Source organism: Psittacula echo (genome assembly GCF_963264785.1).
Source record: "Psittacula echo genome assembly, chromosome: 16".
In the NCBI taxonomy this organism is placed as follows: Eukaryota; Metazoa; Chordata; class Aves; order Psittaciformes; family Psittacidae; genus Psittacula; species Psittacula echo.
Window position 1 is genome coordinate 9,937,944 of NC_137752.1, and position 70,788 is coordinate 10,008,731.

The 70,788-nt window shown below is 50.4% G+C and overlaps 3 protein-coding genes across 3 annotated transcripts; 1 reads left to right on the forward strand and 2 right to left on the reverse strand.

The window, feature by feature from the left end:
• The first annotated feature begins 383 nt into the window (after window positions 1-383).
• Window positions 384-3,078, forward strand: LOC308227768 (tubulin beta-4B chain). Its single transcript, XM_080630604.1, has 4 exons — window positions 384-985; window positions 1,088-1,196; window positions 1,273-1,383; window positions 1,870-3,078. The coding sequence occupies exons 1-4, from the start codon at window positions 929-931 to the stop codon at window positions 2,928-2,930; spliced, it is 1,338 nt and encodes a 445-aa protein (XP_080486730.1). The 5' UTR covers window positions 384-928; the 3' UTR covers window positions 2,931-3,078.
• CIMIP2A (ciliary microtubule inner protein 2A) lies at window positions 3,069-13,005 on the reverse strand (the record flags this gene model as incomplete). Its single annotated transcript, XM_080630418.1, has 7 exons — window positions 3,069-3,157; window positions 5,391-5,508; window positions 7,432-7,526; window positions 8,621-8,741; window positions 9,557-9,840; window positions 12,069-12,262; window positions 12,911-13,005. 7 exons carry the CDS (start codon window positions 13,003-13,005, stop codon window positions 3,069-3,071), a joined length of 996 nt encoding a protein of 331 aa, XP_080486544.1.
• Window positions 13,006-19,187: 6,182 nt separating this feature from the next.
• LOC308227777 (discoidin domain-containing receptor 2-like) lies at window positions 19,188-52,407 on the reverse strand (the record flags this gene model as incomplete). The annotated part of the gene is made up of 16 exons (XM_080630614.1): window positions 19,188-19,328; window positions 20,544-20,693; window positions 22,416-22,650; window positions 25,482-25,679; window positions 26,044-26,165; window positions 29,135-29,379; window positions 30,561-30,756; window positions 30,998-31,155; window positions 31,664-31,756; window positions 33,162-33,408; window positions 37,194-37,380; window positions 39,924-40,029; window positions 40,237-40,384; window positions 44,261-44,489; window positions 48,026-48,128; window positions 52,344-52,407. The coding sequence occupies 16 exons, from the start codon at window positions 52,405-52,407 to the stop codon at window positions 19,188-19,190; spliced, it is 2,622 nt and encodes an 873-aa protein (XP_080486740.1).
• Between the last annotated feature and the right edge of the window lie 18,381 nt (window positions 52,408-70,788).

The following is a 70,788-nucleotide window of genomic DNA, read 5'->3' on the forward strand; positions in this document are numbered from 1 at the left end:
CCATACGAGCGCCCGCTCAGGACTGAGGCGTCACCTCACAGGGCACTGCTCCGCTCACCACCGGCCCGAGAGCAGGCTCCCAGCCCAGCACACCCCGCTTCACAGCGGCACAGGCCGCCCGCCACAGCCCGCCGAGCGGCGCGGTTGCCATAACAACAGCCGCCGGCCCCCGCCGCCTCAGGCGGCTGCGCGCCAGAAAGTGCTAGAAAGGCGCCGCAGCCCGCGCATGCGCAGGCGGCGCGCACTCCCCCCCGTCTCCTCTGGCGCCGCTGCAGCGCCCCGGGGGTAACGGAGGGCGGCGGGGATGGGTTCAGAGGGGGGGCTCTCCCGGAGGAGCGGCGGCGGCGGCGTGCCCGGGACCCGCGGGGGAACGGCGGGTTGAGGTTTCCCTGGAAACCGCCCTCTCCCGCAGTAAGGAGGAGCTGCCGCCTACGCTGCGCAAAGTGCGCACCCGGCCTCGGGAATGGGCGGCTGCGCCAGCCACCGCCCAGCGCCTGCTGCGGAGTCATTGCGACGGTTACTAGGACACTTCGTGCTCAGCCAATCGGCTGACGTGAGCTCATCCCGGGGGCCGGCAGCCAATCACGGTCGACATCAATCATTCAATTAAGCCAATCGGAAGCGTCCCGAGCGAGGAGGGCGGGCACTCGCGAGCCCTGGTTGCCTAACAGTAAAATCAACTGACAGCTGGGAGGAGCTAATAGGAGCCCTTGCCTTGAATGACAGTCTTTTTGGCCAATAAGATCTCCTCTTTCTCAGAGCCTCGTTATAAGTAGCCAATACCCCCTGCAAGTGGCAGCCTGGGTGGGGAGAGGAAGGCTGCGCGCGCATTCCGCTGCTATATAAAGGTTGGCGGTTTACCTCACGCAGCCAGAGTCGGTTGAGAGAAGGGTGGTTTTAGGTGGAAGTGATCGGTGTCGCCGCCATCATGAGAGAGATCGTGCACCTGCAGGCCGGGCAGTGCGGGAACCAGATCGGAGCCAAGGTCCGGGCGGTGGGCAGGGGGCGGCGGCAGGAGGGGGGGACAGACGGGCGGTGCGGGGCGCGCGCCCGGCCCGGCCGCCCCTGACGCGGTTTTCCCTGGCAGTTCTGGGAGGTGATCAGCGACGAGCATGGCATCGATCCAACCGGTACCTACCATGGAGACAGCGACCTGCAGCTGGAGCGCATTAATGTCTATTACAACGAGGCCACTGGTAGGGCCTGTCGCGCCTCCCGCCCCTTCCCGGGCTGCCCCCGGCGCCGCAGTCACAGCTTCTCCTCGTTTTGCAGGTGGCAAGTACGTGCCCCGCGCTGTGCTGGTGGACCTGGAGCCCGGCACCATGGACTCCGTGCGCTCCGGGCCCTTCGGCCAGATATTCAGGCCAGACAACTTCGTGTTCGGTGAGTGCGCCGGGAGCGGGGGAGGGACCTGTCGTGTAACCGGCTCGGGGTGGGGTGGGCAGGGCAGGGACGCTGCACTGCGGGCTTTGCCGCTGCACATGCTCCTGAGGCGAGCGCGGCCCCAGGGAGGGGGTTAATCCTGGCGCTGCGTGACGGGTGTGAAATACCGGCGAGCTGCGGGCGATGCGGGATGGCAGCTGCGGGGGAGCAGGTCCGAGGAGGCGCAAGGGGTCGTTGCTCTTCCGAGTCTCGTTACCTCCTCCACATTAACAGGAGCAATCAAACGGCTGCTGTGTCATTAGTAATGAATGTTTGCTGTGTATCCGCCGAGCATTTCGGAGGTGCTTGCGTGAAACCACAGCTCAGTGCTGGCTAAAAGGAAGCTCTGCTAGGGGTGGGGTTCTATGTAGCCTGATGCGCCCTTGCTTGCAAGCAATAAGCAGGAAGCAGTGACCGTAATCTAATACGAAAATGGCTCTCTTCCAGGTCAGAGCGGCGCAGGAAACAACTGGGCAAAGGGCCATTATACGGAAGGTGCTGAATTAGTTGATTCTGTATTAGATGTTGTAAGGAAGGAGGCAGAAAGCTGTGATTGTCTCCAGGGCTTTCAGCTTACTCACTCCCTCGGTGGTGGTACGGGCTCAGGTATGGGTACCCTTCTCATCAGCAAAATCCGTGAAGAGTACCCAGACCGAATTATGAATACTTTCAGTGTCGTTCCATCCCCTAAAGTGTCAGATACTGTAGTAGAGCCCTACAATGCCACACTCTCGGTTCACCAGCTTGTGGAGAACACAGATGAAACATACTGTATTGATAATGAAGCTCTCTATGACATATGCTTCAGAACACTGAAGCTAACCACTCCAACCTATGGTGATCTGAACCATTTAGTGTCAGCCACCATGAGCGGTGTTACCACCTGCCTACGGTTCCCAGGCCAGCTCAATGCTGACCTGCGGAAGCTGGCAGTCAACATGGTTCCCTTCCCCCGTTTGCACTTCTTCATGCCTGGCTTTGCCCCTCTCACCAGCCGTGGGAGCCAACAGTACCGGGCTCTGACTGTGCCAGAGCTAACACAGCAGATGTTCGATGCAAAGAACATGATGGCTGCTTGTGACCCGCGGCACGGCCGCTACCTGACCGTGGCTGCTGTGTTTAGAGGCCGTATGTCCATGAAAGAGGTGGATGAGCAAATGCTAAATGTTCAGAACAAAAATAGCAGCTATTTTGTGGAATGGATCCCTAATAACGTTAAAACAGCAGTCTGTGACATTCCACCTCGTGGCCTGAAAATGTCTGCCACCTTCATTGGGAACAGCACAGCTATCCAGGAGCTGTTCAAACGCATTTCTGAACAGTTCACGGCCATGTTCCGCCGAAAGGCGTTTTTGCACTGGTACACGGGCGAGGGCATGGACGAGATGGAATTCACAGAGGCTGAGAGCAACATGAATGACTTGGTGTCTGAGTATCAGCAGTACCAGGATGCTACAGCTGAGGAGGAGGGGGAGTTTGAGGAGGAGGCTGAGGAAGAGGCTGAGTAACAGCTATGCAGATGAACACCTGTAAATTTGTTTAAAGCTGTATGAACTCTCTCATTGAACCTTCTCTCTCTGTGTTGTGTTTCTCTTTATGTCTCAAAAGTCACTTCAACTGCTGTACAGGCACCATTAAAGCATTTTTCACAGTGCACGAGCTCGTCTCTCTTGTTCCTTTTGGTAAGCTTTTCGGGTGCTGTTTCCGTAAGTCAGCGCGTAGATGTTCCGGAGCTCTGGAAAAGAGAAGCAAAGGACTTGGGGTGAGCCCTGCCTGAGGCAGCGGGGCTTCTCCTGCCTCCCAGCCTGCCGTGGGGGTCACTGGATGTGGTAAACTGGTGTTCCTTTACAATCTGAGTGTGCTGGTGGTGGGGATAATGCCTCCTGAGAGGATGGAATTCAGCTCCAAGCTGCATCTAAATTTAGGTACCTGTGTGTGGACTCTTGTTACAGGCTCAGCAGGAGCTGAGCAGTTCTGACTAGTATGTACAGATTCTGTCTGCCTGACAACACCTTCCCAAGGCAGGCACGGTTCCAGCAGAAGATGAGCCAGGCTGGTGGGCTCAGCAGTGCAAAGCGGGCAGGTAGCCGTGACCTGTGCCAGCAGCACTGTGGATGGCACTGCCACACCACACTGCTGAGGAGGAACTAAGCTCATGTGTGCACAGCTGTGTTTTCAAATCATATGTGGAGGGTTTAAACCTCCCTGTTACTGCAGACTCTGCTGCTGAGGTGGGCTGAACACCCGCTAGCACATCAGGGTGGTGTGTCATGGCACCCCTGTATTAACCCCACATTCCTACTATGGTAGCCATGGTGTCAGCTAAAGTGACCGACGCACCGCTGGAGAGCTGGGCAGGGGAGCAGGCTGCTTTCCTGCTGAAGAAACCCTGCTCACTGCTCTTAAATTCTGAATTACTTTGTGCAGTTTTTGTGCCTTGAAAACAATTTCTCGTTCCAGTGTTTGAGCTGCTCAGAGTCCAAATGGCACTGACTGGAAACAGCCTGTCTGCAGGAATGGGTGGCCGGCTTCAAACCTACCTGGGAGGGAGCTGCTGTAGGTGTAAGGGTGGCAACAGATGGTTAAAGCATGAAGTAAAGACATTAGGGTGGGTTTTTCCTTTGGGATTTACCCTTGCAGGGGCCAGCTTTGTGTGTGTGACCAGAGCCCTTCCCAAGCAGGCCTATGCAGAGGAAACAGCCCCTGGAACAGTCTGGGCTATGCTGACACCCCAGAGCTGCCACGCACAGGATGTGTGCTTCCCCACTCTTTGCTTTCATTTCTACCACATTTTGTGCTCCTACCATTTTCCTCCTCTGCACTGCATTGAGTACAAGCTATGAGGTTGGTTCTTTCTCACTTGTCTTCCCTGATTTCCCAGCCCACATTACTGAGCTCTGGGCAGAGACAAGAAGACAGTTGCTGATTTGTTGACATTTTAGCTTGATACCTTAATGCTTTCAGGTGCATGGGCAGAGCTTCCCCTTCACACACACAAAAATCACTTCAGCCCTCTCTGTTTAAGGCAACACCACTAACTGAGGATCAGGCAGACAATGCAGGGTAGCCACTGCCTGTCTCTATGGCTAATACCATTTCACTGCTATTATTTTGTGCATTCTCATCCCATTTGTATAATTTGCATCTTGCTTTTTATCAGACTTTAAGGACATGGAGCTGCTGGAGAGAGTCCAGAGGAGGCCATGGAGATGCTGCGAGGGCTGGAGCAGCTCTGCTCTGGAGCCAGGCTGAGAGAGCTGGGCTGGGTCAGCCTGGAGAAGAGAAGGCTCCTGAAGGGGAGACCTGAGAGCAGCTCCAGTGCCTAAAGGGGCTGCAGGAAAGCTGGAGAGGGGCTTGGGACAAGGGCCTGTAGGGACAGGACAAGGGGAATGGCTTTAACCTGCCAGAGGGGAGACTGAGATGAGCTCTTAGGCAGAAGCTCTTCCCTGTGAGGGTGCTGAGGCGCTGGCCCAGGGTGCCCAGAGAAGCTGTGGCTGCCCCATCCCTGGCAGTGTTCAAGGCCAGGTTGGACACAGGGGCTTGGAGCAAGCTGCTCCAGTGGAAGGGGTCCCTGCCTGTGGCAGGGATTGGAACTGAATGAGCTTTAAGGTCTCTTCAACCCAAACCAGGCTCTATTCTATGAATCACTTTCCTGACAAAGACACTGTAACGCACTCAGGTGACGAGCGGGGTGTTACTGAGCCTCCACTGCTTTAGCAGGGGGTTCATGGCTGGAAACCAGAGGAACATTCTGCACAAGCCCAGGCTGGCAGCCAGACTGACGGGCTGTCCTGCAGGAAGGGAATGGCACTACTCCAGCACCTCAGCACCGACCAGGAAGTAACTTATTACCCATGTGGAACAGTTGAGTAATCGTTCACTTCTCCAGCACTACAGCTAATAACAGCGCTACTTAATGACAGCAATTAGCATCAGTGACTTTCCTTTCACGCAGCTGATAACATTACCTGGTACAAAGCCCATGTAGGAAGGTATCAGTCCAGCACTGGTGTAAATTCTATTGGTAGGCCAGTAATTCTGGGGATATCTCTTGCCAAAGCTGTAACATGGGTTTCTCAGTGTAAACTGGGGGAGGAGAAAACCAACACCAGGGTACAGTTAATTTTAAAACACACTGTTTTTACCAAGTCATGTGCTTTGACTCTGCATTCAATATTGAAGCCATGTAAAGCAATTCCCTTTCCAGTTCAGTTTTCTTCTAATTAGGAGCTACACTGCATTCACCTCATCACCTCTGGGCATCACCTGCAAGTCCCAAACACCTTGTGCCCCTATGTCTGATGTGCTGGGAGCCGGCAGTGTCTGCTGGCCATGGATACAAGCCTCATCTGCTCCTGTGCTGTGACTCTGCACATCTGGGGGTTGGTTTGACCCCTTCAATTGGTTTTGTTTCTGCATGGGTCCCACTGGTGGTGATCAGCCAGCAGCTCCCTGGCTGGGAGGAACAGGAAGGCTTAGGGAGCGTTAACTGCAGGGAGAGTGTAAATCACCCCCTGGAGCTGTCTGACTCCCCAGGGTCAGCCCCAGATGAGGGGCTGGAGGGTCGACGTTGCTGCTCTTGGTATTCAGATGTCACTAAAGCTGCGCTGCCTTCCCTGGTGGAGAAGGGATGGGACTGATAGAGCTGAGCAGCCCATGGCGCCACTGACCCATCCTGTGGTGGTGATGGAGCGGCTGCTGCATCCCTCAAGGGCTGCACTGAAGCGTGAGGACTGCACTATTTTGCCTGATGCAGGCAGTAAGCAGTGATCCATAGCACATCCCAGTATGTAACCTAGGGCAACAGAGATTTAGGGCAGCAGAGTAATGGCTTGAAGCCATCTTAGATAGAAATGTGGTGTGATTTAGGTTTTTTTAACTGTACTCGTATTCCTTCAGTGCCTGATGTGCCGCAGCTGAGCTCTGCAAGCCTGGATTCTGCTGAATCCTGCAACAGAAACACCTCCCTCGCTGATTTACTACATGCAGAATGTTACTTAAGGAATCAGGGGCAGAAAGGCTTTGCAAACAGCACATTTAGTTTTGATAATGCTATGGTTTGGGGTTTTTTTTCCTTGCTGCTTCATCTCAATTCCTATTAATGGCAGAAGCAGTAAGGAAGCCAGCACAGGAAAATACATTTCAGCCTGAGAAGCAAGAGGCTGCCATGAGCAGCCAGACCTGCTGCTCTCCCTGCTGAGTCATTTCTTCCCAGCTGAGTTTCTCTGAGCTGGGGATCCTCAATCTTGGAATTTTTGCCTACATCAGACCCGTACACTCTGGGATGAAGGCACTGCAGCCAATCCCAGTGACCAGAAAGGGTTGGGAATGTTGCGGCCTGTGTCACTGAGCTGGCCAGCCCTCACCAGTGCTGGAGCAGGGATGCTGCTGCATCTCATTGCATCCTGATAGCAGGAGGAAATGCATCACCTGGAATGCAAACTGTTAACTACTGGGGGAGGGGTCTCATTTTCCCATGTAGGAGGGAACTATATGGGAGATGTGACAGCAAGGGAACAAACGGTGTTTCAGAAGGGATATTTCTACATCCTTTCCGAAAGGAGATCTAAACCCCTTTAAGACAAATCATGTTAGGAAAGGAAAAAGCTTTACAACCAGTTCAAAGAGAGTAATAACCACCCAAGAGGGCCAGGAAGCCAGCCAGCACTGCCAGCCCAGTAGAGAAGATGGATGGCACAAGGGAAGCACAGAGAGTTGCATCCTGTGTTTCTGCACTCGGAGCCACATTTTTAACAGCCACCCTTGACCCAGCCCTCTCTAGATTTGCTTAATCCTTTTATGAACTCATTTCTTCTCCCTCAATGTCCCAAGGAAACAAGTTACAGACTTTAATTGCTCATGATTTTCTCACCATGTTACCTAATAGCATTTTACTCTGCTTGTAACTTATAACCCCAGTCCTAACCCTACTGCTGCAAGTGAAACCGCTTCTGGTGCTGCAGCTGACTCAATTACACGGCTGAAATAAGATTTGTGCCTGGAATGTACCTGGTGTTGGTCAAATTCCTTCATTGCTTCCTTCACACTCCGGATGTAGTTCACACCATGAAACCAGGAGAGACGGGGGATGAATCCAGTGTACCCTGTGGGTGAAGACAAGAGACAACATTGTCTGCTTGAGAACATGCATATCCTATAGAGATCAGCCAGCCTGGAAGTGGAAGAGGCTGGGATAAATATGAAACCTCAGCAGAACACAGGAAGGAAAAATGCACCCATTTAAAGTGTAAAATCAACTCCTACACGTGAAGTATCTGTTCTGAAAGAGTCGTTTTTACAATGCCCAAGGAAAGCTCAATGGACTGAGCTGATCTGGGTTGATCTCCATGAGCTATGGAAGAAACATTTCATTTTCTTATGGCCTTTCCTGTGCACCAACAGCTCTGTCATGTTCTCACCCAGTTTAATGCACATTCAGGAGCTAACAACAAGGCGTCCAAACTTTCTTCCTCACTTGCCCTGCCCATATGAGACAGAAACCATATAAAGTCTAAATCTACATAAAACATAGTGAAGTACATCTAAAACACAGGCAGAACTCCCTCTTCCCAAAGGAATGCTTTGAAGACAGAGAAAAGTGTCTTCTGCTTCCTGAAGCATCGACGCTCTTTCGTTTTGACTGCAATACTCTGATACAGAGCCCCTCTTTGCTGTGGTCCACTGCAGACTGAAGATTCCCCCCTCGTGCATCACCCTCCACAATGTTCAGGCTCTTCCAGAGCACGTGGAGAAGCTACAGAACAGACGTCCTTGTCCACCAGCTTTATACAGTCCTGGTGGTGCGATGCACCACTGCTTGTTGGCTTCATGATTGAGGAAGGGCTCTTGTTTCTGAGAGAGAAAGAACCACCTCAGTGGCAGCAGGAGATGGTGCAGAGCCCATGGCCCAGCTTGGCATTTCTGGAGCATTTCCTAGCCTGGTCCCAGGGCTGTGGGGAGCTGGGGTGGCTCCTGCATCCCGTCCATGATGAGCTCTCCTGCCTATGGAGAGCACAAGGGCTGATAGCATCCCAGAGGAACACCCTTGCATGGAGAGCAGCAGTGGCATTTTCCATCCCAAAGCGTTAACTGAACCGGAATGACCAGCCAGGATCCCTGAGGTTTCCCATGGGGAAGGACGGTGACGCGGCTCTTTCCGAGGGGGACTCCTGCTGCCCGCGGCCTCCCTCCCTTTTACCTGTGATGACTTTCTGCAGGATCACGTTTGGCAGATCCGTTTTTGGCAACCAGATCTCCTCCTCCTCGGCCCCGTTGGTTCTCACAGGCTCGTGGGTCAGCGGTGGCAATGTCACCTGCCCCTGCGTTACCGGTCCAGGGCAAGAGCAGAAATAAAACCAACGCTGTAAAAGCGGCTTCTTCCTGCGGCTCCATTGCTTAAATCAGCAACAGAACCTGTGAATGGCAGCTGCAGTTCTTCATAGAATCACAGAATGGTTGGGGTTGGAAAGGACCTTAAGATCATCCAGTTCCAACCCCCCTGCAATGGGCAGGGACAACCTCACACTAAACCATGGCACCCAAGGCTCTGTCCAACCTGGCCTTGAACACTGCCAGGGATGGAGCATTCACAGCCTCCCTGGGCAACCCATTCCAGTGCCTCACCACCCTCACAGTAAAGAATTTCTTCCTTAGATCCAATCTAAACTTCCCCTGTTTCAGTTTGAACCCATTACCCCTTGTCCTGTCACTGCAGTCCCTGATGAAGAGCCCCTCCCCAGCATCCTTGTAGCCCCCTTCAGACACTGGAAGCTGCTCTGAGGTCTCCACGCAGCCTTCTCTTCTCCAGGCTGAACAGCCCCAACTTTCTCAGCCTGGCTCCATACGAGAGGTGCTCCAGCCCCTGATCATCCTCGTGGCCTCCTCTGGACTTGTTCCAACAGTTCCATGTCCTTTTGATGTTGAGGACACCAGAACTGCACACAATGCTCCAAGTGAGGTCTCACGAGAGCAGAGTAGAGGGGCAGGATCACCTCCTTTGACCTGCTGGTCACGCTCCTCTTGATGCAGCCCAGGATACGGTTGCTTTCTGGGCTGCGAGCGCACACTGCAGCCGGCTCATGTTCAGTTTCTCATCGACCTTCACCCCGTGTCTGTTCCACCCCAGAACACTTACTGGTGCGCTTCCTGCCCAGGCACCGCCGCTCTGGCCGGGTCCGCACCTGCTTGCCAGCCACTCTCGCCCTTGGGACACAGGATAGCGTGGAACACTGCGGGGGTACTCCCGAACCACTTGTGTCCTCAGGACGGACTCGCCGGGGTGGTCCCGGGGCTCACGGTCCATCTGCGCCATGATCAGCTCTTCCTCTGCCAGCAACGGCTTCAGCCGGGGCAGCCGGGCCTGAAGGAGTGGCTCAGGGAACGTCGTTGTAGCCCCAGCTCTCTCATAGGCAAAGTACCCTGTGGAATGACACCGAGGTAAGGGGAAGGAGCGGCTGAATGAGGGATTCCCATCACCCTGGACCTCAGCCCCTTGCAGTGAAGGAAAGGAGCCTGGAGCTCAGCAATATCCCACAGGCTGTGAATGCGTCCTGTGGGTGCCATCGGCCCATCCAGGTAACCATCCTGCGCAGGAAAACGCACAAAGAGCAGCTCAATAGCTTAGAATTTAGTCTAAATGATGCCCAAGCTCTAAGATACCATCAGCTGAGCTATACAGGGCAAAATAAACCCCAGCGTGTCCCTTTTGTCCCTGCGGCTGTGTCAGCGCACCCCAGACACAGACCCACGGACCCAGCACTGCCCTGAGCTCTCCGATCCCATCATGGGAAATACCCCGGAGGCCCCCAGGCGAGGCTGCAGGGAAGGGTTTAAGGAATCCCTCACTGACAGCGGGAGCTGGGGATGAAGTCACCAGCGGCACCCAGCGCTTCCCAGCTCCAGCGCTGGAGGATGAGCTAAGGGTTGGTGAGGAGAGCATGGAATGAGGACAGGGGAATGAGGGAGAGCAAGCGGGCTGCTGGTTGGTTGGGTCCATCCAAACTGCAGCTTAATCCAAGGACGTGCAAATAGAAATGCCCAGGTATGAAGCCCATAAACACCATCTGTGGTGGAGACCCGGCTCCCGGGAAACGGGGCTGGGATGGACAGAAAGGCTGGAAGATTCCAAGCTGCATGGCACAAATTCCCAGCAGGAAATGGGAAAGCGCCGCTTTGGTGTGGCCATCGCCGGGGAAACGGAGACCCAGGTCCTGCTGGGAATGTTACCCTCAGCCTGGAGAGGACTCGCTCCCACCAAACAGGGGGTCCGCATGGTGTGGTACCCGGCACATGCGTCTCCAAGGGATGGATCATGGGATAGCAGCTGCTGCTGCCGCAGCCTATTTTGGGTCTGCTCCACTGGGACCAGGCACTTTGGCCGAAAGAGCTGGGACTTGGCAGGAAATTCCTGCAAATTCCCAGTGTTGGGAATCTAGAGGAGGATATCTCAGTGTTTGATGGAGGAGAGGGGGCCTGTGAGCAGGGAAAGAGGGAGGGGGAAAGTGGGAAAGGGCACACAAGCCCATCCACTGATCTGAGGTAGAAGCATTAGGATGCAAACCGAATCACAGGCTGTGACTAAGAGCTCTGAGGAGAACAAGCCCTGCACCAGAAGGGTCAGCAGGGAAAGGGCTGGAAGCAGCAGAGCTGAGTGTTCCCAGAGGATGGATCTGAGCCCTTGGGATTGTGCTGGACCAACTGGGGATGTTCATTGTCCTCACGGCTGGGGTTTGTGCTGCAGTGCTGCTCACACAGGGATGCTGCAGTCACTGCTGAGCAGGGCTCACACAGGGATGCTGCAGTCACTGCTGAGCAGGGCTCACACAGGGATGCTGCAGTCACTGCTGAGCAGGGCTCACACAGGGATGCTCCAGTCACTGCTGAGCAGGGCTCACACAGGGATGCTCCAGTCACTGCTGAGCAGGGCTCACACAGAGCCAGGACCTTTTCTGCTCCTCCTGCAAGCACTGCTTGGGGGGGGCACAAGGAATTGGGGGAAGGCAGCCAGGCAGTGACCCCGACTGACCCAAGGGGTATCCCAGACCATGTAGCACTGTGCTCAGCAATGGAACTGGGGGGGCATTGGAGGGGGGCTGCTGCTTGGGGGCTGGCTGGGCATCATGCAGTGATGGTGAGCAACGGTTTCCATTGGCATCGCTTGTCTTGCCTGGGGTTTGTTTCTATCTTTTTGGTATTTTCCTTTTCATTACAATTCATTACTATTTTCCTATTCCAATTATTAAACAATTATTAAAAATAGAAATTGTTATCTCAATCCATGGATTTCCTCACTTTTATCCTGATTCTCACCTATCCTGTAGCAGTGGGGTGAGTGAGCAAGTGGCTGTTGGGGTTAGGTTGCTGGCTGGGGTTAAACCACGACAGGAACACGGAAGGATTTCATCATACAGCAAACCATCATCTACCTTCCTCTAACAGGAGGCAACCCAGGAACTTCAATTTCCCCTCCCTACTCCACCAAATGCCAATGTGAGGAGCCCCCCACTCAGCTCCACTTCGCACTGATGCTGCTGCACCCGAGCTGTGACTGCTCCATGGATAACACCCGGTGTCACACCAGGAGCCTGCCAAGGACCAGCGCTCACTGGAGCAGAGCCCATGCAGTGAAGGGCCCGGGCTGTGCTCACCTGGGTGCCCGGGGAGGTGGCCCTGGACTCCGTGCTTGGCCCCCCTGAAGTCCTCAATGAGCTCCTGCTCCTCCAGCGGCGCCAGCAGAGCGCGGGGGCTGCGGGCAGCGGTGGGGTCGCTCAGCAGCCGGTGCGTGGCCCTGCCAAAGGTCTCTCCGGGCTGGAGGCTGTACGGAGGGATGGAGCCCTCGTAGCTGAGGGGGAACCAAAGAGCGGTCACTGGGGTGGTGCTGGGAGGTGCCCACTGGTTGGGTTTCTGCTTAGAGCTTTGGTACACCGGGAAGGCGGCAGCCGGGAGCACACAAGGGTTGGAGCGCGTGAGCCCAGGGAGGTGGCTGTACAGGGATGCGCCTGCGACTGGAGCAGCACGGGGGGAGCACGGAGCAGGCGTGTGTGGTTATGCATGAAAGCAAGCGTGCGTTTGCACGTGTCTGTGTGCGTTTGCACACGTGTGTTTGCACACATCAGCATGCAAACTGGCTGATGGATTTAGAGGGACTGTAGGCACAGGCTCAGTGCTTCGGTTCATGGGGGAATGGAGAGAATGGCCAAAGCAGCGCCTGTGGAGGGGAAAACATCATAGAATCCCAGCCTGGTTTGGGTTGAAGGGATCTTAGAGCTCATCCAGTTCCAACCCCTGCCACAGGCAGGGACCCCTTCCACTGGAGCAGCTTGCTCCAAGCCCCTGTGTCCAACCTGGCCTTGCCGTGGGCTGCGGTCACTGGGAGAGCCCCAGTTAAAATCCCATTCCCAGTTAAATGCGGCTCTGGTTCAGATGCTCCTCCCCCTCTCTCTGTTACTGGGCATTCCCAGTGTCCCTGGTTCAATACTGAAACTCCAACCAAACTCCTGCAGGATGTGCCTGGCACTTGGGTGGCTCAGGGTGCTGGAGCCCATCAGCACAGGTCAGGAGCTTCAGCGGTTCCCGGTACCGCATCTCCTCGCAGTGATGCTATTCCACCTCTGAAGAAGCAAGGCAGAGCTGCCGGTTGCAACGTACAGACAGAAACACTCAATGAGCCCACTGCCTACACCCAGGAATAAAGCTGGATGATGCACGAGGATCATGAGATGATGAGTAAGTACTTTCCCTTCCAAATGCTTTCCCCAAGAGCAAGCAGAGCCATGCATTTCCCCTTGGCACGCGGTCCCGCTTGGCACGCAGGATTTCAGCAGCACCTTGGTGGCTCATCCCCATTGATTTTCAATGGATCTTGCAACATGGGAAAGCTACACCGGGACGATAAAGCTGAGCAAGAGCACAAATGGCTCAGCCCAGGTAATGACAGGGCGGCCGGAGAGCTGCGAGAGGATTCAACTCATGGCAATTGAACGTGAGGGCACAAGAGGAGCTCAGCTGAGTCAGGCTGGGCTGTGGGGAAGGGATGCGCCATGGAGGGAATGACAAGGGCTGCGCTCAGAGCCCCGGTGCTGGGGAAGGGACAGGTCCCAGCGGGGCTGTTTGGCCTCCTCCTGCCTTGTGTTTGTCTGAAGGACCCAGAGGGTTCCCCTGTCCCTGCAGTCGCTGCTCCCACCCCTCATTGGCCTCCCCAGGGCCTCCCGCTCGCCCCTTGCTCTGCCCTGTCTCTGCCATCGCCACTTCCAAAGAGCAGCACCGAAACCTGCTCCTGGGCACCGGGAAGAGCCTTGGCCCTGGGCCCGTCCTCGCTGGGCTCCGCACCCTGCCCAGCTCCACGGAGCAGTCTTTGCATTTACCCCTTCCTGTGCCCCGCATCCTTCCCAAACCAGCCCACTCCTTGGCTTTGGCTTCCGACGCTCCTCAGCGCTGCTCTGGCATTTCCAAAGCCCCATCTGTGACCATTGCCCAACACAAGCGGCAGCAGCCAATGCTGATGTCCTTGTGCTTGCGGGTTCATGGGCACGGCCCATGGGACAAGCAGTGAGATGCTGCGATGCAGCAGCAGCATCCTCCTGCCAGCACCCAGCGGGGTGCAGGCTCCGCTGGCTCTGGTGGTGCCCTTCAGGCAGCTCCTCAGCACCCAAAGCAGATGCAAAGCAGCACCCACGGCGGGGGACACCACAAGCCCGCACAGCCCTGCAAAATGCAGGAGCAGAATTGGGTTCCTCTTCCTCCTCCTCGCTTCAGCCCCAGCTCCTGTGTCTGCATCAGGGACTGAAGCTGCTTCTGGGGTCTGTCTGCGGGCAGGGGTGAGCAGGGGAAGGTCTGAGGCTTTTGGAGGTGCAAACCCAGCCCCAGCTCCCTTCCTTGCTGCTCCTCATCCCTCCCCAGCCGCGGCCAGCGCGGCTCTGCCAGGGTGGCAGCACACAGGCAGTCACACATCACAACCACGCAGCACAAACCGTGCTCAACGCACCCAGCCCCAGAGCTTGTGTAAGCCTGGGACATGCAGAGATCAGCCATGGAAGAATCCTGCACGCTGCTGTGATGGGAAGGACCCATCTGAGCATCAGGAGCATTGCTAAGGAAGGGAACAGGCTGCACCCTCTCTGCAGCTCGGGGTCTGCCTGTGCTGCATCTGCAGCCGTGAGGGACAAACCTGATCTGTCGCAGCCCCTCTGCCCCAGACATCGTCCTGACCCCTCTGGAGCCAGCCTCAGGCTGGGCTATCCCCAGTGGTTTGGCACCAACAGACACTCGTGCGCTGGGGCTGCCTATGGGGAACATCTGGCTCTGCCGTCCCATGGGCTATGAGCCCTCAGCCACCGCAGTGGCCACCCATGTGCCATGAACACATCTCCCAGCACAGGCACCAGGAGACTGCACGCACCGTTTCCCTGTCCCCACAAAGCCAATGCGCTGACTTCTGCCATTCGTGTCTTGCCTCTTAACCACCAACTCATCGCCTCTTACCGTCACAGTCTGGCTGCTTCGTTCCAAGCCTTTGGAGGAGAACATCACAGAAAGCTTTGGAAAACCCCCTAACTACGTATGAACCAGCCCACAGCATCCACAGCCCCTGACTCTTCAAAGGGCTCCATCCAGCAGCAGGGCTGTGCTCTGACCAGCTTGACAAGAGTGCACGATGCCTCTGCAAGTGTCTGTTCAAAGGAGGCCTTCAAACATCCTTGATGCAGGAGTTATGGCAGTTTGGAAGCCAGCCCCTGCACAGCTGCTCTGGTGCCATTTGCTGCTTAGAACAAGTTAAGAAAGGGGGTAGGGGGGAAAGAACAATTTTGGCCTTACCCTCGATGCACTACAGCAATGTCTTTCACTGTACCCTTTTATGAAGTGGTGCTCCTCATGCTGGAGCCCTGTCTCCTTTGGAGCATGACGTTTTAATAGTGTCTTTTAAACAAAACCAAACAAGCAACTTACCACGGCTCAGAACTACTGATCCCAAGGGGAGCTGTTTGCCTTGAACAGGCATTTTGGATGAACTTACCCAGAGATACGGTAGGGATGGGAAAGGAAGATGCTATTTTCCTTCGAGGCTGCCATGGCAATGCAACAGCTCTGGCTGGTGGGAGGAAGGAGATGCAGCACGATGCAGTCACCCAGGAAACCTCTGTGATGCACCAGGAGCTGTGTTGTGTCGGGCCTGGCAACGCTCCCAGCTCCTCAGGTTTGCCTGGACACGTCTGTTTGCTCCCATCAGGAAGCCCTGGATGAGCAGGGGGATGCCGCAGCGCTTGTCAGGTCCCCCCAAGGCTCGTAGCCCTGGGACAGCTGTGCCAGATGTTCCCCACCAGCAGCCCCAGCACAGCTCTGGAGAGCCCCAGTCACTGGTGCAGCAGAGGCTCAGGGACTCCCCACGCTGTAGGGGAAGGCTCAGCCCCCCTCTCCCTCGGTGCCTCCTGGTCTGGCTGTGTGAGGATGCAGCCCTTTGCTTCACACACACAAGGGTTGCTCCCATTCCCAACACCATACAGGTGACTTTGCTCTGTGTGTGGTGGGGTTCACGCCCTCCAGCTGAAGGCAGGCACAGAAACATGGGGTCTCCGGCACTGAGCAGCCACCATGGCCAGCACATCACAGCCACAGCGCCCTAAGCACCAGCGTCATTTCACCAGCTCCAGTACCAGCAGTGAGGCTGCTTCACTGCCAAGGTCTCTCTATGGGCCTGAGGAGCTCAACCACAGCGCTGGCAGAACCATTTTAAGGTTTCAAAGCACTAACCAGAAACCAGAGAGTTCTCATCTGTTCAGGTCCACGCTCCTCCACCCAAAAGCTTATCTGAGGAGCTAGAATTGCTGCTTTGACTCTTGCCCTTGGTGCCTAATGAGGGATCTGGAGTTTCCAGCCTTTATAAATGTACTGAGTTTGCCCAGCTCCTGAGCAATACCAAGGGACAGCCCTCTCCAGCAGCTTCAGGTCTGCAGTGGATGGCCTGTGAGGGGGCGATGGCTCTTCTCAGAGGTGTGCAGTGAAAGACAGAGAGGAGATGACAGGTACAAGATGCACCGAGGGAAGGCCCAGTGGACACAAGGAGGAGTCTCCTGGGGCAGGAGTGGCATCTCCATCCTCAGAGATCTTCAAAACCCAGATGGGCAAGGCCAAGAGCAGCCCAATGGAGCTTTGTGGTTAGCTCAGCTTTTGGTGGGCAGTTCAATAAGAGACCTACAGAGGCTCCTCCCAGCCCAGGTCTTCTAATTTTAACACGAAGGAACTGCTTACTGAAATGTAGCACTGTATTAATGACACCAAACAGCGATCCCAGGCTGGTCCAAGTCCCACTGGCCCAAGGGGGTTCAGGTCAGCATCATCCCAGCACTTCCAGAAACTCCCTTCAAAGCTCACTCCTTTAAATGACCAATGGCTGCTCCTTCAAACCTGGGGTTCCACACTTACCAAAGAGCTACTGAACAATCAGAGCAAGGTGTCTGTGCTCAGTGCAGGCACCTGGGTGAAAGAACAAAGCAGAAATCACTCTTGTCAAGGTTATCATCAGAATTTATTGATATGAGAGAAACTTTGTATGTCCACGTGTCAAGAGAGGAACAGCACATCCTGATGGAACAAGCACAGAGCCCATCCAGGTGACCTTACAGTGCTCGGGCACCTCTGAACTCCAAAGTACAGGAGATCACACACACGGCTGGGTGTTGCTGGGTGCATTGGACACAAACACTCCAAATACACAGTCAATGTGTGGTTTGCCAGCACCCACCCAGTGCCCCACAGGCTGCAGCAGGGACCACACTGGCTTTGACTCCCATTGCCCAGCTCCAAGCAGACACTGCACAGGTAACAGCAGCTCCTCACAGCCCCTGCAGCCAAAGAGGAGAAAATACCTAGATGGGGGTGAGATCCACCTTGGAGATGGGCTGACTTGGACCCTTTGCTCAGAGGACCAGCTCATGTGGAGGTGCTGGGGAACCCCACACTGGGTCTGCAATGGGACAACCTGGGTCCTACCAAGTGAGCCACAACTGAGAATCTTCAGGATGGAGTTTGCCCTGCCCAGGGAGCAGCCACAGCCACGCTCCAGCCTGGCACCTGCCAATGCAGCAGCAGGTTATTCCTGTCAACATAACATTTATCCTCAGATTCTAAGGGTTTGGACATTCCCCCTGGCAGCAGTGCCCTGTCGCAGAGCTCTCAGCACAGCCATTCACACTGAGCTTGTGGCTAAGATAAAACCTATCTTATTATGCTTACTGGAAATACATGCTATGCTGGATGCTGTTTAAAAGGCACCAAGTGCTGAGCTTTCACCTTCTCCCAGCTTATGAAATACTTGGCTTGGTCCTAAGTATCTTGCTTAAGGATTAGAGAGGGAATAGCAGAGTATTCCCCAGGCACTGGGTAAATCCTCAATGGATTTATTGTAGAGCTGAATTCCCTCCCTCACTCCAAATGGATTTCAGAGCCCTCTAAAACCCTCCAGAGAATGAGCTGTTTGTGACAGGACAAACGAAAACCAACCCCAAGTTCAATGGTCTCGTGTTGTGCAGGGAGCACCCAAAGCAGAACATAAACCCAAACTAAGGGGATGTGTCAGTCCCACCTCCCGATGCCAGATTTGATCACAGCATGAAGGAGCCTAGGCCCAAGTGCATCTGCCTGGCCAACAGCACGAACCCTGCCACAGACGTGAAGAGGAACCACGAACACTCAACATACGTGTCAGGGCATGTGCACCCGTGTGTGCTGAGGGACCACCCGTACTCTGCTCCTCCTCTCACATGAGCTATGCCAAGTGACACGGCAGGTTCTGCGCTCAGCCATTCGGTTTCACCAGATCCGAGTTCCCTCTGCACAGGTAACAGCATTGACTTAGAGATCTCATATTAATGGGTACTTATACAGGATTAATTGCACATCAGTCCATTGTGGCTACAAGTTCATTAGGCTAATGAATCTACATAGTGACAGTAGTACAGTATCCGCTACGTTTCAATACAAACTCCCTAGCCTAGCCTTAATCTGTAGGTCAGAAGAAGATCTTCCACCGCCATGATCTTCCTACAACCTTTAACATTCATTTTCAAAGTTATTTATCTAGAAAACAAACAAAATCCAGTGTGGGGAAAACGCACATATAGAACAAAAGCAGTGCTTAACAACCACAGGAAAAAAGAACATCAGCTTGGACTCTGGGATCAGCATCCTCTGTACACCCTGGCAGTGTTACTTCCAAAGGGTTGCTAAATGCTCCGTCAGTTCTCAAGTCCATAAAAGCATTTCCTAGCTCTAAATGTTTCTAGTCTCTCACTATACATATTGTCTGCAGCAAGAGCATACAGAAACACTTGCTAATGTGCACAAGACTTCCATTTGATTTAATGGAATAGTTTTAGAAGACTGAAGTCTTTACTTGTAGAAATACAACTGTTTGTGAGTGGCAGTGCTCTCACCGACTGGCAGCTTCTGTTCCACCCAGGAGAGAGCTCCAAGTCCCTCAAGGTTTTACTCATCTATGTTGCCCAAAGGTGTGTGGGTATCCAAGAAAACCCCTCTCACAGTATTCCCAGGAAATGATTCAGAAGAGGAGATGATTTTTCAACCAAATGAGATCCTCTGGTCTTGTGTGTCAGACCATGGCCAATAGAATGAGCAGCTGCCATGGACGTCTCAACTTAAATACGGTTCAGTCAAGGGAGGAGAGCAAGGTGGCCTGACCATCTTCTGTGAGGTACAGGCAGAGAGGCACCAAAGTCACTCTGTTCTCAACAGTTTGTCTCTTTTTCCTGGAGTCAAATGTTTGATTCCATTTGTTCTAGCAGGAAGTGGTGAATCATGTCAAAAGTGGGACGATCTTTTATATCCCTGCTCCAACATTTCAACATCAGGTCAAACACGGGGTTAGGGCACAGAGGAGTCTGGGAGAGATAGATCTGAAAGGAAGAAAGGTGCAGCTGTTTCAGTGAGTTTTCATATAGGAACTGAACCTTTACTAAATGAACACCAAGAGGACAGTTTCACTCCAGGTTCACAAGACACAGCCATCATGCAATGCTTGAAATCCATTAAGCATGAATCTGGCAGTGGAGTCTGAATGCAGCTTTGATGCCATCTCAAATGGCACTGCAGACACTCTGCCAACACGTTTGATGAGCTGGTCACAAAACAGTGCTTTGTCCCCCAGGAAACACGAATGCTTTGGAGAGATTTGTCTTCCAAGTGACAGCAACACACAAACCAAATCCAAATTTACCACAATAAAATCCAAATACTTCCACTCACCGTAGACAACCCATGAGGCTTTCTAAGCATCGTGACAGCTTGTTAGCAGAGAGAAAAAACACCTTTTAGAGCTTATCTAAAGCACAGCCTGGCAGAACTGTTTATTCTCCTCTCATTTCAATACACATCTTTTAGGCTCTTCACTAAATCATTAGCATTCAGGAGACAGAGAATAAAACCTCCCATTATTTTATTCCCCTTAATCCTTTAACTTGACTGGTGCTAAAGGTGAATTTGGGGAGACCAGCAAACTGCTTTGAACCTGCACTCCACAGTTTTGGGTGCTGTGATGCTCAGTACCGTGAGGCTGTCCTGCATCATCACTGGTGTCTATTGAAGGCAGTGGAGCACACAGTCCTGCCTGGGAGCTGGTCAGAGAGGACAGAATGATACAGACAAGCCCTTCAGGAAGAGATGGCCAAAGGCTTCTTGGCATATGTGGAGATATTCCAAAGAGTATCTAATCCCTGGGAACTAACAACATTTCCTTCCCCACCTCAGTACGTGCTTCCTGGTCTTTCACAGAGAACACTAGCAGGAGAGAGATGCAAAAGGAAAAAAGCACAAGGATTGTGTAGCAGAGCCCAGAAAAGCCATGGAGGACAGAACAGACTGAGACAGAAGTGGTTTACAATAAGGCAGAAGCACTGGACAGGACCAAGAGATTCTTCCAGCGGGACTCCAGGATAGGAAAGCTAGTGCAATGAGCAAAAGATAAAGGGGAAGAGAGGTGGGACACACTGAGAAGATGAGTAATAGAAGCAGAGTCCTGCAGATGATGTAAGGCCAGCAGAAAGGCCCTGGGAGATCCACCAGGATGTGACCAGGTCAAGTGAAGGAAGGAGAGGTCATGTTTGCTGTCTTACCTGCCTGCCCTGGCTCCGGAAGAACTCTCCTGTGTTCTCGATGACTTGCTCATCCGAGAGGAGGCTGTAAGGTTGCTCCTTACACAGTATGAACATCTCCCAGAGGGTGACCCCAAAGGCCCAGACATCACTGGCTGTGGTGAACTTGCCCTGTGAATGAAAGAATGTTGTCAGCCCAGGTTGCTCACAGAGCACATTCAGCAGAACCCATTCCAGTCTACACCCTCTGCAGCTAGACACGAGGATGCAGAATTCATACCTGGGAAGATGCTCTGAAGAAGAGACAGCAGAGCAGGTGACCTGCTCCCAGCAGTGCACAAAGGCACTGAGGTATGAATGGCTGCTGTGTGGGACAGCAGCAGCATGTCTGTGGGACCCACAGGACAGCTCTGAGAAGGTGCAGTTGTCACTGGGGCAAACCTCTTGAATCAGGAAGCAAGTCTCAGAAAGCCAGAGACAGCTCTGCCTCCTGAGAAAGCATGTGCAGCAGTAGGAGAATGGACTGTGGCCTTCCTCCACCCAGAACACAGCAGGGCAGCCCAGGGAAGCTTTGAACAGGAAGCAAAGCCCTCAGGATGAAAGCAGAGCCAAAGCAGACTCCAGACTCTTATACAAACGCCAAGATAATTTTAATCTCTGCACATAAGAAGTCAGTGACAGTCTGCTCAGATCCCTGCTTTCTGCCTTGGAAAAAGGTGCCCAAACTGGCTGTGTTTGGAACAGTGTTTCTGAAGAAGTGAAAAGAAGCTAAACATTGCTCAGAAAATAACAGAAACCACTTAGGGGCTGTTTGGGCAGGAAACATCCAAGACCCAGATTGCCCAGGTTTATCTGGCAACCCTAGCAGTGTGTCAGTGTTTGGAAGATGCTCACACAGGGACTATGAGTGACTCATGGTTTAGATGCAGCTATAACCAGAAAAATAGGGTGAATTTAGAAAAGCTTGGGCCTATCAGCCTTTATAGAACAGGTAATTGCAGTTGTTCTGGGTACTCAGAGTGTGTGGTAAGAAAACAGAACCAGGTGATCTCACCAGCTAGTGTGAGAAAGAAATACTGGGCTCAATATTAAGGACCTGCCTCCACGCTGGGTGAGTCTGGGCTGTTGAATGTTCTCCAGAGGGGAAGACAGCAGGACCCTTGAACAGGAAACAAAACCCCAACCTCAAAACCTGACTTGGCACTTGAAACTCAAGAAGTTTTGTCCATGCCCCTTTCACTTCCCAGCTGGGGAAACAAGCACAGAAAGGCAACTTCCTTACAATTGCAGCAGGAATCCTGAATGCCAGGCACAGAACAGAAATAAGGCCCCAGATGAGGGCTGATGCCATCCAGAGGGACCTGGGTAAGCTCAAGAAATGGGCCTGTGTGAACTGCAACAAGGTTGAAAGGTCAAGGTCCTACAGCTGGCTTGGGGCAACCCCTGGTATCAATCCAGGCTGGGGGAATGAAGGGATTGAGAGGGACTTGTGGGTGCTGGTGGATGAAAAGCTGAACGTGACCCAGCAGTGTGGGCTTGCAGATGGTGAAACACTGGCACAGGTTGCCCAGAGAGAAGCCAGATGCCCCATCCCTGGCAACATTCAAGGTCACATCGGATGGGGCTTTCAGCAATCTGATCTAATTGAAGATGTAGGGATTTGGACTAGCTGACCTTTAAAGGTCCCTTCCAACTCACAGTACGATTTGTGCTCTATTTGCAAGTGCACACTCTTTCCCCAGCATGAGTTACATCCAAAGGAACCTAATGGACTTCTCACCCAGGATCATTTGTAGCACACATTTTGATGCTATAAAGGACCTTCAGACACACGTGTTGCTGTTTCAAGGGTGGAAATCAGAGGAAGGGAGAATGGTTTTGTGCAGTCCCTACCAGGAGGATGCTTTCCCAGGCCATCCAACGGATGGGCAGTACAGCTCTTCCCTGGATCCGGTAGTAATCCCCACTGTAGAGATTCCTGCTCATGCCAAAGTCTGCAATCTTGATGGTGTAGTTGTTCCCCACCAGGCAGTTGCGAGTTGCCAGGTCTCTGTGCACAAAATTCAGAGATGCCAAATACTTCATTCCAGAGGCAATCTGGGTGGCCATGTACAGCAGGTTGGAGTAGCTGCAGTAAAAGGAAACAAAGAACAATCACTGTTGTTGCCCACACTTAATAGTTTCTTGCATTTGCTGTGTTAGGGACCTGTTGGTTTAGTTTTTGCTGTGTCACTGAAACTCAACTGTCTAGTTTCAAGCACTAAATCCCTTGCCTGCCAGGCTAAGCCAAGCTCTTGAGCTGCCAAAGCAAGAACAGACAAGCTGTCCCTGAAATTCAGGGCCCTTGGAACTTCACATCCTTTACAGTTTTTAACATCGTGTTAAACTCAAGATTTTCAAAGAGTTTATGCAAAGTACCAACCTTCTGCAGAGAGACATGGAAAATTCAGCTATAAATCTCAGAATCTCGTATCTTAAAACCTGCTTGGCCTGCAATTTCACACACTGCCACTGTGGCATGCTTACATTAATGTAAGTATGTCACAACATTAAAGAGACCTTATTTTTTAGTATGTTTAATATTACTGAAAATATAAACAGAAGCATTTTCCATCTAATATAATTGTAACTCCCTGATTAGCAAAATTAAGGTAATATCAATAAAGCTGCACAATACACAGACAGGGTTTGGACCATCTGCCTTTCAGCATTCCTCACACACTGTTATTCTCTGATGTTTCCCACTGTGGGTTGCCCAAATGCTCCACACAACCAAGCATTTCTCACAACAAATCTAATAAAGTGTTCACAGTTGGTATTTCTCTGATAAAAGTCAGAAAGTCTGTCTCCTCCTCCTCATGCTCTGGTGGCAGTGAGAGAAGCAGTAACATGTTATCCGAATTACAGTGATGGAATGCATCTAATGATTACAGATCCAATCTATTCTCATCAATAGCTAAGCTACCACTACAGCATCTAATGATAATAGATCCAATCAATCTATCCTCATCAATAGCTATCAGTACAGTGATTCAGTCAGCCCCTTGCCCTTGTAGAGGCTTTGGGCACTGCTCCTCTCCCAGCCTTTCAGCACAGCGACCACCACACTCAGCTAGGTGATATCCAGCCCAGTCCCACAGTCAGGTCCATGCTTTTCCTGAGTTGGGTGAACCTGTTGTGCCCAAGAGAAGGAATTCTGCCACCCACTTGTACCTTGTTAACCTGGTTGCTGGCTTTCCACATTGGAGCGGGCACAGCCTCCAAGATCCTACATTCTCCCTTCCCTTGCTCTGCTGCAGTTGTGTCCTGCCTCAGGCTGTTGCTCTGCTCTTTGAAGCAGCCCAGTCTCTCCTGTCTCACCTGCACCCCAGCAGGGTCCCACCAGCAGTTACCTTTTGGCTCCCTGCTCCTTTGCTCAGCAGGCTCTGCAGGGCTGAGACAGGAGATGCTTCTTGGCAGAATTATCCTCATGACTTGTTAGACAGACAGAGAGACAGTGGGGAGATGCATTTCAAGTACCAAACAGCCATAAGGACTTAGAAATGTGTCACCTCTGCAGGAAAGTGTTCAAGTATTAAGTGTTCAAGACTAGGTTGGACAGGGCTTGGAGCAAGCTGCTCTAGTGGAAGGTGTCCCTGCCTGTGGCAGGGGTTGCAACTGGATGAGCTTTAAGTTCCCTTCCAACACAAACCAGTCTGGGATTCCATGCAACAGCTGTTCACCACATCCAGTGCACCAAATACTGGGCCCGAGACACACATGGGATGGTTGGACTTTGCCACATGAAACACCTACTGGCATCAGCAGAGCCAAGCTGCCCTCTATGGCAGGAGGATTCATTTTACCCTCAGTAAACAACTCCTCTACAGATATCTGAGCTGGTCACACCGGCTTCCTTTAATGTGAAACTCTACCTGGCTGGAAGGAACAAGAGGCTGAAAGATCTGCTGGATTGAAAGAAAAACCAGAAGAAGAGCCAGATGGAAACCAAGCAAGAATAATGTGAGTGACAGTGCTGAAGAAGTCAGGTGAGAGGTGAGGAGCAGATACAGAAGAAAGGACAACCTGAGACTTTGGTCAGGAAAAAAGCTACAAGTCTAAACGTAAAAGCTGTACCAGATGTGCAGAAAGGACAGCAGGACTGGAGAAAGCTGGAAAAGCTTTCTACTCAGATGCAAATCCTTTCCCAAACTACAGTTCCTGGTTCATCATGACTGCAGGAAGCCAGTTTAACACTCCACAAGACTGACCACTGCTAGCAACTGGCAGAAACACTGGTGTTGTCTTGACTTGGTTAAGACCCAGCCACCTCCTGGTCCAGTCCAGCAGGACTGGCTCTGCCTAACTGACTAGTCCTTCAACTATAATTAATCTTTGGGGAGGTCCATGCCAAAGGCTAAGCAATGCACCAGCTTCTGATCAAGAAAGGTTTCTTCCTCCACACAACTCTCCTCTGAGGAAAGGATTTCTGCAATATTAGGATGCTTTTATGTTAGATTTAATCCTCCCATATAGGAGGAAGACAAGTGTCACCACTGACAGAAAATGGTTTGCCAAATATTCTCCTGCTGGCTGATGAGATCTTTCCTTAGTGAAGCTCTACACTCAGCTTCTCTCATGTAATATTTTTGAGACACCCAGAGAACAGATGAACCTGCTTGAAAGCCCAAGAGACATTCCCGATTTTCTTCTTGTAACACAAGCCCACCAACATGAACAGATGTCACATCAGCAAACAATACATCTAAGACGGTCACTGTGAACAGCCCAGTCAGGAACACCTCATGGAACACAGGTCTCCAGAGACCTCAAGAACATCCCAAGCAAAGCAGGACTCGTGTCCAGTGTGTGCCATGGCAATGGCTGGGCTGGAGGCAAGTCATTGCTTGGAAGGCACAGCAAATGAAACTGGTAGCTCTGTATTGCTGATTTGTCCCAAAGATGGGCAGTTCTTCTTACCTGACACAGGGAATGTTGTTTGAAATGGCAAATTTGCTGTAGATCTCTCTCTGTGACAGGAACTGATTGAGGTCTCCATTTTCCATGTACTCTGTTATCATGCACAGGGGATCATCACGCACACACACCCCCAGGAGCCGGATGATATTTGGGTTCTTGAGCCGTGACATGATCTTGATCTCCTTCAGGAAATCATTTCTTGTAAAACAAAAAACACAGGTTTGAATCCTAAACTATTCCTTTGTCTAAGGAAAGCAGCAGTGCCGTGTAAGCACATCTCAGGCATTTATGCTTCTGCCCACAGCAAGTTTGAAAGCTGGTTCTGTGCTTGTGGTTAACACCGACCCCTTCCGCAGCAAACAGGATTAATACAGCATTTCAGTTTGACATCACATCTGTTCCTATTCCCCACTCCCTGCTTGAGTCCTGCTCCTTACATGAACACACACCAGAGACACATGACACTCCCGTACAGGTGTCACCAGGGTTAACCTATGTGACACTGGTGCTTGGGGACTATTTGCTTTCCTTCCCAGATGGCTGGCACTGTGGATGCGCTCACCTGGCTGTTTTGTTGACATCTGATCTCAGCATTTTCACTGCCACAAGAACTGGCTGGTGAGTGAATTCTGTAGAGGAGACTCCCAAGAATTCCAGCAGGCCATCGGCTTCACAGAGGTGCACCTGAGGGGCAGAGGCAGCTATGAGAGCATGCGCAGGCAGAAAACCAGAGGAAAACAAGCACAGAATCAACCAGGTTGACCTCCAAGATCATTAAGTCCAGTCATTCCCCAGCACTGCCAAGGCCACCACTAACCCATGGCACTGAGGCCTCGTCTCCACCTTGTGTGAACACTTGCAGGGACGGTGCCTGCAGCCCTGCCCTGGGCAGCCTGTTCCAATGCCTGAGCACCCGCTGGGGCAGGAATTGTTCCTCAGCTCCATCTAAACCTGCCCTGGTGCAGCTTGAGGCCGGTTCCTCTTGTCCCATCCCTTGTTCCTTGGGAGCAGAGCCCAGCCCCTCCTGGCTCCATCCTCCTGTCAGGCAGTTGTAGGGAGCGATCAGGTCCCCCCTGAGCCTTCTCTTCTCCACACTGAACCCCCCAGGTCCCTCAGCCCTTCCCCATCACACTGTGCTCCAGGCCCTGCACCAGCTCCAGTGCCCTTCTCTGGCCCCGCTCCAGCACCTCAATGTCTTTCTTGTAGTGAGGGGCCCAGAAATGAACACAGGATTTGAGGTGCAGCCTCACCAGTGCCAATGTCACACTGAGGTCACCAGTTTGGTCATCACTGGCAGAATGACCAAGTGAATGATCTAATGAAGGTGACACTGTTCTGATCAGAAATAGCCCATAAGTTGGCCCTAGATGCTGGACAAAATGTGTACATCCACATTACAGCCCAATACATAGCAACACACATGGACCGCAGCCTGACATGTTCAAGCACTCCGAACTGACTTCAGGTGTGCAGACTGTTGTAGTAGAGTACTGAGGCACTCCAGTTCACCCAGGAAGTACTGGAGATGCTCAGGAAGGCCTGGAGGAGTCTGCTCTGCTCTGCATGTGCATCCAAATAGCATGGCTGCAGCATGTTTGGCATGTGCAGCACATCACACCAGCCATCCAAGTCCAGAACTCTCCTGAGGCCTGGCTTGAGTCACTGCTTGAACTTAACTAAGGAGCATCCAAGAAGTACAGACAGCTATATCCCCTAGTCCTCCAATTCGAGGAGGAAAACAAAAAGGGGAAAAAAGTGTGAGCACGTGTATGCAATGTGAACACCTCACCTGGGAATAAAGCCAGAGATGAACACTCTGAGTACACAGAATTCCATGTTTCCTAGAGTGGTTTGTTTTGGAAGGGACCCTAAATATCATCTAGTTCCATCCCCCCCACCATCTTCAGATAAATAAATCAATGAAGACATAAAATTACTGCCAGGGCTGTATTAGAAGGGCTGACAAGACACTGGTGAAGAAGTAATCAGAATGCATATTCAAATGGAGAACTGGGCAACAGATGCTGGAGGAGAGGAGCAGACCAGATGTGTCAGTGTAAGACCTGCAGCAGTGAGGGGAATACAATGGGAGCTTAATGAATTTGATAGGAAGAAAGCAGCAAGGGCTTGTGACAAGCATGGGGAGCAGAGGGAGACAGCACAGAAAATGGGACAATGCACAGAACAGAACCAGAAGTACAAAGGTGCTGCTGTAGTTGTATGGAGAATGAAATCTGCTGTGGTGAAAGTACAGGCACAAGAGCAGGAGTAGGGAACAGTCACAGCATGAAGCGCATGTGTGACAAGTGCAGGTGATGTGTCACTGAGTCAGGGAGTGGATGGTCAGGAGCAACCAAGGAAAAAACCTGAAAGGGAAGGAAGCTCTGATGGAGAGGTGAAAAAAGCAGTGAGCCATGGTTCTAGAAGCAAGACCACACTCTAAGCCAGGAGTGGAGCAGAACATATTATGATGACCAGTTTGGGAAAGACTAAGGAGGTGAGAAGGAGAGATGGGAGAGTGTGATGCAGCACACTTGACAAAGTAAGGGAAGGAGCCTGTGGTGTGAGGGAAGGAACAGGCTCTGAATCCTGACAGTTACTAGAAGGACAGGAATGAGAGGGCAGGAGAAACCAGAAGCAAAACAATAATTTAAATGAGAAAAGCCTCTGCTTCACTTCTGGAGCACAGCCCAAGGCAGGGCAGGATCCAGGCAACAGCAGAAGGGGCTACACTGACAGCCAGATCAAGAGGCTGCGCATGTCAGCACCTTCCCAACACATGGAGTGATCCAGAAAGGAGTGAGTGGGACAGGGAAGGGGCTGGGGTAGGGAACATGCACTGTCAGAAGGGAGGAACTATAAAGATAGGCACATCACAGAGGAGGAAGCTCAGTGCTTTGTCAAAATGTAGTAGACAGGTAGAATTTAAGGCTGCAAATGAGCAAAAGCTGGGAAGGAAAAAGAGACAGTGGAAGAGAGGGAGCAGGAGAGGGGAAGACCTGCTCAGTATGGAACTAGGCTAGTGTGGAGAGGAAGCAGGGATAAAAGGCAACGTGACAGCATTCACAGCTTGAAAGGAGCTCTAGGAGTAAAGAGAAAGCTTAGCAGATGACAGAGACATGTATCATGCTGCCTGAGGCTTCTGACACAAACTGGGGCTTGACCAATGCTACAGGATATGTGAGGGCATCACAGTGCCTGGGAAATGTCTGTCTTGGGTCAGTGTGCAGAGTCCCACCAGAACCTCCATCTGCTAATGGAAAAACTCTTTCTACAGCTGCTGGCTGGAGCCATTGCTGGAGCTTTCAAACTGACATGTCTAGAGGTGGGTGACAGCCATCACATGCTTGAGATGCCCACAGAAGAGCATGGAACAGTCTGAATTCCCACCACCAGGCCTTTTCTGTAAGGTCATAAATAGGGATACAGACAGCAAGGTTCACTGGTTGAGAAGACTCATGTGGTAACCAAGCAGCAGCCTCCTAGGTGCAGAATGGGGGGCTCTGAAACCTATCCAGAGGGACATCAGCTTTCCCCAACAGCAAAGACATATTGCACAAAACACTGGTATGCAGCACAGCTCCCAGGTATGAAGTAGTGCAGAGACTCTGCTCTGCAGGCATCTCCTTTCTGGAACAGTGGAAGTGCTGTACCTCTCCAAACTGCCCTTCTCCCAGCTTCTCCTTGAGCCGCAGCTGCTGCCGTGGGAATTCACCCACGGAGATGTCCTTCTTGGTAAGGGAGTCCACGGTGAGAGCAGGCACCGCGTACATGTTGTTGCCAGTTACACCCTGCAGATGGACAATATCTGTCTCGGCATAGTGAGGAACATTGTTCTGGAAGCCTTGGTGAGGAGTGGACTTGGTCAGGTCGGGCTCAGCGTAGTCCCCACTGCACACTGAGGGGGAACCAAAGACACGTGGAGTCAGACACACACACACTCCCTTAAAACCCAGCCTGGCCTGGCTTCTGCTCCTCTTGATCCTGCAGAGCTCTGGCAATCCAGCCAAGCTGTGTGCCTACTGCCTTGTACCAGGCTACACCCCGATGGAAGACTCTGCTTGAACTAAGGCTTAAACCAGAACAAGCTGCGCTTTTGCACACACCACAATACCTGTGAGTGTCAGTGAACTCGTGTTAACAGCTGCCTGCTCTACCCAGTCATGGGAGCTAAAGTTCTCGGCCAGGCATTGAGGCATGAAGGCATGAGTCTGAAGTGAATTCCTGCTTCTGATTCATCCTAAATATGATCTGTTCCCTTTATCTGTTGTCTGCAATGTCAAACTTACTCTGGATTCCCTTCTGCAACAAAAACAGATCAAGGTTTCCATTCTTCATGTACTCTTAGCATGCTATACTACCTCTTAGAGCTTATTCACATAAAAATCATGAGATAACTCTTTATAATTAACTCCCTATATGACCAGTATTACACAGACATTTGTTTTGATTCAAATTCACATCCTGACTCAACCCAATCAGTCTCCTTGTGTACTATAATACTGGATCTTAGCAACTTGTCAGTGCTTGAGGAATGCAGCACTGCCCTCCCATTCACTCATCAGAGTACAAAACACTGCTGGAAACACTCCCTCCTGCTTGCATCCAAAGCTCCCCAGGGGCTGCAAGCCAGGGCACCACTGACAACTCTGCTGCACTTCCCTCTGCTTTTCCCAGGGGAATGTCAAAGAGCCCTTGCTGCAGGAAGAGGTGCTAAAAGTCTCTCCCAGCCAGTCTGGACAGCCTAGAAGTGCTGCAGGCAGTGACTCCACTGCCAAGGGGCTGATGAGACAAACAATGTGCCATTGCCAAAACCAGCCCCTAAAAGATGACCTGGCTGATGTATTCATAGAGTCTTCAAAGGGAACAAGAAGCCACCACCCTCTAGTGGGGCTGGTGCTCCATCTGCCAAAGGTACATGCTAAGAAGTTGCAGAGCTCCAGAATATTGTCTTCAGTCCCTGGGTTACTATTGTATTGCACAGGAGTCAAGAGGAGATTACCTAGACACCACAAAGTCTTTAGAGACTGAGAGAAATAACAGAAGAAGAAACACATAACTTCTGGATGATTACATTACCTGAATCCTCTGCACTCTGGGAGAGCTCTGGAAGCTTTTGGAGCAGCGTAGCTGGCTGGTGATATTCCAAATCCAGTGGGAAAGCACGTTCATAGGTGGGATTTGACTGGTGGATCTGGGTCTGGTTATTGGCAATGGTGTAGCTGTAGAAGGAGAGGCGAACTGTGGCGTCCTCCTCCAGGATTCGACGTGGGGCCTGCAAAAGAGAGAGGAAAAAAGCTGAAGTGATGCTCAGTTGTTAAGTAATGTGTTGGCTGCAATCACAGCAACTTCCAGTAACATCTTGGATAGAGGCTGGCATCCTCCCTGCTGTGAGGATAGAGTTTTAGCTGCTCTATGGAGCTGGGGAAATCCTGTACTTTCCACTTAATTCTGAATTCATCAGGGTTAATGCTTAGCACTGAACTTGTGCCTGCAAAATAGCTCCACTATATTACCTTTTCCAACCTTTTTTGAACATACTGCTTCCAAAGAATAATGATTATAATCATCAGGAGCAGGAGAATAATAGCCACAAGGCAGCCCACGAGGATGGAGGTGCTGGAGTCATCTGTTTTCTCTCCTATCCAGGTGCTGGTCACAGAAGAGGTGGTTTCTGCAGTCATAGAGATATGAAGAAGAATCTGGAGTTAACAAAACACAGTCTGTGCTGGCTAACTTGCTACATGTCCCCTCCTACACACTGGTACAGGAAGGATCTTAGGCAGCTCCCTAAGCATTAACATCAGCTGTGTTCACATTCTGCTCTCAACAGAAACTCTCATTTTGGAGGCTCACAGCTAGGAGCTGTGCAGAGGACTTCTGCAGTCAGACTGTTCTTTGGAACAGATTCCTGCAGTAGATCCATATTAGAGCAGACAGTTGTCAGAGTTTCACTGGCTGCATATGTGCCTCCAGCCCACTTGTTCCAAGGCAGCCTCAGCCAGCTGAGGGAAGAAGAAATAGCTGAGGCTCAGAGGGCTGCAAGATGCAGCCCTGTGCACAAGGGCAATAACCACACTCAGAGCTCCAGAAATGGAGGGAGACACCACATTAACTAGACTGCTGCTGCGAAAACCCCCAACATGGGATCACTTGCCATGGCAAGTGAAAGAAGCCCTTACCCCAGGTCCCCTCGGTAACATTGTACTCAGTTTCCGGCAGATCTGTTGTGCTCGTGGCGACTGTAACGAAGTTTGGATTCACACTCTCCATGTCTGTGGAAGGGAAGGAAGGTGTCAGTTCAACCCCCAACCTCCCTGCTCCTGCCAGTGCTCAGTGCAATCCCAACCACCACCCCTGCACTCCCCAGCAGGACAGGGCCGACACGCAAGCAGCAGATACCTGCTCTCTCAGCACTTCCCAGCACACCTGCAGCACTGAGTTTGTCCGGACCACTGCGTCTGCAGGACGCTCCCCTGAGCTTGGCCAGGGACTGAAGCAAGAGCTTTTCTTCCCATTCTAGCTCGAGCAAGTCCAGAGGAGGCCACAGAGATGCTGCGAGGGCTGGAGCAGCTCTGCTCTGGAGCCAGGCTGAGAGAGCTGGGCTGGGGCAGCCTGGACAAGAGAAGGCTCCTGAAGGGGAGACCTGAGAGCAGCTCCAGTGCCTAAAGGGGCTGCAAGAAACCTGGAGAGGGGCTTGGGACAAAGGCCTGTAGGGACAGGCCAAGGGGAATGGCTTTAACCTGCCAGAGGGGAGACTGAGATGAGCTCTTAGGCAGAAGCTCTTCCCTGTGGGGGGCTGAGGTGCTGGCCCAGGGTGCCCAGAGAAGCTGTGGCTGCCCCATCCCTGGCAGTGTTCAAGGCCAGGCTGGACACAGGGGCTTGGAGCAAGCTGCTCTAGTGGAAGGTGTCTCTGCCCATGGCAGGGGTTGGGGTTGGATGAGCTTTAACACAAACCAGTCTGATTCTAAAGAATCACCAACCCAGGCTAGACCAAGCACCTGCCTAGTTCCACATGACAGAGGGTAGCCAGGAGCTGCTATCAGCAAGCTGCAATCACAGCCTTCCTTCCCCAGGAACATCCTCTCACTACAGCTGATCAGGAACCGTCAAGTACAAAGCTACAGACAGATCATCTCACTGTCAGTGCTGGCAGCTTTCCCCCAGACTCTTGTCCATTCCCTACTGGAGCCTTTTAAAGCAAAGCACCTCAAAGCACTGACTCCCACATTGTAGTTAAGACTGGAGAAAAAAAGGCGTCAGCCTCTTATTTTGCACAATCTGCTAACTCGGTCATCATGTGTAGATATACATATAGACAGACAGAGATATAGATAGATATAAATTATTCATAACAGAATACTTGGTAAAGAGAAATACAAATCAACCCCACAACCAGTGGGCAACTGCCTTAAGGAATGCTTTACAGTCCAGTTTGTGGTTGTCCTGGTTGTGCTTCTGCACATGTGCACAGAATCAGCCTGAAAAGCATCCACTGTAGAATGGACCTTTATGTCCCTGCACTACCCTTCCAACTCTTTCAGTGCTTCTACTACCTCCTCCTTCCAACCACCTAGCTCCACAGTGCCTACAATCAGGTTAACCCCACGCATCCTGCACCTTCACACCATCTCCCTTGCTCTCTGTGCTTCCAGATGTGCTTGACTGAGGGACACTCACCCGACTGAAAGGAGATCTCGCTCATCATCATCCAGGTGTCAGCAAAGTGGAAGCGGCAGAGGATGGCTTTGCCCACGCGCTGGCTGAGGGGCACAGTCACAAACCTGGCGCTGGGGTTTTTGTCATCCAAGACAGTTGCCACCCCAACAGGCTCAGGCTCCCAGTCTGCGATCAGGCGTGGTTTGAACAGACACTCCACCTTCTGAAAGATCTTCACCCCCTTGGAAAACATGTTGTTACAATGCACCTAGGAAGGAGAGAACAGATCACATGGGAGGAAGATTCACTGAAACCTAAATCAAGCCTCAGGGATTATCCATTCATTAATATTATCTAGTTCTAGTATCTCCCTGTATGAATACTGCCAACCCACAACCCAACAAGTCCCTAACGAGGGACCTGCTCAGTAGAGCTCCAGCCACTTGTAGTGTGCAATGAGAACATATGTGCAGAATGTTACTCTGAAATAGCTCTGAACTTTACATGCAAAAGCTACATTAAGAGTCGAATTTTGGCAGCCTCTTCAAAAATCAAACCTGGTGCTAATCTAAAGCCTCACAGAGCAATTCTCCTTGAATATATATCCTAAAAGGGGAAAGAAAAACCACATCTCTAGCCTCTTCTAGAAAGCCTTCATCATCTACAGTCTAAGCTACTTAAAGAGAGATACAAGCACAAGAAGATATTCCCATGCCATAGAGCAGCTCTTGTGCTGTGGTTGCAGCTTAAACAGAACTGAAGGTCTACATTTTAAGATAACCATCACACAGCCTGCATCCATCAGCCTCTCATGGTGGCTCATCATCAGGTGGTCCCTAATGCAATAGCACCACTGGAATTTAAGCTACCATTGCTATGGTGCCAAGCTAACATCTGCCTAAAACCAAGGCATCCACTCTCACCTCCAAGTTACAGCTTCACACAGTTCACTTTCATACTAAGCAGCTCACAAACTGCCTTCAGGCTGACCTCACACCTCCATCCCTGCGAGGTTTGTTTTAGCCCCCCAGGAGCCAGCAGTAGCTTTCTTCCTTCCTGCTCTTGGACTGCACTTAAATCAAGAGGCTGCAGCATAGAAGTGACTTCTCCATTTTCCTGAGTTATGGCATTGCAGACCCATCAACACCAAACTTGCTGGCTCTCTCCCAGGTGTCCAACACTTCCAAGGAAGCAGGCCTGGCAAAGAGGGAGAGGGCTAGTAAGGATCCTTTATGCTGCTTCACTGTCTGCCTTCAATGCAAGTCTCACCCTTCTCAAACAAAGGCAGAATCACAGACTGCTTTGTGTTGGAAGGGACCTTAAAGCTCATCCAGTTCCAACCCCTGCCATGGGCAGGGACACCTTCCACTAGAGCAGCTTGCTCCAAGCCCCTGTGTCCAACCTGGCCTTGAACACTGCCAGGTTGAAGAACTTCTTCCTAAGTTCTCATCTCCATCTCCTCTCAGGCAGGTTAAAGCCATTCTCCCTTGTCTTGTCCTTGTCCAAAACCCCTCTCCAGGTTTCTTCTAGCCTCTTTAGGAGGCTGCTCTAAGGTCTCCTTGGAGCCTTCTCTTCTCCAGGCTGAACAAGCACAGCTCTCTCAGCCTCTAAGTTATGCCATACAGTCCCAATTTTCTGGACTCCAGTATTTTGGTATTGTGTCCAGTGATCAGGAAAGGAATGAATAATGTGATCTTTAGTCTTCAGTCCCCTTCAGTCTACTCCATTTCATAGCCATGGTGGCCCGATCCTTCCCAGCAACTCTAGGAACTATTTCCTAATGACTGTGGGGTATTAGCAACAGTGACAACAACAGCCTCCATACTCAGTGCAGCTTTGAACCCTATTAATTGCTTGGCCTCTGCGAGGTCCTGCAGTGAATAGCAGTGAACGGTAATGAGGACAGCAGGCCTGATGAACAGGAAAAAGACAAAAGAAGGGTATTTGCATGTAATTAGGAACAGATGAAGCTCAGACAACGTTATTCAATAGGGAGACATAGTCATCCATAACAAGGCAGGAAAGCCTGACGCCTGCAATATAGAATTTGTGCCATATTTGGACAGGAGTTGGATATGTTCATGTCTTGGACTGATACAGAGACACTTTCTATTCCAACCACCACCTACGGAAGTCCAATTTTATAATAGGCAAGCCTAAGTAATTTGCAAAGCAGCTGCAATGTTTGCTGACATTTACTTGTAATGCTTTCCTGGGCCCTGGGGAAGTTCAGAGGACTGGGATGAAGCTAACAGGTATGAGGAGACAAAAAAGTCCTTACAGACCACGTAGCCCATACGAAATAAATGCAAACCCAGAAGAGGCAACGTTCAAGAAATAATCACAATTTATGCTAATACTACAGCTTTCTAATCAAATACTAGATATAGTGGCTGGTTTTATGAGCTGATGTGTTTGGTTGATGAGGATGGCTGTGTTTACACGATAGACTTTTATAAGGCGTTTGATTTCCTCATAACATCAGATTCCAGTTACCAGAGTATGAACTCCTGAATTATATTAGCTTGATTAACAAATGCCAACTAAATCTTACAAGTTTTAAGGCACAAATTCTTCTCTAGGTGCTTTCTAACAGGAATTTATTCCTTGCTCAAGGTTTAGGCTGCAACAGGGGAAGTTCAGGTTGGATGTAAGACAGAAGCTCTTCCCTGTGAGGGTGCTGCGGCGCTGGCACAGGGTGCCCAGAGAAGCTGTGGCTGCCCCATCCCTGGCAGTGTTCAAGGCCAGGTTGGACACAGGGGCTTGGAGCAAGCTGCTCCAGTGGAAGGTGTCCCTGCCCGTGGCAGGGGTTGGAGCTGGAGGAGCTTTAAGGTCCCTTAAACACCAGGGTTCCTTAAACCAGGTCACCTTAAACACACCAGGCTGGGATTCACTACCATATTCAGTGATCAGAGACAGCAGAATCCCCAGTAACAAATTCAACTGGAGGAGGGTGGGGAAATAAAGATTCCTAAAACAATCTGAAGTTTTCAGGACTGACTTATTTCAGGGTATTAAATTTGGGAACAATCTGTAAGTGACACTTTCTACACTGGACTTTTATCCTGGACACCAATAACTTCAAACTGACTTTCAGCACAATACCAAAGCGTCAATGCACACTGGCTCCCTACCCATTGGCTAAGGAAGACTAATATGATCACAAGGTACATAAATAGAGAAGAATCGTACAGAAGCAGGAAATTGGTACCATTCCTTTATCCAGTTTGATGGCAAGCCTGCATTCAGTTTCAGTTTCTATATCTCCAAAAGAGTACTGGCAAAGAAAGGAAGGATTGAAAGATAGCTACAAAAGTGACCCTGGATCTCACAGGGAAGGCACTGAGAAGTTCATCCAGCTTAGTTTACTGAAGCAAAGATTAAGGTAGTGGTTTAATCTCAGTGCAGGAGCAGGGAAGTGTCTGAGAAGGCAGGACTCTTATTTTGGCCAGTGAAAGCAGGCCCAGAGCCAACGGTTGCAAGTTAAAAATAGACAAAATAAAACTAGGGTAAGTAACCACCAAAACAATTTACTTAAGGATGTGGTGGGTTCTCCTTCATTTGAAATCTCTACAAGAAAAGCCACCAATCCTTTTTAAAAGCCTCTGCTGTTTACTACAGCCTCCAAAGTTCAGCTCATTCTTTTCCTGTGTGTTTAAGCCATTTCCCACAGCAGAAGCACAGACTTGGACATCCAGAGAAAGTTCTGGTCAAATGGAAACACAATCACATTCCTTTACCTCGGGGGTCAGGCAGCCCCTAGACAGTAAGTAGTCCACATCCTAAACCCAGCTCAGCTGCCTAAGCACTGCTTCAGGTGTCTGCTTTTTATTCCTTTAAGCCAAATGCAAAAGGAGAGTGTTTGATCTCTGGAGAGGAAAGTGCTTCCCTGCTTCACCTTTCTACATTGGTGAACCTGGGACATCTACTCATCTGCTCCCAGGCACCCTGTATCCTCCTGCTTTGGGAAGAGGACCCAAAAGTAGCAATCTGGAAGCACCCAAACCCAAAGCCTGACCCAAGCTGCTGCTGGAGGGGGACCACAGTGACTACCTTCATGGAGGTGAAGTTCCGTGGCCGGTCAAACTGGAACTCCATTTCAACATAGCCCGTGCTGAAGCTCTCGTTCTTCCAGCCCACGTAGTCATAGCCTGGCCACACACGGTACTGGTGGCTCTGTGTGAAGTCATCCAGGCCCAGCACCCCATCTGTGAGCTGGCCCAGGCCACCGTACAAGTGCCTGCCAAGAAAGAAGCAGGAGTTAGGCAAGACTCCAGCCAGGAGAGCTCAGATGTGAAAGAACACGGGTCCTTCACCAGGTACCAGGAAAACATCGGTTTATTTACTCTTAATCCATCTTGGATAAACTATTCCTTGCTCTTCTGCAACATCTGCTTTATCTTGTTCAAGCTGGGCTGTTAGAGTCTTTCCCTGCTTAGGAAAGGCAGAAATTTTGCACTGATCTCAAGCACTGACAGCAAAGCCAAGCTATGAGCAAAGTCTCTTGAGAATGGAAGCAGACTACAGAAAATGATACTGTACACTCTCCAAACAGAGCTTTAATTGCAGCATTTCACTATGGAGCTGCATGGGAGGAACTGCTCCATCCCATCCTGGGAGAACCAGAGGGGAAAGTTTTGCAGGTAGGCACAGAAAAGCAGGAGAGAGCAGTGAGACCACGGGCAGCTCACCCAGCCACAGCCAGTTCTAACTGGGGTAAGCTCTGGAATTGCTCCTTGTGCAAGAAGAGCATGTTATCAACTCAGACCCTCCACCCAGGACTCTGCCTCCCTGCACTTCCTATCTGAGAGTGCAGAGCCCACTATGCAGTTTTCCAGCACCAAGATGCCAGATGTGGTTCCCTCCTGACCCACCTGGGAGCCATCCCTGCCACATCCTACAGCAGGGAAAGCGCAGAGACTTCAGCTGTGTTAGTGCTGAACTTGCTCCTTGGACATGTTTCAGAGTCAGCTGCCTCCAAGCAGTCTGTAACCAGGGCTGCTGCTACCCACCCTGCAGCTCTGCAAGCCCGCTCCAGGTGAGCCTGCTGCCAGTAGGATCTGCACAGGTACGCATGCCTTTGAACTCCGGATTTACAGCTGGAAGTGGCAACTCCTGCTTCCAGGCTGGTCAGACTTGGAGGCAAAGCAGTTTGGAAGAGTCCTTGCTTAGCACATTGGGGTTTATGCCTACATCTGTAGCTCCCTGGCACTCCCCAGCAGACAGGCCTCCTGGATTAGTGTTGGGCAGCAAAGAGCAATACCTGCATCTTCCTGCATATAAACCCCTATTTTTCAAAATATCCAATCCCTACTAATAGCTAAAGCATCAGATACTAACATGTAAAGCCATTGTCACCCAATACTTGTAACATTCTAGAAGGACAAGGAATGTACTTTCCACCCTGTTATTTTAATCTCTAGCATGATAGAACACAGTTTAGTTTAGAAAAATCGCCTCCAAGCATAAAGATCTTTTAGGCAACAGTAAAAAAAGAATCAGGGAGTTATTGACAACTGAACAGGAGATATAATAAAAGCACCTCAAGTCAGTGGATGGCACCAGGTCCCTGAAGAGACTCTGTGAGATCACTTATCAAGCACATTCCTGCACACACAGGGATCTGCTGCCTCAAGAAGACACCCATGCCCCTGTCTGTCAGGTTTCAAGCCATTGAAGCACACTCAAATCTGTATTTATAGCAAGGAAAGTGGTCACACTGAATGTCTGAAAGTTCAGCCAGTTACTTAACATTTCAGATACAAACTCCTAATGAACTCTCCTTCCTTGATAATCAACTACTGGGTAACCAAGAGACACCTCAGAATGTCAATAGATGCCACCCTACCTAATGTTAGTGACATGAAAAATTAACAGACCTTGTAATAAGCTCTCAAAATCCAGGCACTTTTTGATTCCAAATTGGAAAAGCATCATACCCCAGAGATCTTTACAGTGAGTGACCAGCCACCTTCCTCTCACACCACATTGGCAGTGGTGCCTCTGCTGACCTGCAGCTTCTCCCAGGGAGTGATGCAGCTTTCCAAGTTGTTTCAAGTCCATCAGAGCTTTGTTTTCAAACCCAACATCTCCAATCTGTCCAGAAGCTCACAGGTATCAAGTGCAGGCCTAGAGCTCAGGTGCTGCACGCTTTCTCAGGTGCTCAGTTTACCCTGCAGACCTCCTGCAATTGTTTAAGATGCAGCCTGCTAGAGAGTGCATTTTGGACATCCAACTGCAAAAGCAACAAAGGTAACGAAGAGGGGAAGGACGTTCATCTGCTCCAGGGACACTGGGACTGCAGTATCAATGACAGCTTAATATTATCCCTGAGCCAACAAAGAAATCGGTGCAATGAACATGGTCACAATTAGAGACCAAAAGCAACGAGGGCTTTAAGGCAACTGGACACATCAGGACTGTATCATCACATCATGTAAAGATGGAAGCTATGAACAAAGACAGCCCTTACCTGTACAAGGACACACTCATTAAAGAGAAGCAACAACTTCCAGTAATCAAAACCATTATGTCTTTCTTCCCAGCCTTTGTGATCTGGGGGAAATGAATCTGATGTATCCTGAGCCCAAGCCCTCCATTAAAAGAGCAAGTAACAACATGCCAAAGGCCTCGAATAACAAAGCCATGATGCTTTGGACAACTAGTAGGCTAGCTTGCAGCTCTGGAGGTCTCATTGGGATGCAAGATACTAGCGACAGAGTAAGCAGGAAAGAAGAAGTAACTTGCACAGTGATCGAGAGAGAACAGGACGACTTCTCCCACCTGCGCTCCTGGTAGCCATCATAGGTCGAGTCATTCAGATAAACGATGGGAGAGCCAGGAGCCGCTATTGTCCCTCCTTCAGGGATGCTATAGGATGCCAAACCATCTAAAAAAGAAGGCCATATACCTCAGAAATACAGCAGCAGCAGCCTTCCATCACCTCTGTCCATATGATGCTTTTACTTATAATGTGGACCAACAGAAGCAGTTCCGTGGGCCTGGGATTCCCTCTGCATAAGTGGGACACAGGTGAGTCCCAGCGAGCATTGTGCAAGGACTACTTTCCAGTGCCAGCCATAGAATTGGTACTTACCATACCAGACGCAGCCATAGAGCTCCACCCTCATACAGACAGTCATTGGCACCTTTGTCACAGGCATCACCCGGATAAAACGTGCAATGATGGGAGGCCGAAGATCTTTCAAGACCACGTCGTAAGTGTCAACGTTCCCTTGGATCACCTGGAGAAGAGAGATCCTTACCAGCAACTGCTCCCCATCATGCTGTTCACCTGTACACTGGCGCACTTGTACCCCATCATCTGAGCCTGAGGAGCTTCTCTGTGCAGTAACTGCAGAGGGTTACCTGCTGCTGCTCCCCTCCTACCTGGTACATGGCTTACAGGGTGATGGGTGCTGCCATTTCACCTCCTGACCACTGCAGAGGAGAAAGGTAGGTGGGAGATGAATGAACACGTAGACTACACATTGCAGAGAGCTCCAGTTACTAGTATATAAGCTTTCTTCAAGTGAGCCTCCATGTACATTCTAAACCAGAGAACCAAGCACTTGCCCTCATCACGAGATACCTGGTGGACAGTCATGATGTCCTTTATAACCCAGCAATATTCCAGAGGTGCTGCTCTGCTTGGGAATGAAGGTGCAATCAGCTGCACAGCGGATGTCTTGTGTTCAGCATGGCTACAGTCAGCTCATCCTGCTGAGGTGCAGTCTGACATGGCAGCAACTGAGACCCTCCCCTTCACCACAGTTCTGGGAACAGTCCACTATTTGGACAGTCAGTGTGTGGAAAGAGCTGATGCTGTCAAAGCCCCAGCAGCGCACTAAAGGGGTTTCTTTCAGAGGATTTGGACCTATGGAAACAAAATGAGAACACTTTTGATATCAGAAGTGTGAATTACAAGTGTGAGAGCTCCTGTTCAAAGACACTACTGGTGTGGAGGATGAATCAGAGGCTGAGGTTACTAACAAGACCACAGACTGCAATTGTTGATGTACAGATAATTTAAAGGATGAAGGCCAGCAAGCCAGCAGAAAGGTGGCTTCCCCTTCAGGACAGCAGGGGAGAGCTCCAGGGAGTGCAGGAGAGTCTGGTGAGAAGTGAAAGACCTTCCTGTATCACAAAAAATCAGTCACTCAGAAGACTGCACTGCCCTGAAGAAGAGCCAGCCATGTCTGGTGGCTAATGGAGGTGCACTGGGTTGCACCAGGTGCAGATGGAGGTGCAAGATCCAAATCTATTTATCTGTATGCATTAGGAAGACCTCTACCAGTGCTGCAGTTGATGCCAAATCACTGCTATTTCAGTGTGACTCTATGAACCTAACTTGGCGTGTCTCTGTTCAAGAAGATCACACAAGTGGTTTCAGCCAAACAAACCAAACCCACCCCTTCCCTGTGCTGCCAGCTTTCAACATGCACCATATGCTGCTCCTCACCAGGAACATCATCTCCAGCTTTAATTTGCTCAGTAAAGGCAAAAAGATAGTTTGTTGCCCCCTTATGTCTGACACCAGTTAAGGATGGTGCACTGGGTTGCACCAGGATAGCTGTGAGCTTCCTGCCCCTGGTTGGACAGCTCTGTAAAGCTGTACAGTCCCAGGAAGTGAGCAGAGGAAACAGAAGGAAAGCCAAGCAGTAAGCTTGCTTCCTCATCCTTGCAGCTCCTCAACAGGCTTTGCATCTGTAGCCTGTGAACATCTCCCTTCCTCAGAGAAACACCCACGACTTCTTACCATGAAGTAGGGACACAGAAGTAATTCTTGTCTTTAGGAACCAAGTGTCAGTGATTAATCCTTTCAGCTGTCAGACAGGCCAAGACTGGAGACCTGGGAGCCACCCAGACTGGCTCCACAAGACCTTCCTGCTAGGAGATAAAACCCAAGAGGACACAGCATATGGCAGAGTAGCCCATATCATCACAGAAGTTGGACAGACCCTCTGGCATTGATCATTTGTCAGGGAATCTCTGAGGTGGCAAATGTTCCTACCCATGGCAGGGGGGTCAGAACTGGATGAAGTTTAAGACCCCTTCCAACCCAAACCACTCTATGATTCTACATGTCAAGCCAGAAAGTTCTAGGTGGACACAGGGCTGAACAGAGAAAGAAGAAAGCCTTCCCCCTCAGAAACAAGTACCTTTGCACCAGCTCCATAGTGGAAGAGCTGACATTTTTGCCTGTCCTGTCCAGACATCTTCTGGGCGAAGCAAAGAGAAAGTACCCTTTGTGTGGCACCTCCACAAGGTGGGGTTGCTGCTATTGAGCACAGGTTTCTCAGAGCCCAAAAGCCCAAAGTGAATCAGCTGTGTGTGGAACAACAGTTTCCAACTCAGCACCAGTTTCCAGCCCCAGCCACTACTGATGCCAGTGTTCCCAACATCACAAATGAAGCAGTGCTGTTCTCAAACAACTGCTGATGGCTGGTAACAGAAATTGATGAGGGACCAGGACTTAACACTGCTGCACCATGCAACATTAGTGCCAAGGGAGAGGTCCATCCTTAACTGGTGTCAGAGATAAGGGGGCAACAAACTGTCTTTTTGCCTTTACTGAGCAAATTAAAGCTGGAGATGATGTTCCTGGTGAGGAGCAGCATATGGTGCATGTTGAAAGCTGGCAGCACAGGGAAGGGGTGGGTTTGGTTTGTTTGGCTGAAACCATTTGTGTGATCTTCTTGAACAGAGACACGCCAAGTTAGGTTCATAAGAGTCACACTGTAATAGCAGTGATTTGGCATCAACTGCAGCACTGGTAGAGGTCTTCCTAATGCATACAGATAAGTAGATTTGGATCTTGCACCTCCATCCGCACCTCACTCCAAGGTCTGAATTATTTTACAGGACACTTGACCAGACAGCAGGGCTGCTGAAATATGGATTCCCTACTGGAATATGCCCCTTACTGGTGACACATTTTGAAAAACATGTCTTATGGAAAGTAATTTTCCAGAGGAGCTGAAATGACAGGAATTGCACCCATTGGGTATGTCCAGAACAGCAGGAGCAGAGGAGCAGAAGCATCTTCTCTAAGGATACCAAGAGGGAAAGCTTTTTGGTCTCACGCAATGGGGAACAGGTACAAACACACAGAATATATGTGGAATTCCACATACATAGAACAAAACAGAGTATGGCTCAAATTTACAATTCACATCATACACAGCCGAATATGTGTTCATTACCTTATCTTGGCCTAAGAGGGAAATCTTGCAAAAACTGACCCATACTAAATGGTTAACTTCTGACACTAACACAGTCCTGAGTGTCCCAGAACCCTGCTCCGCACAGGACCAGGATGGGAGACAAGGAGCTGCTTGTGGACAGTGTAGCCTACTGAATTCTGGTGTAACTCAACATGCAGACAGACTTTACCAAAGGAAGTGCCAACAAAGAACAATTAACCCCATGGAGTTTAAACTTTCCCTCCCATCCTGCAAATACACCAAAATGCGAGGGATGGGCAGGACAATGGTAATGGTCAAATGGCTGGTCAAAGGTCTGAGTGAACAAATAATTCATTAACAAGCTAGAAGCTATTACCTAGTACTGAATACAGACCCCACTGCAACTCGTAAAGCACTCCCAGTGCAAGAAAACATCATTCAGTACCCTTCCAGTCTGGCTTAGGTCTTCAGACTCAGGTCTGGAGACAGCAGGAGACACCTGTGGTGAGCTGGGAAGCCTCTTTGAGTGTATGCTCCGCACATTTCCTACCTTCTAAACTCCGTCCTCCTCATTGCTCCTTACATTGAGCTCTGCTATCAAACACCCAGACACTCATCTCCATTCCCTGCCATCCTCTCCCTTTTTTTAACTACAAAGCAGGCATATACTTTGCAGCTTCCAATTCAGGAGCGAGTGTCTGGCTGGTAGAGGGACATTCATGTTTTAATACGGACAGAACGAGTGAAGAGTCACAGCTTTCACTCCCAGCAATGGCTGGGATTTGGGGGATCAGGCCGTGGGAGAAACAGCCCAACACCACAGCAAACACAGGACTAAGGCAGAGGATGCCTTACAGAGAAGAGTCAGGACACAGTATTGTGCACAAGGCAGTCCATAGAGGATGCGACACAATCCCGCTCCTCCACACTCACCTTCACTCCCTGGCGGTCCTTCCAGGAGACCCAGCGCTCGCCGTTGCGGCTGTAGTCAATGCGGTAAGCGCGGGCAAACTCCTTGCCTGTGGCATGGGCATGCCGTCCCTGAGTGCCAACCAAGGTGATGAAAAACAGCTTGTGCAGGTCGATTTGGAGGAACTGGACATCTTCTGGTTGCAGCAAGCCAGCTGGGCACCAGGCTCCATCGCCCTCTTCCCTTTGTAACCTGAGGGGAAAAGCACACACTTAGGAACTTAGGAAAACACCTTGAAGCTCAGGGAATTGGGAGAAGGAAGCTAAATCAGCAAGAGACACCTGACAGCTGGCTATGAAATAACTCTCTCCCCTTCAAGGTGATGGTCAGCTGAGAGCCCTGTAGCCAGTTTTGCCCTGTTCAGAACAACCACCTCAGTTTCAGACATCTTTTATTACCTGTCAGAAGGCATTTCTTCCCCAGACACATACTTTCATGTTGATCAGAAACAACTGTGCTACTCCATAGGCAACTGCATACCTTACATACATACTCTGTAGATAATTGCAAAAATACCTACATTGCATTGTAGGTAATTGCATTGCTTTTTAGCACCTCACTGGTAACATGTGTACTTGCTTCACCTAAACCCCACACAGAAAGGCCTGAACCTCTGCCTGACCATCTCCTGGAGCTCAAACACATACAAAGAGGAGCTATCTTCAGAATACAGAATCCCAGCCTGGTTTGTGTTGGAAGAGACCTTAAAGCTCATCCAGCTCCAACCCCTGCCACAGGCAGGGACACCTTCCACTAGAGCAGCTTGCTCCAAGCCCCTGTGTCCAACCTGGCCTTGAACACTGCCAGGGATGGGGCAGCCACAGCTTTTCTGGGCACCCTGTGCCAGCGCCTCACCATCCTCATTGGAAAGCATTTTCTCCTTAGACCCAATGTAAACCTGCTGTCTTTCAGTTTAAATCGTTGCCCCTTGTCATGTTACCTACAAGCTGGGGTTGCAGGACCCTGCATGCTCTCTGCACCTGGTCTGTACTGCAGGCAGCTTGTACCTGGAGCTCTCCCCTCCCTGTTTCCCCAGTGATACTTGCCATGGTGGATGTTTTCTACAGCAAAGTGCAAATCTTTTGCTATTTCTGTAGGACAACTCAGCAAGGCAGACAAAGAACTCATGACAGTGGCTACAAGTGTTGTGAACAGAAGTGGTGCACACAGAACACTTTATCAGATGCATTCCAAGCAGCCAGCACTGCCTGACCGGGTCAGGGGGACATTAAGAAAGAAAAGCTCTGCCCATCTACAAATTATTCTGGGTCATTTCAACCTATCTTCCATGTTTCCATCAGAGCTGCTTGTGCAGAACACTGCTGGGGGTACAGTGTGAAGGTCTCTGCTTCCAAGTTGAACACTGTGGCATCAGCTCAAAGATTAAAGCTTTTATCCTTGGTGATGGCCACTGCCATCAGCAGAACCTCTGAAGGAGCCATGCTGGCTTCCCTGGGGGTCTGCAGGCCCCCTGTGCAAGCCACAAGGTGGTGAGAGTTCTAATGTGAGAAATGTATCCAGACACAAGAAGACCCTGTCGGCTTTCTAGGAAAAAGCATTTCCCTGCAAACACAAAGGCCTTGAAGTGTCCTTGTCTTTTGGACAGTTACCTAATGGATGGGATCACTGAGTGCTAAGTCCCGTGCATCAAAGAATGCAGTACCCAGAAGAGAGACTGAAGGTCAAGGCACAGGTTAGAGAAGATTTTTGTCTCAGCTGTTTGTGCCAGACTTTCTTACAGTGAAGTGGCAAGTAAATGAAGTTGTAAAGAAGGCAGGAAGGGTGACTGTGAAGTGACAGGGACAGACATCTGCATAGGACAACTATGACCTCTAACAAAATGAGGTCAGCTAGAGGATGCTTTCATGTCTTCACCCTGTGGATATCCAGCTGCCCTGGTAAAGAAATGATGATAACAGATGGTAAGTGATGCCTGAAGTATTTGCAAACTGCAGATAAGTCATCCCTCAGAGAACAAAGTAAGTCTTCCAGCTTTCAGACCCATAAGCGTGTTCAAACTCCACTAAAACACATGACATTGGGCATATTTGCTCTACCACAGACCAACTGAAAAATAATCAAGCACTAGAAAAATTTTATGATTTTGGACTGCCCAAATTCATCATAAAAATGAAAGTATCATAATTAACCTGAAATTAATCTGATTCAGCTCTGGGGCAACAATACAAGAGGGACATGGAACTGCTGGAACAAGTCCAGAGGAGGCCATGAAAATGCTGCAAGGGCTGGAGCAGCTCTGCTCTGGAGCCAGGCTGAGAGAGCTGGGCTGGGGCAGCCTGGACAAGAGAAGGCTCCTGAAGGGGAGACCTGAGAGCAGCTCCAGTGCCTAAAGGGGCTGCAGGAAACCTGGAGAGGGGCTTGGGACAAGGGCCTGTAGGGACAGGCCAAGGGGAATGGCTTGAACCTGCCAGAGGGGAGACTGAGATGAGCTCTTAGGCAGAAGCTCTTCCCTGTGAGGGTGCTGAGGCGCTGGCACAGGGTGCCCAGAGAAGCTGTGGCTGCCCCATCCCTGGCAGTGTTCAAGGCCAGGTTGGACACAGGGGCTTGGAGCAAGCTGCTCCAGTGGAAGGTGTCCCTGCCCGTGGCAGGGGTTGGGACTGGATGAGCTTTAAGGTCTCTTCCTTCCAACACAAACCAGGCTGGGATCCTTTTTTCATATGTGACTTGCACCAAAGCTGTAGGAATGTTTGATACCATCATTATAACCAATTCACAGAACCACAGAATCCCAAGGGTTGGAAGTGACCTCAAAAGATCATCTAGTCCAACACCCCTGCAAGAGCAGGGTAACCTAGAGTACATCACACAGGAAGTTGTCCATCCGGGCCTTGAATATCTCCAACGTAGGAGACTCCACAACCCCCCTGGGCAACCTGTTCCAGTGCTCTGTCACTCTCACAGTAAAGAAGTTTTTCCTGATATTCACATGGAACCTCTTATGCTCCAGTTTACACCCATTACCCCTTGTCCTATCACTGGACATCACTGAGAAAAACCTAGCTCCATCATCCTGACACTCACCCTTTACATATTTGTAAACATCCAAGGTAGCTTATTTCTATAAGTATTCTGCAAATCATCAGTGAGTAACTTTGAGAGAAACACAATGACAACAAAAAAAGAAAAGCCAAGCTTATGACAACTGTAGTGCTGCTTGACACTGAAAGAAAATCCTTCAGTTGCTTTATAACAATTCCTTAACTCTGCAGTTCCCAAGTTTTTGAGTCAAAGTGGACACAGCCCATTTCCTCAATAGGATGCTGGGGAAAAGTTCATCCTTGTAAATGATTTCCTATTATTTAGTTTAAAGCTCTCTACAGGAATCCCAGGGGCACTGTCCCAGGCTGACCTGTCAGTCACAATCCATTAGAGAGTTACTCACAGGATGAGAGTCGGAAGCAACCTCTGGAAATCTCAAGTCCAGTCTCTGGCTCATAGCAGGGCTAACTCAAGGCTATGGTGTGCTACTCAAGGCTTTCTACAGCCAAATCCAGATTCCCCCCCCTTAACACTGAATCAGGATTTCCTGTATTACAGCTCGAGACCATGACCATTGCCTCCTGTTCTTTCACTATGCTCTAACTAGATTTTAGCAGTGAACAAGCTAAGCAAAGAGGTTTCTTTAAGGGTGAGGGATCTTCTTCCTCAATCACATATTGGATATCTAGAAGGAAAAATTATGACATTTTTGCCGGAGATGAACCCACCGTGCATACTGGGGCCCTGTGGAATCATACCACTGGCTGGAAGCTGTGATGTCTTCATCTCGTATCGTCCCTTCGTGCATACCCAAAGGGTAACGGCATATAGCTGAAAATGGGAACACAAGCCAGGCCAACAGATCAGTACCAACTCCTTCTACATCACCAGACAAGTTTAATTAAAAGGCTATCATGCCTAGAGAATAAACATGGAAATGATAAAATAGAGAATGCAAATAAAAAGGATTAAGTACTTTATAATTACTATAAACTGAAATTGTAAGTCATGCAATGCACTCACAGTATCATTCAGCAGAGTCCTGGCAAGGCAAAAGCTTACAAAGAAACCCTTTAAGAACAGGAAATCCAAAGCCATACTATGTTACTGGTTGCGTGGACCTATTTTACAATGAAAAGTTATCAACAACGAGGAGACATAAAATGGAATCATTTGTTAAAGAGTTTTCTTCTTCTGGAACAAGCTGTTTGCTTGACTTGCGTTCAAATAGGAGCAATTATCATCTTCATCAGGCCAGTTACAAATGAGAAGTTAACCTGCCTTTATTATAGATGACTAGAACCTTATGGAAGCATCTGCTCTGTTGTGTGTCACTGCAGGTTGGAGCTTACATTTGAGCACAAGCCCTGGCCATGCACACTGCTCCATTCCAGTCTGTTCCCAGCCTCCAGCCTCAAGTGGAGCAGGCATCTCTCTCCAGGCATGAGAACACGCTCAGACTTGGTGCCTCCAGGGAGTACACACACAACTGGCTTGAGCCATAGAGCTCTACAAGCTCCATACTACTCAATATACCAAAGCCAGTGCAGATGGAGCTCACAGATCCACGCTGGCCAAGTTCTCTCCCCTGACACAAGCTTTTAAACATGTCTTGGAATATTAAAGATGCTTCAGAGAACTCAGAATCTTAATGCATTCATTAAGGCTCAGGATTCAAACCAGGCAAGCAAGATATTTTTGTCAGACTGACATCAACAGCAGATTATAAAGAAAGTTATACGGGATTAAATGATGAAACAATTAAAGCCCAAGACACTGTCAATGGCATGTCCAGGAAAGAAGGAAAGGGACTTCTCACAGGTTTTTGGTCTTTGCCTTCATAGCAGCCCAACAGCCCCAGAGCTCAGTCCCTGCCTGCAGGGACACAGGAAAGTGCCACATGTGCTTCAGTTACTCCATGGCACACGTGTTGCTGCATCCTCATTGTCTGCCTCCAGCCAGAGCACTGCCCCGGGTGTGCTCCTCACGTCTCTACCTCAGGACTGCCTCCCTTGTGGCAAACCCAGACCAAGCTGTTCCCCAGGCTCAGCTACTACCAGACAAGACAGAGGCATCAAACCCTGTGCAGAGAACAAGCCCCCAGGGGCCAGATAACTGCCTGACACATTTCAGTGTAAAACTGTTTGCATTGTCAGGCCCAGTCTCAGTGAATGTGTGATGTTCTTCATATTCCTAAATCATCTTGTAAAGGAGATGATGGTGAGGTGACAGTGTTTGCTGATGATACCAGACTATTTAATAGAGTAGAAAAATCAAATTAGGGGAATACAGACAAAACAAACTAGTAAATACCATTACACCACCAGCTATATTCATGGTCAGATGCCAGTCAGATACAGAATAGAGCTCTTACTTCTTTCTTCTCCTATCAAAAGGTAGAGAAGGCAGCACAGATGAGGTAAGGAAAGACCAACAGGCTCATCGTTACAAAAGAGAATACTGAAGCGAAGCATGACAAAGATATTTATATCATAAACAATTACTCACTGTCTCTAAAAATACCAGAGGCAGAAAGCATCAAGAGATCAGGTAGCAGAGCTCAAACCCAACATATGCATCCTTCATCTGCTGAGCGCTCTGAATGCCAACGGTGCACATGGCACAAAAATCACCCAGACACACACTGCCACAAGCCAACACCCAAGGGGTAACTCAGAAAGCTCCTGCCCAGCAGAGTGCAGGAGCCCAGGGTGCATATGACGTAGAGCACTGCTGTGTGCTTCCCTATTTATGCATCCTTCCCAAGCCAGCAGGGATGAGACTCTGCTGGAGTCTGGACACCAGGCTGGATGGGCCTCTGGTCTTACCCAGAGCATTCATTCATACATTTGAGGTTTCTTAAGAGGCCTGTTTACAGAAGAATTCACTGGGAAGCAACTGGTATCTGGCTGGGATCAAGCATGATGACTGTGCAGGCTGAAAGCCAGCCAAGAGCTCTAATCCTGCTCTGACACTGAGGTAAGCTTAGTAACCAAACTAGCCTCCACTGTCTTCACTCTTCCTTGTCCCACCAGTACCATCTGGTCTATTGCTGGGAAGCCAATATACTTCTAGTTGCTGAACTATGGGTAACCCTCTGAAGATCCTCCAAAAGGGTGGAGCTGTCTGAAAGCAGAAAGGGTTTTATGTGTTTCTGCAGTGGGAGTCCTGTCTGGTCACACATTATTTGAAGGTCAAGTGCACACCATACAGCAATGCCAGCCGGAGAGCTGGCTAACTGGGAGGGACCCTGGGGGACCAGCCCTTACAGCAATCCTTAACAAAACTCCTTTGTCCACAGACCCAGGGATGGCAGATGGAAGCCAGAGCGTCCCTGGCGTCAAGAAGGGATGCACTCTACGGGTGGCTGTGCCTCTCACCTAAGTAAGCAGCATGAGGCTCTCACCAAGATGCACATCTTCTTATCCAAAACCACTCGTGGGTTCTGTTTAGGTGCCACCAGGACTCCTGCTCAGATATCCCTGACCCTCTACTATGCACTGAGGGACACACTCACCTGCATACACTCAGACATCACTCTGATGCATGCACTCAGACAGCATACACTGAGGCTCAGAGAAGTGTCACAGCTCACCTTTATTAGTGAGGTCAAACAACTGATGCTAGGCAAAAGGACTCCACAGAATCCTTCCTATGCAGGTCTGAAATCACCCACAAAGCAGCCTCTTTGGTGTAGAAGGCAATGCAGAAGATGCTTCAGACCACTCCTGGAGCAGAGCAGAGGTCAAGATAATCCCAGCAGGGCACCACAGCCAAGAAGCATCATCCAGACCACAGGTGTGCTGGATTTTGGTTGGGAACAGGGCACACACAGCCCCTTGGTGCAGAGAGGGCTGAGCAACCAGAGCTGCTTGAAGAAGTCACAGAGAGAAACAAGTGCGAGCAAAGCTACATGCTGCTTCCCTGGTGGAAAAGATGACTGCAGAAGTGTGGGACCACAGTGCTGTACTCAGATCCCATCCACCTCCCAGGATCTGGTGAGGGGAAGCTATTCCTGCACCTTTGGCTGCACCAACTTCAGTAGTTCCCACCACCAAAAGGAATCTGCATGTGACTGACTCTGGCTGCTGTCTTCCTTCTTCTTTCACTAGGTTTTAACCCTCAAAAGGAGAGAGTAACCCCAGTTCAAAGTTGGACTGTGTGGGGTGTACAGTGCAGGGAAGGGCTGTGTAAGGGGGGAGCACAGACCTTGCTGAGCCCCCCACAGGCCTCACTTCACTTCTGGCTGGCTGCAGCACAACCCCAAACCTCTGCAAAGATCCACAGGCCAGAGCAGGGTCAGGGCCAGACACAGTTAAAGACCTCCAAACAAAGAGAGCCAGCCTCAGCAGAGCAAAGGAAAGCCCTCAGGGTAGCACTGCTGCCTCACCACACCTTCAGCCAAGCTGGGAAAGGATTACACATGTATTTCACAGACTGTCTCCAGCTCAAACCACCTCATTATGGGGATTTTTGCAGTATATTACAGTCCATTACCTTACTCATCTCCATCATGATTCTAACTTGCCAAGTGCTATAGGGTAAGAGGTTAGGCCTTCCACAGGGACTCATAGGCTCATATCCCTGTCTCCACTCTAGCTTTGTGCCAGGTAGAGTTTTCTACCTTTCCTTCCACGCTTCTCTCTCCAGAACCCCTCTTGCTGGCTGGGAGTGCTGTGGCTTGTGCTTTGCTAGCTGGCAATTTGCTTTCCACAGCATCTCTGAGCCAGTCTAGAGCCAGGTTTGCTCTGCAGGCCAAACGGTCAGCGACGAAGGGATAACCAGAGCTCAAGACAAGCCTGCAGAGAGCACAAACCCTCTGGGTGGGCAGGGATGGAGCATACCCATATGCATGAGCCCTCCTGGGACCAACAGGAGAGGTGTCCCACTCCAGCACAGCAGTCCAGGGGAGGACACTCAGGCACTACATCAGTGATTTTATTTACATGCATTCATTACATTCACCATGAGAGGCAAAGAAAGGCTGAGGACAAGCCCACGAAAGGCGGGAGATGAGAGTCCTCTCCCAGCCTGGCAGCTCCCTACCAGGGTTGACTTCGGCGCCCGCTGGCTCAGGCAGAGAGGCCAGCAGCAGCATGCAGAAGATCATGGTAGCGATCGGAGGCACTGCGCAGGGTCAGATGGGTGCGAGTCCTTCAAACACAGCAGCTGCCATCTACATCTCTGAAAGACAAAGCCAAGAGACAAGATGAGTAAGAGTCCTCCGCAGACAGGACTCCTCTGTGCTGCCCGCTGGCTCTATTGCCCTTGCCTTGTGATGGGTTGGGCAATCTTCCATGCCTTCAAGAGGGTCTTGACCTCAGCCCTCCTCCGAGCCATCAGAGGCTTAGTGAAGAACCAAGTACTGCCCAGCTACCTACACTATCTCTAAAGCTATTCATGGAAATTAGCTTTCAGAAGCTCAGTTCCTACAACTACCATGCAGACATACTGTTAAGAGAGTTAACTGCTTTTAACCAAGTCCCAGTGCAAGGTAATCTGTCCCCATCGATTCTTCACCCTCCTCATTACATTAACAAGCACTGAAGCTGCATCTACAGTGAACCTGGACAGTCCAACCAGGGCTCATCCACCCAATGCACATCTCTATCTGCACCAGCTCTCTACTCCAAGGAGCCAAGTGGGCACTCTGGAGCTTATCACACAACTCCAAGATAAATGTCTAAAACAGGGTGAATATACTCTCTCCCTACATGTCCACATTGCTGCCACAAGAGCATGTGCACTCCCCCATGCAAGCACACTTCATTTCCTGTTTGGAAACAGGGAAAATAGCAGAGGGCTTAAACTCTGGCAATTCCAGTGGAAAGCCACAATAACACCTAAAGGAATACAAGGTCATCTCAGCAGTATGTGAATTCTTTGTGTCCACATTCACTGCAAAGAGCCTCAGGAGGTTCCCATCCTGGAGGGGAGCTTTCCAGAAAGCAGGTTAGAGGCTCTGTCTCCTACTGAAATGTCAGGCAAAAAGAAAACAGAACAAAGCAGTAAATGAGAAAGTTGCCAGGACCAGAGGGTGTTTGCTCACGAATCCTCAGAGTGGTAGTAAAAAGGCAAAACTGAATATTAGGTTTTGTCAGTAAAGGAAGAGAGGATATGAAAGGGCCCATCGCAATGCCAGTGCATACATGCGTGCAAGAGCATCAGATGCCATTAGCTCGGAGGTTTCTAACAAAAGGCTGTATTTTTTCCACCCAACAGAATTAAACTGTACAAGTCAGAGCCCTGAGTTGCCCTGGATACCAAAACAATTGGACAGATCACAACAGAAAGGCACAGCACAGCTTCTTAAGTCCAAAGGTAAAAGCTTTGGCTCAGGAAATCCCCCCGCCGCGGATTGCTGAGGAGCTAAATCAGGGTTAGAATCACTGAAGCTTGCCCTGGTTTTATTCTCTTTCCTAAGGATATACTACTGGCCATTGTCCCTGCTGGATTCCATCACAAGAGATGGCTCTGAGCCTGAAAAACAATTGAGGGCCTTCTTGGGAGAAGCAGAGCCTAAAACAGAGCCTGGCAAAAGGGGAGAGGATCAGACACCCATGAAGACATAGGGCAGCTCCCACCAAAGCACCCTGGGGTTTCCCTCTGTAACCTACTGAGGGTTAAGGGAAAGAGTGGCTAGAGAGCACTGAAACAGTGACTGTACATGGCTGCGTGAGGACCAGAGACCACTGTGGAAGGAAACAAGAAACGGGAGCAACCCCGGATAGCATTGGAAGTGTTCAAATGCCCTGGCATCCCATTTGATCCAAAAGCCCAGCAAAGAAGGATCTAGAGCAGGGAGGCAGATGCCTGCAGCAGAGCACAGGGATGAAGGAGCCCTCATCCCCTGCCAACAGTGCACAGCTCATCAGCTCTGAGTGAAAGGTACCAAGCCGACACTTAGCATGAGGAGTCTGTCTTTGACAAAAGATTAGCTGTGCTAAGTGTGTCCCATCCTCTCAACATGATGCAGAAGTCATGGCAATGGCCAAAGTCACAGCAATGTAACAAATGCAACACAAACAGAACCATTATCCCATCTGACCAGGAAGAGACCAAACACCAGAATTTAAGTGCCCAGCTTTAGGCAAAGCTCACGCCATGTTCTAAATGACACCCACTGCACTGCCACAGCAAGTCATATCACATAGGAAAGAATCCTTCCTGTGAGGGTGCTGAGGCGCTGGCACAGGGTGCCCAGAGAAGCTGTGGCTGCCCCATCCCTGGCAGTGTTCAAGGCCAGGTTGGACACAGGGGCTTGGAGCAAGCTGCTCCAGTGGAAGGGGTCCCTGCCCGTGGCAGGGGCTGGAGCTGGATGAGCTTTAAGGTCCCTTCAACACAAACCAGGCTGGGATTCTGTGATTTAACCACTTCAACACAGCAATCAACATAAAACACAACAGGAGGGAAGAAGGAATGGGGTGGAGGGACAAGGGAAGTCACACAAATGCCCAAGCAACACATCAGCTCCTGCCACTGAGCCAGCAACCAGCACTGGAGGGAGGAAAAGGATGGGCTGGGGCAGCACAGTCATCTGTGCCACCCTGCCCTGCTGTGAAACAGGGGCTTCTCAGGACTTGGTGGGTAAATCAAGCTCAGGAGTGCACAAAAACAGCGTGGCTCCAGGGAGCTGCAAGCTGGGGCCATAATGGCCAGCCTGGGCTCCAGAAGCTTCAAAGCTGGCTCTAGAGCATCTGTCCGAAACTCTGTGCCTACAAAAGCTGGCTTTGAACTTGACTCCTGCCTAAAAACTGGCCAAGATGAGCATCCTCTCTGGACATGTCTGTATCTCCTGATGACAGGGAAGCTTAACAGCTGGCCTGGACCAGCCTCATCATTCCTTGGTGACCACAGTTTGGGGAGAAAACCTCACCTTGGCATGTGGCAGTGACAAACTACTTCCAGCAGTTCAGCCCTGTGTGGGGACCACAGCAGCTTGTGCTGGGTTTGCTCTTCCCACCACACCTGGTTCCCAGCCCTGGACCACTGAAATGCGTGTTTGGGAATCCCTGGAGATGCTGCACACTGGGAGCAAACAGGGTCATTTCTCATCTTCTGGAGCTCTACAGCTCTTGTTCTCTTGAACAAGGTCACCAAGAGTGGTTTTCACCCATCTCATCATTCAGAGGAGCCTCAGCTCCACTCAGGAGCTCGCACTGCCAGAAGTCACTGTTTGAAGACCTTCTGACGTTGATTTCTGCTGAGCCCAAATCTCAGACAGTAGTAGGCTGGATTCCCAAACCGCACACCTCCCAGTGCCGGAACCCACTGGAATACACTGCTGAATACAAGCCTCTGCACAAACTGCTTGGAAATCATCTCCCTGGGTAGATGACTTGATAGTGTCCTTTCAGCTCTGTGAGCCCCACACTGTACTCAGGCCTTTCTTCCCCACATGTACACGCAAAGTGCCACAACTCCAGCACAAGCCCCAGAGCAGCAAAACCAGGAACAGCAACATCCTCAGAGAGGCAAGAAAGCGTTAAACTCTGTTCTCAGGCTGAATGGCTCAAGTTGCTAATTGCTAACAGCTGCCTGCAGGAGAATAAACCCCTCTTACAACCATTGTGAGGGTGGAAAAAAACAGCTACTCCCTGAAAAACTGAGAAAGGCAAAAAAGGGGCAGTTTCCCCCAATATTCCCCCTCTAAAGAGCCAGCCCATCTCAAGAGCAGCAGCTCACTGTGACCCAGTGCTGTCCCCACGCATGGAGCCTGAGAGCAGCAGCCCAGTGGGCGCAGGAGGGAGCTATTCTTTAGTGATGTGCATGAAGAAGGTGGGACTTGGAGCTCCTCCAGGCACTGTTCTCCCTCCAGAGATCCATTACGGAGGTCTGGCATGTTTGCAAGCCTCACTAGATCCCAAGTGAAACAGGCAGTTGTTTTAACTGGTTCCTTTGCAGATCATTACCTCGGAGTGGGACCTCAGGCTCTGCTGCAGGAATCCCATTACAGATGCCCAGCACCAGGCCAAGAACCTCCGCGGTCATGATGAGGACTAATAGCTGTGTGTATGATGTGCTCTGTATGTGTTACAGGAGGATCTAACCTAATTCAAAGTATCCTCCAAAGAGGTGCAGGAATGGTCAGGAGGATTAAATGGTATCATTCCTAAAGGAATTCAAGGAGGAAACAGCAAAGTTACTCATTGGGGCAGCACTTGAAGCCTGAAGAAATAAAACCTGGAAAGTGCGATTTCCACTTTTCTGGCTCTGAAGCAATAGTAGAACGTGTGTCTGCCTCAGAATTAATCTGAGATACCCCAGGCCCAGCCACCTTCCTCTGGAGCACACACAGCCCTTGCAGCTGCAGTCTGGACCAAACAGAACATGCTAATGAAAATCAGCTTCACAGAAATGATTCTGGTCACTTCTTACAACATTTGGGTGCATGGATGGGACCAGTATCAGAATAGCTGTGCCATAGTGTGCAGGAGCCCTGTGAGAAGGCAGCAGCAAATCTTCCCTTAGGTGAACTCCGAGTGTGGCCTCTGTGGCCATGCCCAGACTCCATTAACCAGGGCAGAGGTCTCTGTATGACGCATGGGTGGCACCAGGACACAGCGAGTACAAGCAGTCACACCAGGAATCAACACACTGGACAGTAACAGGGCAGCTGAGGAGGCCCAGCAGGATCCTGGCATGAAGCAAGAGGCTGCAGCAGGAGAGCTTGGATATAGGCGTCAACAGGGATGGTCAGAAAGAGCCTTGGCAATGTTAGGAATGTGATGGGTGACATAGGGCAGGAACAGTGACAGCACAAAGTTATGTCTGGAGCATCAACATGGCTGGACAGGTAAAAGCAACCAGATTTTAGGTGAAAGAGTTGGGTTAATCAAGATGCATGTGAGAAGTCTCAGCTATTGGAAAAAGTGAGATGGAAATAGGCTCCATCTTTGAGGTGGTATTAGGAGACCTGTCATCACAAGAGACACAAAAGAACAGCACAAGGGGCTTGGAAAAGGACCACGACAATATAGAGTGGCACTTGGGGTGGAGACAGGGACACCACTGAGCTGACTCTGAGGCAGTCCCACAGGAGTGGGGTGTCCTTGGATTGTGAAAGTGCAGAGAGCACTTTTGTCCTAAAACCAGACTTAGGGATAACTGAACAATGTGATTTAATCCATCAAAGTAATCAGGCCAAAACCAGACACCATTAGAAAGGCAAAAGCAAAGACAAGGAAATGCAAATTCACTTGTACTAACAAAGGCTAGTTCTTAGCTCAGGTAATTAAAACCCATCACTGACCCCAGGCAGGGCTCTGTGCTCATCCCAACTGAGCACCCTGGAAGCACTCCCCACGAAGGCAGATACACTGCAGCTCTACACAGGACATGGGGGCACATCATCCCCCAGGAGCCCAAACCCCAGCAGCAGGGGCAGGACAGGACAGAGCCTCCAGGACTCCAGCAAGGCCTCCAAAATACACATCCCCTCCTCTGAGGGGCAGCCTCCAGGTTCCAGTCCCACTGTTTCTGTATGATGGAAGTGGCAGAACAGAAGATGTGCAAGCAAAGAGTTCCAAGTCCCTCCTTTCTCCTCTCCCAAGCAGCAGTGGTCACTGTCCCTCACCAGAGCTTCATCCCACCCAAACAGGCATCAGAGAGCATGTGGCACGTGATGTGTTCACTCTGGTCCTTACACTGGCATCTCTCTCCAACTTTTCTTTTTGTGAGGAGGTTGCTGACTCTTTTTTACACTATCCTTAAAACACATCAACTACAAGTTAGCAATAGGCCTCTCAAGACCTACAGTCTTCCACTGTGAGAGTCTCACATAGCAACCATATATATGACACATTAACCACACAGATGACAGATGGAGTATTAAGAACACTCAATCTAAACCACCTTCCTCCCTCCCCGCTCTCAAGGGGCTCCACCAGAACCTTTTACTTAACTGTACTCAAAACTGCATTCAGGAGCAGATTAGGTTACTGAGCAGCACAATTTTTGGGGCTGGAGGAGAGCCTCAGGAGAGCACCTAATCCCATCTCCCGCTCTGAGCAGGGTTAGCACCAACTCCGGAGCAGCCTGGGCAGGACTTTGTCCAGCTGGGTATTAAAAACCTCCAAGATCAGAGGCTCCCCCACCTCTCTGGACAACCTCTTCCATTGCCTGACTGTCTGCAGAGCGAAAACTTCACCCCTGTTATGTCAAGGCAGAACCTCCTGTTACCTCAGTTGATGGTCACTGTCAACCCCCCTGCTACACATCTCAGTAAAGTGCCTGTTTCTATCTTCTCGATAACCTGCTCTTCGGTATCCCAAAGTCTTCTCCTGTCCCAAATAAACCTCCTCAACCTCCTCAGTGAAGCCAAATTCCAGCATTAAGTTACTTCATGTTTTCTCCCAAGTCACCACTCCTGAGATCAAGTCTCCACTCAGTGGTGGGACAGCTCTGGTTGGATTTTACTATCACTTCTATCAGCTTCTTCATGGGCAAACTAGGGACTGAGTTTGTCCCATGCTGATCCTAGAGCGTGGCTGGAGCACTGCTCCATGGCCCTGTGTTTAGGGACTGCACGGATCACATTCCCACCAGTACCTATTTTGAGAGGTATCAGGTGGCACTTTATAAATCAGCTTGTTCAACACGGTTCTGATCAGCAAATGGAAACTGAGACCCTGCCACCATAGCACAGCAAGAGGACACAGACCTGCTACATGGAGAGCACAGGCCAGACACAACCAACACAGCTCAGGAGGGTGCTCCTCACTCAGAGCCACCAGCTACCAGCAGTGGTGAGGCACCCGAGCAGAGCATGAAGGACAGGCCAGACCCTGCACAGGGCAAAGGGGACCATTCTGCCCAGTGGCACCCAACACGTCCTGCTTCCGAAGCAGAGCCTCTTCTGCCTCCTGGGAGCAGCAGCATTCAGTCAACAGCAGGGAACGCAGCCAGGAGCCAGGTGTGTCAACACAGTTCCTTTTGGCAGCCAGTACAGGATTCTCATTGAAAACCACCATCTGAAGACGTTCTGCACCTGGTCTGCTTTCCATCAGAGCACATGGACCACTGAGCATGTGCCTTCTTTAATGTGACATTGATGTAGGGATGCGGCAGCTCCCCCGATCCCGCTCTGGCCGGAGGTCAGGCTCTGCCTGTTGCTCACCTGCTCCCACACTATTTTAAGCCACTTCCACAACATTTATGTTTTCCCAAACTTCGGGAACTCCTTTGGTCCTCCCAGATTTATTACCCACCGGCAGCCAGGATTCAGAAAGCTGCTTTGCCAGTTGGTTTTAAACAAACAAGTCCCTATCTTGCTCTGATTTCAAAGCCTTCTGCCTGTTATCTTGTGTTTAACACCCTCCCCCATGATCAGTGCAAGGCATTTCCACATCTTCATAAGGGAGAGGACATCATCCAGCTCCTGCCCAAACACAGGAAACTTCTTACTTCTCAATACTCTTACTAGCAATCAGTTGGGGTTTTTTAACCTTCCCCACTACATAAACACCACTGGTGACGTTTGTTTTGTTACACAGACATGAAAATATTTCTCACTGCCCTGAGATACACTCCCTGTGCTTTAGTTATCTTTAGCTTTGCCTACATCCCAAAATACCTGCTTTACAATAGCAGCTACTCATTATCTACAACTTTTTCTTAATTGCTGCTGGTGGAATCTTCTTAAGAGAGAAAACATGAAAACTGGGACAGACTCTTTGCAAAACAAGAAGCAAAGCCACAACATAGACAGCACCAAGCTGAGAAGCGGCTGGGTTTTGCAAGGGTGGAAGCCAAACTCTAAGAGATGGTTCAGTGAAAATCAAACCAGAAGCATTATTTGGAACATCTATCACTTAGCTGGCCCTCTAGAGCCACCACAGAAATGCTGATATCACCAAAAGCTGCTTTTTATGAGGTTTGTGAAATGTCTCTTCATAAAGCAAAGCTTCAGTACACCTGCCACTGGTACCCAGACCTGCCCTTAGCTCAAGGAACACCACTGGCTCTGCAGTGCTCCTGCCAAAAACTGTTTATAAGTGTAAAACACCCTGCCATACAGCTACAAAAAGACCCCAAACTTGAAACAGCTTTACCAATATCAGAAAGAAGCCAAATTATCACTTACTGCATTCCACAACTGAAGTAACTCCAAAAACCAAAATGCAGCAAACTCCCATGACCCGGCTTCAGTGTGTGCCTGAGCCAAGAACCACCCTATGTGCTGGGCTGCACCCCCAGAGGAGATCCTGCCCCTCTGCTGTGCTCTGGGGAGACCTCCCCTGCAGCCCTGATCCAGCTCTGGGGCAGCAGCACAAGAGGGACCTGGAGCTGTTGGAGCGAGGGCAGAGGAGGCCATGGAGATGCTGCGAGGGCTGGAGCAGCTCTGCTCTGGAGCCAGGCTGAGAGAGCTGGGCTGGGGCAGCCTGGAGAAGAGAAGGCTCCTGAAGGGGAGACCTGAGAGCAGCTCCAGTGCCTAAAGGGGCTGCAGGGAACCTGGAGAGGGGCTTGGGACAAGGGCCTGTAGGGACAGGCTAAGGGGAATGGCTTTAACCTGCCCGAGGGGAGACTGAGATGAGCTCTTAGGCAGAAGCTCTTCCCTGTGAGGGTGCTGAGGCGCTGGCCCAGGGTGCCCAGAGAACTGTGGCTGCCCCATCCCTGGCAGTGTTCAAGGCCAGGTTGGACACAGGGGCTTGGAGCAAGCTGCTCCAGTGGAAGGGGTCCCTGTCCATGGCAGGGGTTGGAGCTGGAGGAGCTTTGAGGTCCCTTCCAACACAAACCAGGCTGCGACTCTATGAAAGTGTTTCTCCCCTCCCACAACACACTAGCCTGAACCAGAGGGGACAAAGCAGGTTGTGTCCTCAGTGGGTATCATTTCTTTGCACACCTAACCACAACAGCGCAGTCTGTAACGCACATCTGCTACACTCTGTGTATTAAACAAAGTTTGCTCAAGCAAAGTGGTTTTAACGTTTGATTTATGAAGTGCCTGGCAAAGATGGGAGCAATGAGTGGCAACACTTAGGGATCAGCTCAAATTGCTGCACCAAGCCTGGAGACTCCTCCTCCGGCGGGGATTTCCAGGCAGGTCTCACCATGTTCTGCTGGGTTTGGTATTTTCAAGTTCAATTCCACAAGATAAAGTTTAACTTCCCATGTACAGAGATGAAATTTCCATTAACTGAAGGTCCCAGCAAAACACCCACCATGACTACAGACAGACCAGAGAAGACCTTTGTTACCACTGTGTGTTTCAAGCAATCAAAGTAAATGCTTTGCTTATAAACAAAGGAGAAGACAAGCACATTGGAAAAGCTCTGACAGCATCTCATAGTTATAGAGAATGGCTGATTCTGATCACGTTTTCTCAAGGCAGAGCAGGAAACAGGAGCCCACAGAGAAGTCATTACACAGAAGGCAGGTAGCTATAGGAAAATCCTGGGATTCTTTGAGGCAAAGACAAGAAACAGGAGAGATGAGGGGGAGAAAAAGAAGTATGTAAAATAACGATGCCTAGACCTAAAAGAAGGATCCCATTTACCCCTTTCCCATACTGAAAACAAACTGAAATTAAAGAACAACACATTAAAACTGAGGAAATGAAATTCCAGGGCATACCATGCGCATGAAGCCTCTGGGATACGTTGCCACAGAGCAACGTGGGAGTAATTCCATAAAATACGGGAAGTGGATCTACATAATAAGAACATCTGCGATTCCATTCGCAGAGTCAAGGAAAGAATACACTGGATATACATTTTCAGCTAGCCAGGTATAAGCAAACCAGTAATTAATGTAGCCAGAGAGCGATCTCCTCCAGGGCAGGTTATTCCACATCTGCCTGCATTTGAGCGCTTGGGTTTTTGTGCTCAATGTGCCAAGGAGCCGCTGCCCGAGATAAGCTGGGCCTGAGTAGGTGGGCTGTGATCTAATCCAGTTTGGCAAGCTTTGCTCTGTGTACACAGATCACATTTCAGCTCTCGGCTGCTTATTGTGCAGCTTCTCAAGGACAGAAACAACTGCCCACCTTTGCTTTATCATTATTCACTTTCTGTAGCAGAGCTTATCCTCTGTGACACAAAATGGGCAGATGGAATTTCAGCCAAACCAACTCAGTAAATACCTGCGGAGCACTGAGCAACCCTGTGCAAGCACAGCTATTTGTTTGGGAAAGTTTTCAGCATCTGGAAAAATGGGTTTACCGGGGAATTAGTCAGATTTTACCTGGAGGGGCTGCGACACAGTTAACCCTAACAACGAGGACTCTCAGAAGCAGCTTCCTGCACATCCATACTCCTGTGGTTTAGGCTAAATGCGAGACCAAGGAAGTCTGACAGCGATAAAACCTGCAGGAGGTGCATCAGGAGGGCACAGGGAGGTCTGCATCTTCCTGAGAGGTGAGACCCAACACAGCCATGGAACATGCACAGGGCAGGAACCGCTGGGGCTCGGGGGACAGGACTGTCCCCCCTCACTGTCCCACCATCACAAGCGAGCCCCTGCCAGCCCCAGCTTTGGGTATCTGATTCCCCCTTAGCCCTGAAGCATCCCAGCAGCACAACGTGTCTGATTTGAGCTCTAGCACCATGGGCTTTCCTAGACAGCCACAGCCCCACAAACCGCTCCTGCCCAGGAGGACCCATCAGCCAGCTTCACATTCCCACCCCACAAAGGATCCCAGGTGCCAGGGCATGAAACACGGGAATATCCACAATCTGTGAACCCTCCGGCAGCTGCGGGAGGAAAAACAGGATGCAAAGAGCCACCCTCTCCTGGCAGCCCAGGGAGAACAGCCTCCACAGCCCGGCACTGCCACCTCTACAGCCCCTCCGCTTCCAGCCGGTCTCCAAAGGTTTGTGCGTTATCCAACGTCGGAGGCGCGCGAGGAGAAGAGCAGGGTTAAGCTGGAAGGACCCTACCTGCCTTGGCCGGGGCCTGCTGAGCACAGGGAACAACTGCCATGTCTCTGTTGAGCTCCATAGGTTGAGCCAGGCTGTAGTTTCGACATTCCTTGCAACTTTCCACCAGCACACATGATATGTTCAAACTTGAGTAACTCCTCCCTCCTCCCTCCCTCCACACACACAGACAGGCCCAGGAGATGGCCCTGCCTCTATCATCCCAGTTCCTATAGCAACTCCTGACCCAGCAGATGGAAACAGGGCTGTTTGCTAGGCAAATCTGCCTGCTTGGATTCCTCGGCTCTTCCCTGCTGTTGGCCCCTCCTTGCTCCAGTGCTCTCCCTCGGGGCTGCTCCGCTGGCACCCGGCCCGGACTGCGCCTGGAGGAAGGCCAAGCTTTGAATTCATTTAGTGAAACCACAACAGAAAGCAGCTCTCCTGCTCAGGAAGCAGGGCCCGTGTAGTCCCAGGGGCGAGCCAGGCCCAGCCCGGCCGGCTTCACCTTCTGGTTTAACACAACTGCCCGTGCTCGCAGGGAAAATCCCAGCGGGAACATCGCGGCACCGTGCGCTTCTTGTCCCCTCTCCACCAGCCCGTGTCCAGGAGGGAAAAGTAATAAGCAAAGGCAGCTCTAGTCATTTATTAAGCAAATCAAACTGATGGGATTATTACAAGGAGCAGAGGCACTTCTCAGACACTTGGACTTTTGCTTCCAGAGTCTTTCCTGGGAGAGGGAGAGCACAGAAGAAACACCAGGGCTCCAATGCATGTTTATCGCAACAGATCCGTCACCCCTATTGCCTTCCTCAGCTGTGTGACATCAGTCATTTCCTTTTCACTTATACAGAAATAGAAGGGAAAAGACAAAACTCAACCAGAATGTGGTACCTGGGGGATGAATTACCAAGGGTGACAGTGGGAACCGCATGGGCAGGTGACACTGCTGAGGCTCCGTGGTGGGAGGACAAAGCAGGACCACAGCAGAGTGAGCCACAGGACATACTGAAATGAAGAGGGGCTTTGGACAAGGACCTGTAGGGACAGGCCAAGGGGAATGGCTTGAACCTGCCAGAGGGGAGACTGAGATGAGCTCTTAGGCAGAAGCTCTTCCCTGTGAGGGTGCTGAGGCGCTGGCACAGGGTGCCCAGAGAAGCTGTGGCTGCCCCATCCCTGGCAGTGTTCAAGGCCAGGTTGGACACAGGGGCTTGGAGCAAGCTGCTCTAGTGGAAGGTGTCCCTGCCTGTGGCAGGGGTTGGAGCTGGGTGAGCTTTAAGGTCTCTTCCAACCCAAACCAGTCTGGGATTCTATGATAAGTACTTTTCTGACCTGTCCACTGGGAACATCAACAAAAGCATCAAAGCAGATACACATCAGAGAAGCAACATCAAGGGCCTGGAGAAGGCTCCTGGATGACAAAGAGCCCCCGTGGCACTGGGAAGAGCAATGACCCAACTCAAATAGATCTGAGGCGCTCCTTTCCCTGGGGAAGGCACAAAGCACTGCTAGAAACTGCTGACCTTGCAGTTCACTCGCTGTTGCCTTCAGCACTTGAGCACAGGAACAGGCTCTCTGCTGGATGCCCTCTGCAATGTAACTTGATCCAGGCTGCACAGTCACTAATCAATCTGGGATAAAGCAAAACACTGCTTTTTTTTTTTTTTTTTTTCACTGGAATGAGCCCAAATATGCACAATAACAGATCCCACTCTGAGCCATTACAAACTACAGCACTTCAGAGAGAGTTTTGCATCTCACATCGCAGAGGGAGCATACTTCTGCCATAGCATCATTGCTTCTCAAATTGTGTATTTGAGAGACTTCCTAATGACCTCATAGCAGCACATGTGACCAGTAAGTCAGCTCCTCAAAGGACTCGGAATAACATCAACAGGCCCTGTTTTGGTCTTGCACAGAACAGCTTTCCGCAGCACGAGCAGGTTTCCGCACGCCGAGGGGGCAGAACCAGCCCAGGCAGGGCTGGCACTCTTCAAGTTCCTCCAACAGACTGTGTTTGGCTTTGAAAAGATCAGTCCAATTAACTGAGACCAAATTCCACAGACAAATTTAGACACAAAAGCTTGTTTATGCCAGTGCAGGACAATTCCGCTGTTTAAGGCATCTACATGGAATCGTGAATCCCCAAAGTACTGCAAAAACATTCTAGGAAGAGGTAAGAGGTGGTCTCCCAAAATAGATACTAATGCCTACAAAGTGTTTCAATGGGCTTAAAAGCAGGGTTTTTTCTTCCACTGCTTAAAAATAACCTGCTAAGCAGAAATACGAAACCTGGGGTGAAGCACTGGTGAGCTGACCACACTGACAGCGGGAAGTTGCCTTCTGCTGTCCCAGAGCCACTGGAGAAATAAATGAACAAACACTGATGCTAAGGTGAAGGCAACTAGACAAACAGCTCAAGACAGACGGATGGCCTTGACCACCTGAGCAGGACCCTCCTCTGTAGCAAGCATAAGGTTCTTCCGGAGAAAAAGCTCCATAATCCCATTGTAGAAATGAATGTCAACACCAGACCTGTGACTTGTGGCCAGAGAACCACCGCAGTTACCACTGATGAGGTGGGAATACATGTCCAAGTGTGAGTAAGGAAAACACTAATTAGAATAGCACCTAAAAGCTTTTCCTGCCAGGCCTCTCCTGCAGCAGCACATCACCAGGCACCCTGTCCTTCAGCACAGTCCTTACGCTCCTTACCTTCCAGTCACCTGCCTAGCACAGCTCTAGCAGGACCTCTACCTGCCTTCACCCCAGAAGGCCACAGCTGGGCCCAGGGATCTTGGTAAGCACCAATGTCTCATGTCAGATAAGATGAGGACATCACCTGAGCAGCGTTTGGCTATGCAGAGACAAGGGAGTTGAAGAGCACAGGACAGTCCCATGAAGGAGGCTGGACCTGTACAACATTCGAGCTCTTTATTCCTTCAATGAGAGGAGGTGACAGCCAGCTCCCACCTTCACCTTGCCAGGAACTTATGATACAACACAGAAGCCTGCTCGGAAAGTGCTTTGTTTACACCTCACAGCCCTCCCCTGTCCTTACCGAAGTGTGAGAACGTGTTCACTCCCACCCTACCCCAGCTGAAACATTTGCTCAGCCCAGCTCTGCTTGTATCCTCCTTCTACTGCAAAGAAATCCACTTCCAGCCATAAAAGTGGGAGAAAAGGGAAGCAAGGAAGAGCTTGGCATGGCAGGGGAGGGCTAGTATGGGATGTGTGTGACATCCTCCGAGAACTACAGACCAACCACCCTTCCATACCAGGTGCTGACTAGAGCTATTCTGCAGGGTAACAGAAGGCTCAGAGATGACAAGATAGAGCATGTGGTGACATATATGGACACCTGATGTGGGACAACCCCCTCACAAGCTATGTAAGACACAACAGGACACAAGGGGAACATTCACCTTCCACTACATACCTCCAACCCCATGCCAAGGAAGCCTTTCCTCTGAAGAGAGAGCAAAGTCCTCAACAGGGCAAATACCACAGTGTATGGTGTCTCCTCTACCCCTCAATGACTTCCTGCATCACCAGAACAAGCACAACCTCTGGTCCAGCCATGGGACAGTAAATCCTCCTGCCCCCAACAGATAACAGCTCTGCAGCTGAGCCAAGCTGCTTGTTTCTTGGGTGCACTGTAGCTGCTCAGTGATACCCTGTCCTACCAGGACACAGGAACAGAAGAGGCCTCAACTTTGCCACCACAGCTCCCTAATCAGGGATGCAAATGGCTGGGAAGGTGGCAATGGAAGAACAACAACTCAGAGCTTTAAATACTAGCAGGGAAGACTGAAACAACACAGCCTCCTATTTGCTCTGTCTTTTAAACAGCTCAGCTGTTCCATTATGGGCTGCCTCAAAGATAGGGATGAGAGTAGAGGGAAGGCAAGTGGTACATATACCCCCAGGTCAGAACAAGTGGAGTGAGATTGGTTTAGCTTTAACTGTTGTAATGACAAAGCCTCAGTGAACATGTCATCCAGTCAAGGAGTGAACTCCTGGCACTGAGCAGCGCTCAGCAAGGACACACTTGTAAACACTCTCCCTGGCCATCTTTGCTGACACAAGTATGAGAAAGGGGCAGAGAAACCATTATCTGCAAACAGACAGACTCCCTGTCCCTGGACACCGGGACCAGCCCAAGCAGGACATCTCCAGCCTCGCTGCCTTGCTCTTGTCTGCACCATGAGCCAAGTACTCTCTGGTGTCTGCAACGGCAAGTGCTGCAGATGAGAACTCAACTCCCATAAGCTAGTAATCCCTTGCTCTGGGCTTCTGACATCTAAGCCCTGTAAGCAGCTGATATGTTCAGCAGGCACAGGGCCTCTTTCAAAGCTGACCTTCTTGAAGCACTAGATAGCATCCAGTGTTCCTGAGCATTGTCATGGACATGTTCCCCCCCCCAGCACCGCAGTAGCCCAGCTCCTCCTGTCCTCCATCCCTAGAAGGGGTTTGGAGCAAGGAAGGCAGCGTAAGGAGAGCTCTGACAAGCAGAGCTGCACAGGTCCCAGGCCTGGTGGGTCAAAGCTTTGCTATCTCGCCCACATTGATACTTCCCTAGGTCTGTTCCTCTCTCCCAGATGCTTCCCAGATGAACCTGTGTTGCCATAAGTCACCTCAAACAGTACAAGCTGTAGGATCTGCAAAGCCTAAGTCTGAGCATTAATTCCAAACCCAGCTCAGAGAAGAGCTACTCAGCTTCCCTCACTGGAGATTTTATTCCAGAGACATGGAAAACATGAGCAGAAAGCCAAAGCAAGACATAGGCACTGGCTATAGACTTCAGCAAGGAGGAACAGCATGTGGGAAGGGAGAGATTGGGCACCAACAGAGTTTGGTTCTCCCAGCAAGGGACACCAGAACAACCGAACCAGAGCACAGCTCAGCTATGGCAGCGATGCTGTTACAGCCCCTCTGCCTGCAACACACACAGACCCTGCAAGAATACCTGGTGCATGGAAGAGCTGGTGGTGAAACAAGAGCTATGAGCCCAAGTCAGCCTCTAGGTGCCACCCCTGCCTCTGCACAGCTGCTGCTTCAGGACCCTTCAGCCATGCAACCCCGAACCTGCCCTCTGCGCTTCGGTCAAAGCACGCAGCAAGCAGCTGACAACAGTGGTCACCACATTTCTGCCATCCCTCAGCAGGGACCATTGCCTCCAAGTGACCAGAGGCCTGCAGAAGCCCACGCTTCCAGCCCTTTTGCTGGCTCTGATATGGAAACAAAGGCAGGAGGATGCTCTCAGGTGCGCAGTTCAGACAAGCAGGATACCAAATGGCCCCTCTTCATGGCACAGGGAATTTGTAACCCACCCAAGGGCACTGCTGCTGACTCCTCACCACCAGACTCAGCTGACACAGTGGACGCTAACAGGAATACAACAAGAATCTCCAGAGCAGAAGGCCAAGCGAGATTCCGACAAGCCCACAGGAGCTCTCATTCTCAGTGCCAGTGAAGGATGCACATTTCTCCCCATGACATGAGGGGATGCAGAGTCCAGGGATACAGCCAGACCGGAATCCAGCAACAAGGCCTTGGCTAGGGAAGCTTCCACCTCCTCAGCAGCTCCTTCCATCTCAGCCATTTCCCTTCCAAGCAAGGCCTCCTGGCCTCAGTAAGCATAAGGGTGTTGCAATCTGCAGTTCTGTCTGAAGAAATCCAGCCCAGCCCAGACACAGCAGCAGGCCTCTGCTCTGGCCTGACTACGTGCCATTCATGGACACCCACTGCGTCCAGAAGCTGGTGGCATTGCCAAACCCAAGCTTACTTCTCAGATGTAGAGAGCTGTTGTGCTCCCATTAATACTCAGGGCCACGCAGGGCAACTCCGGTGAGTGTGCCTGTTGGAGAGTACATCTCATGAGCTGGTGTCCCTTCTGGAAGGACTGCAGCAGACCCTGGGAAAACCTTCTCCTCCCATTGCAAGGGGCTGAGGAGGGACATTCTTTGAGCATGTGTGGCCTCAGCCTGGGCGCAGAGCTGCTCTGCCCCAGCCCACACTCAGCCTCAGGGCGAAGGATGCTCACAGAGCTCATCCTGTGCCTCCAGACAAACCCAGCTCTGGCTGGGCAAACACACAGCTAATACTGAGGAGAAAACACCCATGTGCTCATTCCAACAACAGCACATGTTCTTCACTGTAATACCCTGCAAACATGAGAAAACCACCTAACAGGGTCCTTGCCTTTTCCTGCAGAAACAGCACTTCGGATCCACTCATATTTCCCATCCTAGCATGGAAAAGACAGAAGGATTCAGATAGGTTACATGTTACATTATTATCCCTACTGGGACATTTCCTAACAGTTCACTTAAATGTTTTTAAACCTGGAGAATGAGGTAATTCAAAGCTAAATGCATAACCCACACTCGAAGGTGGCTCACTAGGTACAACCCCAAGCAAAGCAAACAGAAGCTGATCTGACACAGCACACTGCTCCATCCCTGGACCCTTTCAAGAGATGGCCAGGCAAAGCCCCAGCTGAGGTGATCCCAGGCTGGAGACAGTCCCACTTGTAGCAGGAGGTCAGGCTGAAGACCTCCACACATCCTTTCCAACCAGTATTTCCATCATCTGTGACAGCAAATGAGAAGAGGCAGAATAATTATTGCCAGAAGTTTTATAAAAGTCCAGTTTCTCTGAAGAAATCTTTCTAGATTGCATCAAAAGCTTGGTTAAAGATGTCAGCACTGACACAATCAGTGTCTGCATGGACAGGGGTACTGGAGTACCAGTCTCTGTGGTTTAGTGTGAGGTGTCCCTGCCCATGGCAGGGAGGTTGGAACTGGATGATCTTAAGGTCCTTTCCAACCCCAACTATTCTATGATTCTATGTTTTACACAGGTCTCAAACAGGGTCAGTGCACTGCATTACGCTGTCCTTGCACAAATTAACATCCACCATACGCAGTTTCTTCTTGGCATTTAACTTCAGCTGTGCATTCAAACACAAAAGCTTCCAATAATTCCAAGAATACAGGTAAAAAGCAAGACAGCCAATAGCTCTCTTGATGTTAGAAGCAACAAGAAAAATCATTTCCCACTCTAAGTCTTTACTCTAGAGAGGCCTCAGAGGCACTGCTGCTATTTGGTGTCCTTCCAGTGCTGGGAGGAGGCCAGAAAATGCTGTAGCACACTGAACCACATCTAATCCCTGGTGGGTTCAGTCCTCAGGATGAAGGCAGCATGTTGTCTACATGAGGTGCTCTGTCTGGAGGGTGATGGGGAAGCAGAATCAGGCACTGAGATTGAAGAGGATCGTGGGCCACCAGAGAAACTGCCACCAGTGCTGTTCCTCCCAACTCTGCCCGTGGCACTTGTAAAGCCCCATTCAGCTTGTCCCAAAACATGGAAGAAAATACGAGATTGCTGCTAGCTACACATGTAGATGGATGGAGTCAAAATGATGGAAAAGGAAAGGACCCTTTGGGAAGTTGGGTTATTTGAATAATACCCATGGCAAATGCAAAACACATGCACTTAAAAACAGAGCTCATGAGATGAATTTGCAGCATTGAGACCTTGTCCGGGGCAACAAGGAGGGAGCTCACAGCACAGCTAGCTCTGCTGAATCACAGTACACAGGGCCAACACCTCACCCCAAACAACAACATGGTGTT

What these genes read in the sequence shown, in the direction of transcription:
- LOC308227768 (XM_080630604.1), top strand. Translation starts at nt 929, where the DNA reads ATGAGAGAGATCGTGCACCTGCAGGCCGGGCAGTGCGGGAACCAGATC. An exon ending in GGAACCAGATCGGAGCCAAG is followed by an intron (nt 986 to 1,087) that starts GTCCGGGCGGTG and finishes TTTCCCTGGCAG; the next exon opens with TTCTGGGAGGTGATCAGCGA. An exon ending in GCCAGACAACTTCGTGTTCG is followed by an intron (nt 1,384 to 1,869) that starts GTGAGTGCGCCG and finishes GCTCTCTTCCAG; the next exon opens with GTCAGAGCGGCGCAGGAAAC.